The sequence below is a fragment of the Mytilus galloprovincialis genome, chromosome 14 (assembly GCF_965363235.1).
Source record: "Mytilus galloprovincialis chromosome 14, xbMytGall1.hap1.1, whole genome shotgun sequence".
Lineage (NCBI taxonomy): Eukaryota > Metazoa > Mollusca > Bivalvia > Mytilida > Mytilidae > Mytilus > Mytilus galloprovincialis.
Genome location: NC_134851.1, coordinates 66,256,267 through 66,328,355, shown reverse-complemented (window position 1 = coordinate 66,328,355; position 72,089 = coordinate 66,256,267). Strand labels below are relative to the sequence as shown.

At 33.2% G+C, this 72,089-nt stretch overlaps 2 protein-coding genes, 1 long non-coding RNA gene and 1 pseudogene across 6 annotated transcripts; 1 reads left to right on the top strand and 3 right to left on the bottom strand.

The window, feature by feature from the left end:
* Positions 1–62: 62 nt before the first annotated feature.
* On the bottom strand, positions 63–8,482 carry LOC143058224 (uncharacterized). Of its 3 annotated transcripts, none has more exons than XM_076231698.1 (3): positions 8,439–8,482; positions 2,446–3,102; positions 63–541 (listed from the first exon to the last, which is right to left on the bottom strand). In XM_076231698.1, the coding sequence occupies exons 1-3, from the start codon at positions 8,479–8,481 to the stop codon at positions 78–80; spliced, it is 1,164 nt and encodes a 387-aa protein (XP_076087813.1). In that variant the 5' UTR covers position 8,482; the 3' UTR covers positions 63–77. The 3 variants fall into 3 exon arrangements, with proteins under 3 accessions (XP_076087813.1, XP_076087811.1, XP_076087812.1); XM_076231696.1 differs by lacking the exon at positions 8,439–8,482 and adding an exon at positions 4,241–4,389; XM_076231697.1 differs by lacking the exon at positions 8,439–8,482 and adding an exon at positions 4,241–4,389 and having other exon boundaries at positions 2,446–3,096.
* A 9,277-nt stretch (positions 8,483–17,759) lies between these two features.
* LOC143058428 (uncharacterized) lies at positions 17,760–33,493 on the bottom strand. Its single transcript, XR_012973058.1, has 3 exons — positions 32,404–33,493; positions 21,597–21,722; positions 17,760–18,004 (listed from the first exon to the last, which is right to left on the bottom strand). It is a non-coding gene; the product is annotated as an uncharacterized LOC143058428 (long non-coding RNA).
* Positions 33,494–36,599: 3,106 nt separating this feature from the next.
* On the top strand, positions 36,600–59,207 carry LOC143058312 (putative oxidoreductase YtbE). 2 transcript variants are annotated; one of them, XM_076231792.1, is made up of 7 exons: positions 36,600–36,660; positions 39,492–39,693; positions 40,313–40,441; positions 42,176–42,283; positions 42,898–43,116; positions 58,125–58,272; positions 59,057–59,207. In XM_076231792.1, the coding sequence occupies exons 2-7, from the start codon at positions 39,503–39,505 to the stop codon at positions 59,114–59,116; spliced, it is 855 nt and encodes a 284-aa protein (XP_076087907.1). In that variant the 5' UTR covers positions 36,600–36,660; positions 39,492–39,502; the 3' UTR covers positions 59,117–59,207. The 2 variants fall into 2 exon arrangements, with proteins under 2 accessions (XP_076087907.1, XP_076087906.1); XM_076231791.1 differs by having other exon boundaries at positions 36,628–36,766.
* On the bottom strand, positions 43,914–55,793 carry LOC143058318 (uncharacterized; annotated as a pseudogene).
* Positions 59,208–72,089: the final 12,882 nt, after the last annotated feature.

Genomic DNA, 72,089 nt, shown 5'->3' with positions numbered 1-72,089 from the left:
AGTGATACCTATAATACAGTATTCTAGTACATATATATCCACAAGAGCAACACCAATATAGTTTTTTTTTTTTATTATTATTTTTCACAGAGTTCTTTACTTCCATACAACACATGTCTGGCTACTGATCCAACTGTTGTATTTAGATATTTGATATCGTTAAAATCGTGTGTAAATTTATAAAATCGAATATATAAATGTATACCATAGTTTTTCGACCAATCGAAATTCTTCTCAAACAGCAGCGGAAGCTGTTGCCAACTAGGTCTTACAAACGTTTTATTTTCAACATGAATTAAGTCCGGGTACTTTTTAGATAACAAAAAAGGCACAATTGTTGAATGATATCCCCACTGACTTTTGTCGTACGTTTTGTATTGGGAATACCAAATGTTTAGGAAAGTTGCGTTTCTCTCTGCAAGAATTAGACCATTACTGAGATTATAATCAACTGCACGACTCAAAGTAACTGGATATTTCCGTAGTGGATCCAGAGATCTCAGTATAATCTCATCTGTGTCAATGTAAATTCCTCCAAACCCTGCAACAGAGATAATACAAGTAGATGTCAAGTGATACAAGTAGGTGTCACGTGATACAAGTAGATGTCAAGTGATACAAGTAGATGTCAAGTGATACAAGTAGGTGTCACGTGATACAAGTAGATGTCAAATGATACAAGTAGGTGTCACGTGATACAAGAAGATGTCATATGCACACAGACATAGTTTGATAAGTCGTTTCAGTAGAACAAAGTTGAATATTAAAATGAGGTGAAAAATTAATCAATAAAAACAATCACATTTTCTATGGTTCTATCATACGCGTCGAGTCCGCCCACTAAGCATTATTTTGGAAATGTAATGATTTTATCATACTATCTACATATAAATTAACTGCTTCCGGTTATTATCGCATGCCTTTTCGTAACGTTATTGCATGATCGGTGTGAGGTAAATAGGTATGTGTGATCGGTGTAAGGCCAATATGTATGTGCGATCGTTGTGAGAGAAAAAAAAGTGTGCGATCGCTGTGAAGTCAAAAAGGTATGTGCGACTCGTTAAAGACAAAATGGTATGTGCGATCGCTATGAGGCAAATAGGTATGTGTAATCGGTGTGCGCGACCGATGCGAGACAAATCGGTATGTGTGATCAGTGGGAGACAAATAGGTGTGTGTGATTGGTGTGAGACATATAGGTATGTGTGACTGGTGTGAGACAAATATGTATGTGCGATCGGTGTGAAGGCAAATAGGCATGTGTGATAGGTGTGAGACAAATAGGTATGTGTGATCGGTGTGAGACTAATAGGTATGTGTGATCGATGTGAGACAAATAGGTTTTTGTGATCGGTGTGAGACAATGGTTATGTTCGATCTGTGTGAAGGCAAATAGGTATGTGTGATCGGTATGAAGGCAAATAGGTTTGTTTGATCGGTGTGAGACAAATAGGTATGTGCTATCGGTGTGAGACAAATAGGTGTGTGTGATTGGTGTGAGACATATAGGTATATCTGACTGGTGTGAAGGCGAATGGGTATGTGTGATCGGTGAGAGGCAAATTGGTATGTGCGATCGTTGTGAAGCAAATATGTATGTGAGATCGGTGTGAGGCAAATAGGTATGAGTGATCGGTATGAGGTAAATAGGTATGTGTCATCGGTATGAGGTAAATAGGTATGTGCGATCGGTATGAGACAAATAGGTATGTGCTATCGGTGTGAGACAAATAGGTATGTGTGATCGGTGTGAGGCAAATAGGTATGTGTGATCGGTGTGAGACAAATTGGTATGTGTGATCGTTATGAGGTCAAATAGATATGTGTGATTGGTGTGAGGCATATAGGTATGTGCGATCGGTTTGAGGCAAATAGGTATGTGCTACAATGTATCGGTGTGAGGCAAGTAGGTATGTGCGACGACCAATGTGAGACAAATAGGTATGTGTTATCAGTGTGAGGCAAGTATGTATGTGCGACCGGTGTGAGACAAATAGGTATGTGTGATCGGTGTGAAGGCAAATAGGTATGTGCTACAATGTATCGGTGTGAGGCAAGTAGGTATGTGCAACCTGTGTGAGACAAATAAGTATGTTTGATCGGTGTGAGACAAATAGGTTTGTGCGATCGTTGAGAAAAAAGGATGTGCTTTCGTAGTGAGACAAAAAAGGTATGTGCGATCGGTGTGAAGCAAATATGTATGTGTGATCGGTGTGAGACAAATAGTTATGTGTGATTGATGTGAGGCAAGTATGTATGTGCGATCGGTTTGAGGCCACAAGGTTTGTGCGATCGTTGTGAGAAAAAAAGGTTTGGGCGAACGGTGTGAGGCAAACAAAGGTATGTGCGAACGGTGTGAGGCAATATAGGTATGTGCTATCGGTGAGGCAAATACGTATGTGTGATCGGTGTGAAAATAATAGGTATGTGCGACCATGTACTCACTCTGTAAAGCCTGTATTCTGGCGATATCAGCTTTATGTTCAATATAACCAAAGGGTTTTCCGAATATATCTTCCGGTGGACTTCTTTGAACATGCACCATATTTGGCACCAAAGTCAATAGATATTCCCAGTATCTTCCGAATGGAAGGTGGTCTCCATGTACCAAAATAAGACACGGGTCTAAAAATCTACTTGCACTAAGAAAGCTAAGAAAATGATAAAAATTCATTTCTCGTTTAGAAAACCAAATGTAATGAACTAAGTTTGGGACCGGTTCTTTATCGTGACAATTCTCCATTACAAATGTCTGGAGGCATTCAGAATTTTCTGGAAAAACCTGAACTGGTTCCATTCCCGTCACATTTTCAAGTTCCATAACAGGCTGCATCGTCTGACAATTGATACGAGGTTGCGCATGCTCCGACATATTTGTTTTATCCGGCATATTTGCGCATGGTACTTTACAATTAAAATTCCAGTTATCCGAATTTTCCTCCGGACATCTAAACGAAGTTTGATTTTTTGTTCTTTCTTCATGAACATGATTGGTTAAAGTAGTGTTCTTTGGTTCATATGTCTTGTCCCTTAACAAAGCAGTGTTGTTAGATATGCGTACAGTACTGGAACCAACATCAAGAGCTCTCTGGTTATCTGAAACTAGAAAAAAAATATGAGAGAGAGAGAATGGAAGAGAAAATATGTATGAAACAGAGAAGGAAGTAGACAATCTGACTGATATATTGAACAAAATACCAAATAATTTGACATAATTAAAACCATGAAATAAAAAAAGATACAAATGGAACCACTATCTAGAGCTTTCTAGAGTGATGAAATCTATATGTCATCGTGTTAACATACTTAAGTTATCGAGTGATGCCAAAGTGAGGTCGTCGCGTCGTAACATAAACAAGAAGTTGTAATTTTAATTATTTTTAGAACAGATTCAAAATCATTTTGGAAACGGCCCTTATGTGCACGAACAAAATGCATGGGAAATTGGACTAACATCTGTTCTGATGCGTTATCGGTGCTCTTTGCTTAATATTTACTGACACATTGGCAATTATACTTACAGCTGTTTTCCTAACATAATATGTAGGTTGAAGGTTTGGTTGGCTTACTTGCTTTGTTTGTATCAATATTGCTCAAGCATTCAATAACATCAAACAAACTAAACTCAAATCTATCTGTTAATTATAATTTAAAACTCAATTAAAAAGCAAAAAGGTATAAAAACAATGCAAGCAAGCTTATCAAACCTTTAAACTACATTCATTAGGGAAATAGCTGTAATCAACTAATTTCACAGTGAGGTAACTCCTTTAGACTACATTTAGAAAAAGAGGAGCAGTGGAACTGTTTTGTCTATTTGTGTGCTTCTAGCATGTACAGTAAACCAACTAATTTTCGCGTGTGATTTATTTTTGCGACTTTCACGAATAAAAAAATAATTAAAAAACCAATCACTGTGAATATTCTAAAGTAGGATCTTAAAAAGTTTCCTCATTTATCATGTTTATATACACCACGAAGATAAAACATTTGCGATATCAAATCGTGCCCCGGTAGACTGGAAAGGGCGAAGTGAAAAAAAGTGTCCGTGAAAATAAATTGGTTTACAGTAGTCACTATATCCGATCTACAAATTCAGAAATGTTTTAGAGTCATTAATGAATTCTGCATTGCTATTTAATTATTTCAAATACTAGTTTTCATAATATAGGTTTAGAATATAATTAATATTGAGGAACCAATATGATTCCTCCTCTTTTGGGAAAAAATGAATACTTACCCCTCATGTCAAATATGGACTGTTCCGCTCGTGCATCAAATAGTTCTAAATTATATCCAATTTGTTTGATTCCAATCATGAAAAGTAGGCCGAAAACTAAGAAAATAATTAAATTTCTCATATTATTTCTCATGTCATCTTAGTATATATACAATTGCGTATTTAATAAATCCCACATCTGTTGTAATGGTGTATCTTTAATTTATGCAAGAAGATGTATAAATTATCCAGTAATAACCAGAAATAAATTGGACAATGTAAATCAATGCATCAATGTCAAATTTATACGAGGAATTTCATCTTACATGCATATGAATAAATTATGGATTAAGTTTTGTTTGTTTATTGTCCGGATGCAGAACAAAAGTTTAAGGTTCGCTATTATTGTTTTTGTTTTACTTTGTCAGTAGACCGAATTCTTCTGTCCCTATAATACATATGTTTATTAACCAACTAAGTGCATTATTGCCAAAAGTGACTGTTTATTAAAAATTACATATTTTCTGTAATGGCCCTGTTTTTCTGTAATGGCCCTGTTTTTTTCTGTAATGGCCCTGTTTTTTCTGTAATGGCCCTGTTTTTCTGTAATGGCCCTGTATTAATGCCCAGTTTGTCTGTATTAAGCCCTGTTAGGGTTTTTAATAAAGTTAATAAAACTAAGTTGTAAAGAGTATAATACCTTTTTGTATTTTATTTAATTTAGTAACCAGCAACCAACATTAAATAACCATATGAAGGGATCACTGTTCATCCTGTTTTTTAACACATATCTCTTTCAACTTAATATCTTGATATTTGGTATATTTAAAGCTTTATAATGGTTAAGTACAAATTATTTTGTTCAAACTAAACTGTCATTAAAAGAGTAAAACAGTACATCAAGTTAGCAGCAACACATACACTTTTGTTCAGTTGGTTAATAAATGTATTAAGAAATGGGTGTTTTTATAATGGCCCTGTTACATGTCCTCGGTCAGTAATAATGGCCTCGGATGTCTGTAATAGCCCTCGGCGTTGCCTCGGGCCATTACAGACTTCCTCGACCATTATTACAGACCTTGGACATATAACAGGGCCATTATAAAATCACCGATTCATTAATACTATATTCCTAATTTACATTTGCTTTTTATTGATTTTGCTATTGTCTATTTTTTTTTTTTTTTTTTATTGTGCAATTTAAAAAAATTAAAAATAGCAAAATAGCAAAATCAATAAAAAGCAAATGTAATTATCTCAGTTAGTTGCTGAAAGATCAGTCCGAATATCAATTGAAAAATGAAAAAAATAAATACTGTTGCAAAGTGGTTCATCAGACATTAATCACAAGAAAAGTCTGCCAAAGTTGCAAAATGGTTCATCAGACATTAATCACAAGAAAAGTCTGCCAAAGTTTCATAAAGTTCGATGAAGGTTTGACACCGTTATTGAAGTGTAACAAACTTTCACAGCAGACTGTATCTATTGCAAAAAAAAAATCCTTTTATCAGTAAAATACGAAATTTAAAAATATAAATTTACCATTTTGTTCTGCATGGATATTCCTGAGAATTAACAGCTTCTGTCCAACTTTCGTAAAATTTCAGAAGGTTTGACAAAATTATTGATATTCAAAAAACGTTTAACCATATGTTGAACCTAAAAGTTGATGCCGCCGAGGAAATCTTAGTTAGCTTTTTCTTTTTCTTTTTTCGTCATAGATGTCGCAGTCTCGGCTAAAATTCAAAGCACATATCAAATCTTAGCTGATTATAAATTGTTTTAAATTTAAACAGATTGAAAGTTAAAAAAATTCCCGAGAGATTTAGACTTTGACTGACAGAAAATTAACAAATATAATACGGTACCATTTGATCGAAAGTCAATTTCGTCATTTTTGTTTGCAATTACAAGGTATTGAAGAAATATTTACAAGACTGATGTGCTTCAAACAAGATCTTTTTAATTTATTGAGATTTAAATATTTTTTTTACCAAAATTCAAGTGTACGCCCGGGCGTTTTGACGTAAACGTAGCTACGCGCCTGGCAGTTCCTTCATCTATAAATACTATCAATTTGTAACGAGCTTTTAAAAAGCTTGTTATTTTGAAACAGAGAAGCAAATATCCGTAAAGCCACCTCAATGTGTTTATAATTAAATATATTTTGAAAAAACTATCTAGCATCCATACATGCAATCACCCTAAAGGAGCGTAGTTGGTGCCAACAGGAAAACGTAAATTGTCCAAAAGATGAACAAAATTCAATCCCGGAGAAAAAATATTTTTTGTCTTAGAATTCAATATGGACAATATATCATTTCAATTAAAAAGTATTTTCGAAGTTAATGATAATATAATTGGTCATATTCATTATGAAAATTACCAAATTATAGTCATTTATATTTTTATATTATTTTATCTATATAGCTATATTACCCTTTTTACCCGAGTTTTCCTTAATATAAATGTGCGCAAACGTGATGATATTTCATCCTCAAATGCGCGCATACATAATGCGCCCACCGAGTTTATCAAATGGGCATCCATCGGGTTGTCTGTAATACACAAATATAAACATCCAAGTTTTATATATATCATAAGGTAAATGCGATTTGAGTTAGTCTTGCATTTAAAAAAAGACCACGGGTTTTTATTCAAAATCATACGTTTGTATTGTCTATTGTTTACATTTTTTTAAGAAACATTTATCAATCACGGTACATTATAGTACTATGTTACATTGAATCTAGCTCCTCTCAGGGTAGACCAATTGCAAATTCTTCTGTCCCTGTAAAAGCACATATTTACTAATTTACATTTGCTCTCTATTGATTTTGCTCTTTTCTATTTTTTTTAATTTTTTTTTGTGCAAACAAATATAAATAGAAAATAGCAAAATCAATAAAAAGTCCGACCTAGACCTAAACCAAAATGAAGCGGATTTCAGCAACTATTGCGTCTTTTTTAGATGCCAATATAGATAAGTTTGTATTTGTTTTTATTAATAATTTGATAATTGCAGTGCATGAGCGGTGGGTCAATAGGAATTCAGTTACACAACTATTATAGGCGATTTAAACTAATCGAGTGGACCATATCATATGAATATATATTTTCTAGTTGCATAGGTTAACATGTCTAATCCTACATTTTCTACATTTGAAAATGCCTGTACCAAGTCAGGAATATTACAGTTGTTGTCCATTCGTTTTTGATGTGTTTTGTGTTATTTGATTTTGCCATGTGATTACGGACCGGACTTTCCGAATTGATTTTCCTTCAAGTTCAGTATTTTTGTGATTTTACTTTTTTCTGTACTCAAACAATCAGTTTTTTCTAATAACGCAAGGATATTTTAAACTGCGGAAGAGAGTTATTTCGAAACCTGAATATATACTGCCGAGCAGAGGGAAGCGAAAAAAAAACCATTTGGGGCAATGTTTAATATGCTAAAATATGATATAAATCGGGAGAAACAAAGATTATTATTTTTTGGGGGAGGGGGGGGGGGCATCATAAATCATAAGTGGATGTACGATTTCTTCGCCACTTGGATCCGCCACTAAAAGTAATTATGAACATTATGGATGCGGGAGTTTCTCGCTACAATTAACAGTTGAAGACTCATTGGTGGCCTTCGACTGTTGTCTTCTCTATTGTCGGGTTGTTGTCGCTTTGACACATTCCCCATTTCCATTCTCAATTTTATGAAGCATTACTGAAGGTAAATGTCCTTTATAGCTTTCAATGCACCATAGTGGAAAAACGAATGAACAGGGGCCCATGCCATTTTTATAGAGCTACATATATTATGGTAAATGCTTTAACATGTCAAGCTCCTAAGTAACATTGACTACTTGCTGTCCCCTTTTTAAAACTCGATGAGCTTCTGCGTTCTTTTTGCATGTACAGACACATGTAAAAGGAATATAGTAATTATTATTATTATGAATGTTATCTTTTTATCAAATCATGATGTCACAAGAAGCATTATTAATCAGGGATGGGTCCAGCAATTTACAAAAGGGGGTCCCAAACCAGGACAAAGGGAGTAAGGGGTCCAACTACATGTATATGTCCCCATTCAAAAGCATTGATCGTTCAGAAATGGGGGTGTTTCAACCCCCGGAACACTCCCCTGGGTCCGCCAATGATTAATACAATATAACACATAATATATATTCAAACAAGATAAAATAAAACTTATAAAACTAACCTTCCACGAAACATAGAGCGAATATTACTCTAACGCACGACATCTTGGACAGTCTCCGTTTAGAAGTAATACGATTTTTGTCTATTTTTAGTATCCTATTAAATGTCATGCACGAAATTAACATTAAATATTTGGCGCGTAAAATTATTCAGGGGGTTAAAACAGGTTGATTAGACCAAACAATAACAATTTGTAATAATAATAAAGTTTTCATATTTGCTCAGTTAATTTCAAAACAACATAATGTTTATTTGAAGTTGTTGTTGTATATTTAATTAATTATTTAATAAGAAAAAATGTATGTTAAAGATATGTATATAAAGATGTCCTGATCTGTACCTCAAAATGAGAAATAACGCATATCAATGTTTGTTTTAAATCCAATAGTTAGAAAGGAAATTTGGATCAACGTTGTTTTAGTTTTAAAAAAAATAAACTGTTTGTCATCCATACACATTTTTGCCTGCAGACGAAGACTAAAGAAAGACACATCTAACATGTTTAACCCCGCCACATTATTTATGTATGTGCCTGTCCCAAGTCAGGAGCCTGTAATTCAGTGGTTGTCGTTTGTTTATGTGTTACATATTTGTTGTTCGTTCTTTTTTTACATAAATAAGGCCGTTAGTTTTCTCGTTTGAATTGTTTTACATTGTCTTATCGAAGCCTTTTATAGCTGACTATGCGGTATGGGCTTTGCTCATTGTTGAAGGCCGTACGGTGACCTATAGTTGTTAATGTCTGTGTCATTTTGGTCTTTTGTGGATAGTTGTCTCATTGGCAATAATACCACATCTTCTTTTTATACATGATTACTAGATACGGCTTTGGTTTAACATCTAAGAATTGAAATAGTTCAATTCATATTTATGATTTATGTCAACACAGGGCCGTAGCGTAATGGAGGCAAATGAGGCAAATGCCTCACTTTTGAAACGACGACCAAACTTTAGAAGTGTCATTTTTTTAATTATGTATTTATAGGTTTCATAACGAGTGAGAATTAGATATCGATTGATATCAACTCGAGTTATTTAATTTCAATAATAATTAACGAGCCTATGGCGAGTTTATTATTATTGAAATTAAATAACGAGAGTTGATATCAAGCGATATCTAATTCTCACAAGTTGTTAAACCTATTTCTCTTATGGCAAAAAGTTGTATGTGCGTGGCCTATTTGTTGCGAGTTGTGTTGCAACGGCCGTTTTTCTTTGCAACGCGTACTTGTTTACTTATGACAGATATTTATAATTTTTTAAAGTAAAATTTACCAAAATCGTCTAGGGATCATCAAATTAACGTAATTTTGATATCACTTTTTCATATCACACTCCGTACGGTGTGATACGAAAAATATCTATTCACGTGGGAGTTAGATAACAGGCCCCAACCATAAGAGAATTTACATTATCAATATTCGAGTTTCAAACTATCTACTGGCACACTACATACAGTGTGTCCAGTCTGCAGCAGCGATTGCAGCTTTTACCATAGCGGTGATGGTAAAAAAATAAGTGTTCCGAATACAAATAAAAATAAAAAATTGAAACAACAAATCAAAATGTCGTTACAAAACTGGTTGACGACGGGTTCTTTAAAGAGAAAAAAAAAAAGATGAAAAAGGTAACTCATGAGTATAAACACCCCTTATAAGTATGCTGGCTAATTACTTTCCTTGGTTTATTTTTGAATCGATAACGCTATAGTTACCAATGTTTACACTATCAACTCACTGAAACAAATGCTAATCGATAAAATAATTCATTGACCAAATATATAATAATTATTTATAAATAATTTAAACAAAATCATGAAGCGCCTTTTCTATGGGAGTCTTAAATGTATGAGGCAATTCATGATTTTTATTTATCTTTAATAAAAGTATGAAATATATTTTTGGTGTTGTTAGAAAATATTTTTTTCGTGTTTCTTTTTCTGATTATGATCAGCATTGTCTGGTTGTATGCTAGCGTGTTTCATTGATTCTAGTACGGTAGGTCGTGGGTTCGAACCCCGGTAGGTCAAACCAATGACTTAAAAATTGGTAGAATAATCTACAAGGGTGTCTTTAACGTGCAAGAGATATGGCTCTTTCTTAACACGGGTCAGCCATTTATCGTCCCCTTCCGACGGACTGTCATCGGTAAAAAAAGTTTCCTCGAGACCATACTCGCAAATGGTGTCAAGGGAGAGCCGAAAATTCAGTTCCTGAAATTTTCATCCCAGACGGGAATCGAAACAGGAACCTTTCTGTTAGTAGTCCGATGCACTAACCACTACACCACAGCTCTCTACGGATAGTACAGGTCACAGGAGAATCGGAGAGTTTTGGTTGACCAATAGAGATTAACTTTAATATTGAAATTTGTTTTATTACTTACTAGGCTAGCTAATAAAAAAAACGCATTTCTGTTATATTTTTTTTTTGGTTTTTTATTATAAATAGTAATGCTGAAATAAGCTTCTCCTGTTTCAGGCACCCGAACCCCCCTAAAAAAAAGGCCCAAAATTGTTTGCCGCACTTTAAATAAACATGCCCTACGGCCTTGCAACATTATTGCAACAATTATAAAAATCATTGTAATAAATGACATTGCTCTTCATTGGCCCTTTAATTGGAATAAAAAATATCTCATCTTATATTATACGGATAAAGTAAATGAACAAAAATCGCGTAAAAGTCCAACGGAAAACAAAATGGACAAAAAAAGAGCAAACAGAAAACAACAAACATACATGTTTACCCCGCTACATTATGTATGTTGCTGTCCCGAGAAGGGAGCCCGAATACGCATCTGTTTTGAATCTCTGATTTTTAAATTGACCAAGCATTCTATTTGTGTTTGTTTTATTTTGTTCTTTTCATGTAAAATGAATGCTGCCCTTTAATACAATTTCACATTACGGTACGTAAGTTATATATTACAACCTATCTTATCTACAGTTATTAGACAACAGTGAATTCCCACTAAAACAATCCTATCATTTCAACTAAAATCAATATTTTTCAAAAAAATATTGCAATGTTACTAGAGTGTGGTAAAAAGGGGGGGGGGGTGCTTGCACGAAAAAAAAAGACGTGAAATAAGACATAATTTCACGTTGAACGTTTAATAAATATAAAAACTCACTGTTTTACTTGATATTCCCGATTTAGTATGCACATTTATTATATAAATGGTTTACGGCTTTTAAAAAAAGTATTTCTTCACGATCCCTGCCGAGTGTTTGAATTTTATTTGTGATCACGCAAAATAAGCATTTGAAAATCACGAAATTAAATAAACATAACACGTTGAACGAGGCACCTGTCTTGCATGATAAAAAAGGAAAAACACGTTGAACGTCAAATAAAAAATGGCGATCACGTTGCACGAAAATAACCCTTTACCACCCCGTCGTGTCATGTTTTCGTTTGTCATAAGTTTTCCATTTGCCAATCTTCGGTAGAATCCGCTTCTCTCCTTCTTATCTATGACCGAGTTCACTTGAAACTCTTCGATCGACTTCATGGTTAATAGATTATCGTGTGAACGCACTAGAGTTGATATTCGGAACAACTCTAAGCAACTCTAGGGTAAGGCCCTGATTTGGATGGATAGTTGTCTCATTGGCACTCACACCACATCTACCTAGATATCTATATAAGAAATAAAATATTCTCATTGGTTTGACGTCATTCAAGAGTTTCTCGAGTTTAACCCTGGCTCGGTGAGGGTTGGAACCAGGGTACGAGGGGTTAACTCGAGTGGTTCAAGTAAAATCGTTTTGTTGAAACCCGAGTAAGTAAAGTTAACTCGAGAGTTTCAAGTGAACTCGGACTGTTAGATGAGGGTACGGAATCGGCCGAGTTGAGACGAATGATATATTTTCGTATCATCCACATTTCCTCGGTGTCGATTACACACGTGTATATATTGTGGTGTGTTTTTCGGGTCCTATATTTGGAACAACAACAACAACACTACAAATTGACAAATTTAAAACATATTTAAAGTCGCTTTAAAAGACGTTAGAACAAATTTAATTAAATGTTTAGCCATTTTTATTTAATGTCAAAATTATACATCACTAGAATAGTTGTTGAGATCAATTCTGAAGGGATAAAATAAAGTTCAGCTATGTTGCTTTCCTGTCAGACACCGGATCCTCAAGACATTTGACTGTCATGTGGGTTTTTTTTTTTTGTCGTTTTTACAAACCAGCGAGTTAAAATTAACAGGGTTCTGATATAAAAGGTTATTCAAACTCCATTCATTCAATATTCTATTGAAACTTTTTTTATATACATTCTTAATACATAAAGATGAAAACAGTCTTAGCTTCTTACATTTAGTAAGCTTTGACAAAGAAATCTAGATTCCTAAAAACATCCGACAGAATATGCTTTTAGAATTCTAAACACGCGTCAATAAAAACTCAACAGTGAAAATCGCAAGCAGTGAAATTGTTATCAGTACAAAAACACATCACACGAGGATATTGTTTACTAGTATTTGGCCATGATATTATTCGTACTCATTCTTATTTTCCGACGAGATAAACACAAAGAAAAAAAATATCTGGAAAACTTTGCTATGTTTTTACGGAAGCGTATTAGCGCCACACATTTTTTTTTATTTTTCTTCTTATGTTTGCGTTATAACGCAAACCTGTGCGATATAACGCAACATACATACAAGGCCAAATCATTATAATAAATATGCATAGGAATAATGGAATAATTGAAGTGCAATTATACATAAATTAAGACTGATTTGTGCATCAGAAAAGTATATAATTTAACAAGAAAATAGATATAGTATATAGTCATATTAAAATTGAAAGATCAAAAATAATGTCATACAATTGTGAAACCTCCAAGTCAAATAGACAAAATGATCTTTCTGCTTTAAAATGAATTATTAATAAGGAAACATTTTTTTTTTAAATCTCAGAATATGATCAAGATTCTTTGATAGAAAGTCATTGAATTTTCATTTCAATATAATGAAGTATTTTTAAGATGCTTGGGTAGCAATTTGAATAGAGAGAACATAATTTTATTAATAAAACATCTTCATTCTATACATTTATTGCAAAAGGGTAGCTTGTTTGAATGTAACCTACTTTACACAGTTCTCAAACGAGAGCTTACTTTGGAAGTATATTTATATTCGGTTATAGCTATATTAGCAGGGTTGATTTTTTTCTTAGGTATAACCTCAATTTACTCAATTTTCTTTGTAATATATATACTAGTAGTAACTTGGATATCGTTTTTTGGGACCTTGATAGTTTGTTGTTTAGTGTGAGCCAATGCTCCGTGTTGAAGACCGTAATTCGGCCTATGATGGTTTACTTTTACGAATAGTGACTTAGATGGAGAGTTTTCTTATTGGCACTCATACCACATCTTCTTATATTATTCTGCTCATTATTAGTCATTGATATGATCTAATTATTCAAGCAGTTTACTTTGCAATTACTACAAAGGTGATAAATTTTATTATATCCAGCCTCCTCCATTAATAACTACTGTTTCCTTTGAATCTTAAATAAGAAATAAGATAAAACAAATGTTTGCGTTATAACGCAAAGGTTTGCGTTTTAACGCAAATGTTTGCGTTATAACGCAAAGGTTTGCGTTATATCGCAAAGGTTTGCGTTATAACGCAAAGGTTTGCGTTATAACGCAAAGGTTTGCGTTATATCGCAAAGGTTTGCGTTTAACGCAAAGGTTTGCGTTATATCGCAAAGGTTTACGTTATAACGCAAAAGGTTTGCGTTATATCGCAAAGGTTTGCGTTATAACGCAAACATAGGAAGAAAAATAAAAAAAAAAGTGTGGCGCTAATACGCTTCCGTATGTTTTCTAACAAAATTGAAATCATAAAAATTTGCAGTTCTGTTTAACCCATCAGAAAATGAAAACAATCCTCACTAAAATTATGGCAAACTATACTACATGTATAAAACTTCAGAATTTTCTGACACTGAGTCGATGCAACTGCTGGTTGAGTTTTATTCCCCGAGGGTATCACCAGCCCAATATTCAGCACTTCTGTGATGACATGAATTAATATTGATGTGGTCATAATTATAAATTTAATATATATATATATATATATATATATATATATATATATATATATATATATATATATATATATATATATATATATATAAAGAAAATATGGTATGATTGCCAATGAGACAACTGTCCACAAGCGACCAAAATGACACAGAAATGCTGTTTACAAAATTTTGAATTTTTGAAATACTAAGGTATTTCAGGAATAGACCCAAGGAGTTGCTCCAGTCGTGCATCACTGCTTCCTTTATAATCAACCGAATGTTTCGCCGACCGTGCAATAAACTGGACCCCTGTTGTGTTAACCTATCGCTACACTGACGGTGCGAAGCTATAGATAGAACGGCGGACCAGTTTAACCGTGCAAGGGCTGTATAGCCAGTCAAGGTCTTTAAAAAACTTTTATTTGTTGCACATAAAGTGGGAACGGGCCCCTGTCCCACTAAATCCACATCTGGTACGTTTAGGTGGTTACCACAAATTGTCTGCTGAAAATGATTAAGTGACAAAACTGCAGATAAAATAGTAGACAGTTAATTACTATGCAAATTTTCTTCATTTTCCTTACCTAGGGATATACATTGTCTGCGATTTTCCTACTATGTGGGACAATTGGAAAAGATGATTTTGCCAAGGAATTACAAGCATTCATCGTTGTTTTGATTTTGTTTTATCATGGTATACACATTATTCCTCTATAAATATGCATTACATAGTATGTGGTGTATGCAAAAAAGAACCCAATTACACCATACAATATGTACCTAGAAGTCACTAAAACATCGTCTGCATCAATAGACATCAATCTCGGCTTAGCCTCTTTCATCGTTTTGTTCAACATGTATAAAATCATTGCTGTCTAGTTTTTTATGAATTAAATGCGTGAGATTTGGCTAAAAATGTAAAGATCAAAGTGAAAAAAACATAGATCAAAGGGAAACGCAACCATTAAAGCATAAAGACGCATGACTCTCGCGAAAATGAAACCTGTCTTTTTTTCAGGAATGAATTAAAGTGGTTCGTTTTGTAAATGTCAACCAGATAGAATCTTGAAGAAATGTTGCAATCAACCTACTTGTCTGTTCTTTTCGTCAATCCATGACATAAGTTTCAAGTTCAACTGATATTTAGTCTGGAACTTTAAGAGGCATTTAGTGTAAGCGATTTTCTTATCTGTAGTGCATTTGACGCAACGTTAGATATTGCTACTACCACGAAAAATAGCGCTAATCAAATATTTGACGGGAAATTATTCTGAGAAATTGTAAAATAAATATGTCATATTATATATGAAAATAAAGATTGTTTCTCAATTTTTTACATTATGATAAAGAAAGAATAAATATATTATGAATGTAGGTGTCGGAATACATAAATTATAAGAAAACACGTTAACTTAACGTTGTCCCATGTAACAAACTCGAAACATTACTATTTTTTTATTCGAGCGTCACTGATGAGTCTTTTGTAGACGAAATGCGCGTCTAGAGTAAATATAAAATTTCACTCCTGGTATCTATGATGAGTTTATTTTCAACCACTGGGTCGATGCCACTGCTGATGGAGTTTTAATTCCCTGAGGATATCACTAGCTCATTAGTTCTGTGTTGACTTAGGCTATCATTGTTAACAAAACTTTGCTTTTTGAAATACTAAGGCTTATGTTATGTTGTAGAAATATCTTGTACAGAGACATATGCGAGTAATGCTACAGCCAACAGAATATTCTAGAAATATTTTTAAATTCTTTAAAAGATATAAGACATATATAAGCTTGATTAGTTTAGTATCTTACCAATTATGAAATAACCGTAACATTAAATCTTCCATTTCACAACAGAATCTTCGAATCCATCCAATTTGTTAGAGATTCAAATGCATTGTTCAACTGCTGCTTTTTTTTCTTTAAATATATCACTGCATGTCGGTAATTTCAATACAAGAAAACTATCCACCGGAAACCATTTGACGTAGATGTCAGCAAACAGTGGCGGATCCAGTGGGGTTCCGAGGGTTGGAACCTCCTTTTTTTCGGCCGATCAATGCATGTGAATGGGAGCATATAGTTGTACCCCCTCCCTTTTACTCTGGGTTGGGAACGCCCCCTTTTTAAAATGGCTGAATCCGCGCCTGTCAAATATGGCCCTTGTAAAGCCTTGCACAATGAGTAAAACCTATGAGCCATAGTAGGCTACGAAAGGCCAGAATATGCATGTTAATGAGTCCTGTCACTTTATTACAAAAATGTGTACGTTTTATAATGTCTTATCAACTAACTCATACCTCGGGGACCATAGCTGACTATGTGGTATGGGCTTTGCTGATTGTTGAATGCCGTAAGGTGACCTACAGTTGTTAATTTTTGTGTCATTTTGGTCTCTTGTGGACAGTTGTCTCATTGGCAATTATACCACATCTTCTTTTTTTTTTTATCTTTACGTTTATTTGATAATAATTTAATTTTGGATTTAACACGTCTTCTGATTTGCTGAAAGTTTTTTGTTTATCAGCTCACAGACATAATTTTGTCATCAACATTTTTTTCATGATTTACTCCTGAAAAATGGAATTTAGAATTATATTATAAGAAACATCTGTAATATTTTCATGTCTATTCGAAATAACATAAATACCATGCGCACTTTTAAATAAAATGCTTCACAGGTTATTCAGTGTGCACCACATTTTTGATGTAACTAAAGTGTTATTTCTTTATAGACGATACCCCAAGGGTGACTGGGGAATAGAAATATGGTCACTTGGTCTTCTCCCGACCGACAGTAAAACGCTTGCCGAAGTGGGGCGTCCGTTTGGCTGTGCGGGATGTATCAAGTTCGCAGTCACGTCCGGTTAGAAGGAATCCGATGCCTCGTGTAAAGAGAGTGCCACGCTCTTTGCACGTTAAGAACCCTTGCAACAACTCTTTGAGGGGTCCGAAGGTGGCCTGTTGCAAGGCAAAATTTCTGTCCCTGTCCAATATACCCTCATTTTCCAGTGGCTGTCCAAATTTCCCCGACCATCATCCCAGATGGCCTCTGTTATATCAACCTACCTATTGTATTTATTGTGAACTTGTTCTCGTCCTGAATATGCATGAAATATTTGCCACTTGACGTTAAGCAACCAACACTCAATCAATCTTTATAGACGGAAAATCAATATTCAGATATATTGCATTCATTTGATAAAAACATGTTACTGTACCATTTCTCGTTGTGAAATTACAATGATCGATAAACACAAAGTAAAATTTAGATAATACATTTAATGCATAAATACAAAAATATATTCATATATGACAGAACGGATGAGAATGAGGCTTCACTAGGTGCATTGTTTAGATTACATGCGTCCTCATTACAACACGTGGTGCATATCCAACTACTTCCGGTTTGATCACATGGGATGGATTCCGAATGTTCTTTTATTTGCAGGTGACACGAGGAATTTTTAGTACATGTCTTGATTATTGAAAGCTGTTCGCTTACCTCTGTAAAAAAAGAGAAAATAAATAACACAGAACTGAACATAAATTATAAGTTTTGAAAATTTCGTACTAGAATGTACGTACAATGTATAAGTTTACTGAGCCTCGGAGTCTTCCTGTTTTTTTTTATCATATGAATACTTTTTATAGTGATTATTTGATTACTAAACCAAATATTTCTAAATATGAAATCATTAATGACCTGACAATAGTATCGTAACTATATGCTTTCCGAGTAAGTCTCTTTGAAGGTTTGGTTAGCTTTTGATGTGAATGCCGACTTTTTTGTGCTTTGTAAAGAATATTACCATAAAATATTGGACATGACAACGTTGTCTGACAAGTATCGAATCCTGCCAGGCTGGATCACATTGCTTTATATCATGAAATACCTGAGTATGACAATGTCGTCTTACAAGTATAGATTCCTGAATCACAAATGAATCACTTTGTTTTAAGTTATAGTATACCTGAGCATGGCAATGTCGTCTGACAAGTATAGATTTCTAAATCACAAATGAATCACTTTGCTTTAGGTTATAAAATTAAAATAAAATTGAGAATGGAAATGGGGAATGTGCCGCAGAGACAACAACCCGACCATTGAAAAAAACAACAGCAGAAGGTCACCATGCAACAGGTCTTCAATGTAGCGAGAAATTCCCGCACCCGGAGGCGTCCTTCAGCTGGCCCCTAAACAAATATATACTAGTTCAGTGATAATGAACGCCATACTAATTTCCAAATTGTACACAAGAAACTAAAATTAAAATAATACAAGACTAACAAAGGCCAGAGGCTCCTGACTTGGGACAGGCGCAAAAATGCGGCGGGGTTAAACATGTTTGTGAGATCTCAACCCTCCCCCTATACCTCTAGCCAATGTAGAAAAGTAAATGCATAACAATACGCACATTAAAATTCAGTCCAAGAGAAGTCCGAGTCTGATGTCAGAAGATGTAACCAAAGAAAATAAACAAAATGACAATAATACATAAATAACAACAGACTACTGGCAGTTAACTGACATGCCAGCTCCAGACTTCAATTAAACTGACTGAAAGATTATGATTTCATCATATGAACATCAGGTACAATCCTTCCCGTTAGGGGTTTAGTATCATGCCGTCATAACATATATGAGAAGAACATAACCCGTGTCATGCCAACAACTGGTTTTTGAATAAATGTGTTTAGTTCCGATGCAAAGACCCTATAAGTAAATCAATATTAACGCCAAAATATGCAATCTTTAATGACCTGACAACAGTATCGTAACTATATCCCTTCTTAATAAGTCTATTCAAAGGTTTTGTTAGTTTTTGAGGTGAATACTGACACCTTTGTGCTTTATAAAGAATATTTCCATAAAAAATTGGATGTGAAATACCTGAACGTATAAGAAGTCTGCATGTTGAGCTATATTTACGAATGATGTCCTTATACCGATGATAAAATTTAGTAAATGTTTTAACTAGTTTGTGATATCGAAAACCCTGGTGTAATAATTTTTCAGTAATACATAAATTTCTCTCGTTAAAATCTAAAACATTGTTACATACACGATCGAATCGTACAAGTTGAGATATATAAACACCGTAAGATGGTGACAAGGGAACGTCACCATCTAAAATGGATAATTAACGATAGGAAATGAAAAATCATCTCTTTTATCATAAATTTTAGTATTCAGCTTTCCGTTAGTCATATAGATATCAAGATCGAGAAAGGACAGTGGTCATTGTTAGTATTAGCTTTATTTAAAGTAAGTTCAGCAGGATAAATTTCTTTAATATACATACTGAAGTCGTCATTATTGAGAGCCAAAATATCATCCAAATATCTAAAAGTATTATTAAATTTGTTCATCAGATGTTGTTTCGATGGGTCTTTGCTTATTTTTGTCATAAATTGTAACTCATAGCAATACAAAAACAGGTCTGCAATAAGTGGTGCACAGTTAGTCCCCATTGGAATTCCGATAATCTGATGATATACGGAGTTCCCAAAGCGAACAAAAATGTTATCTAGTAAAAATTCAAGGGCATATATAGTATCAAAGCATGTCCAATTGACATAGTTTTTTTGTTGATTGCTACTAAAAAATGACCTAAAAGAGTTTGAACATATATATTCACATTCTGACTTTTTAAATGCCCATTTAATTAGGTGTGTGCATTTTTTCTTAATGAGAATGTGAGGCAATGTGGTATACAGGGTAGAAAAATCAAAACTTTGAACAGATTCAAAATCACCAATATAAGCATGCAATTTATCAAGTACTTCCAACAAGTTCTTGACACTCCAAAAGTAATTAATTCCACTATTTTCGAAGGCCTTATTTGAACAATTTATTATCAGATTTTTAATTGTACCAAGTGTGCTGGTAAGAAGAATAGACAATTTAGTAGTGGAACAATGGCTTGAAGACGAAATAAATCTATGTTTGTAAGGTGTTTTGTGTAGCTTCGGAAGCCAGTACATAGTTGGGACTTTCATTGTATTTGGCTCTGCTTGTAAAGCGGTAGCTAAAAGTTTATGTTTGTTACAGATGTCGTTTTCTGAAAATGGAGTCAGTTAGAATGTTGGTGAATTGGTGATTTCTTTTTTCAGAACCTCAATGTAAAATTTACGTCAAACAATAATAATGTTATTAGCAGCTTTATCGGCCGGGACAAAAACAAATTTCATGGCTAGTTCTTTTAGTTTATGTTGATAGTATACCTGAGTATTACACTGTGGTCTGACAAGTATAGATTTCTGAATCACAAATGAATCACATTGCTTTGGGTTAAAGTATACCTGAGTAAGACAATGTCGTCTGACAAGTATAGATTTCTGAATCACAAATGACTTTTCTTCATATTAAAGTTACCTGAGTATGACAAAATCATCTGGCAAGTCTTGATTCCTGAATCACAATTTGATCACATTGCTTCAAATTATATTATACCTGAGTATGACAATGTCGTCTGACAAGTATAGATTTCTGAATCACAAATGAATCACATTGCTTCATATTATATTATACCTGAGTATGACAATGTTGTCTAACACGTATAGATTTCTGAATCACATTGCTTCATATTATATTATACCTGAGTATGACAATGTTGTCTAACAAGTATAGATTTCTGAATCACAAATGAATCACATTGCTTCATAGTATATTAACCTCAAGTATGACAATGTCGTCTGGCAAGTGAAGTATAGACATGTATATGTTCTTGAAGCACATATTATATTTACCTGAGTATTACAATGTCGTCTGACGGGTATATGTTTCTGAATCACATATATTATATTTACCGGAGTATGACAATGTTGTCTAACAGGTATATGTTCCTGAATCACATATTATATTTACCTGAGTATGACAATGTCGTCTGACGGGTATATGTTTCTGAATCACATATTTATTACCTGAGTATGCCAATGTCGTCTGACAGGTATATGTTCCTGAATCACATATAATATTTACCTGAGTATGACAATGTCGTCTGACGGGTATATGTTTCTGAATCACATATTTATTACCTGAGTATGCCAATGTCGTCTGACGGGTATATGTTTCTGAATCACATAATATATTTACCTGAGTAAGACACTGTCGTCTGGCAAGTATCGAATCCTGAGTCACATTGCATCAGATTATATTCTCCTACACACAGAAAATTGTTTCGTTCGTTTTCACATTTATAACACATGAGTCCATGACATTCTGAAAAAAACCCAATAATATTGCTGTTACTGTTAATGAATCAATGCAGTTTTAAAGTATGGGAGATAACTCTTATTTATTTTAAATCGAATATATGTACCAGTAACAGTTCCTTTAAAGCGATAAGGATGTAAGTTAACATCTCAACGTATAATATAATTTATACATGATATAGAATACGAGGATATTTCGACCCAAAAGTATATAGACTGAAATTGAAGTCTGAGGTCAATAAACTTATCTAGTTCGATATGTATCAACTACAAATGTATTGACTTTCGACGTTATATATGAAACTAATTATATTCACCGAAGACAAAGTTCGAAGTTTATATAATCCAAAAGGTCAATTATCAAAAGGGGTTTGGAATACATATACAACAAGGTACATGTGCGGATATGATAACATCAATGTCATCGGGAAACTTACATTTCGGCTCCTGAATAAATAGGAGGTGCAAAATTAATGTTTATGTTTATTATGTAAGTAGCATTCCGTGTAAGTTTTTTTTTTTTTAAATCCAGCAGTTGCATACTAGTATACAACAGTGGGACAGAAACACGAATTCTCGAGCAATGGGAGCACGCACGTAAAAAAAAGGAACGGGCGAATTATCCATCGATGTTATGCCACATACTTTAAAGGTGTATATATTAACTATCTTGAACATCGACTCAATGGTTGGGAAATTCTACACCATGTTGCGACTTTAATATTTAGTGATAAAGCTCAGTTGAAGAGCTAGGTTTTTCGTAAAAACAATGTGTTAAAGAAGTACGACCGCGTTTTCCATCTCGTTAAATGCTACATGGTCTCATAGTTAAGCATGCACGGGATGTCATAAGTTTGATCCCAACGATGATCAAACCTAATTGGTCAAAAACTTTTAAAAGAAAACACCGTAAGCACTTGGCGTTTAAGAATAAGAGAACAGCCTGGTTTGCTCGAATGAGTCGGTCAAGTACAAAGTAAGACACACATGCATATCACACAACATTTTAATTAACGTCTTGAGCATGCATGCAATGGTTGTAACTGGACTCACAAGCGTTTCCACGATATGTTTCGATGTTTTTCATTTGTTTACAGACCTATCATGTAGGGGCTATATAAAATGTATTGTTTCCCTCCCAAAACTGAAATATACAACACGTTTATGGTTGCATTACAGTAGGTTAGGACAGTGATCATCATGATTATCCAAACAGAACATTTTGTGTAAACACTAGAACCAATTTTACCCACAATACATTAATACTGTGATTCGGACAGTTTAGTTGCTGTCTTTTCTTCATATAGCACGACTAACTTAAATTATACCTTACATTTACATTTTAATTCGAACGAAATTGGCTTTGTTAAATGAATATATATATTTATACAGATATAGATAACACAAATTTCATATTTTTTTTTAGGAAAATTAAATTTTCTTTTTCTTGTTACATGTATCTGAGTGTGGGATTTTCTTGCAGCGTTGAATACCCATTGGTGTTCTTTGTCTCGTATCTGCTTTTTTGTCGGGTTGTTGTCTATTTGACATATTCCCCGTTTTCATTCTCTCAGGCGCATAGCTCCCTATACGCCAACACGCAGTTGCGTGCACATCAATTCGGCATGCAAAAAAAAATTTGCAAAATAAAAATTTATAAATTAAAAATTTAAAGGATACTCTTGTAGTTTCGGAGAACATTTTACAGAGTACGGTTTATCTGTTTGGAATGCGATGTACCAATCGGCCATTAGATTGATCAGGACATTTCGATATCGTTAAATATGCCGATGCGATGTGACTACCAAAGCCAGTCACCCAGGCTGCAAACACGCAAAAACAGTCTTGGAAAGTCTCATTATATTTTGCGTCCATAGACCACATGATAATTTACGAGTAATATCTTTAATTAATATTCTTTAATATTGTTAAAAGTAGTATAACACTATAAAACGTAGCATAACACCATACAAAGTCTTTTTCTTGGGATATATCAGTTTGTTTTGGGGATATAATGTGTTTCTTGTATTTCTCGGGAAATCGTGGTACCGGAAAATGGTTTGGTTTTCGGGTTTTGGCCATAGGACGGTTAATTGAGAAGCTACATGTACATAGGTAAATGATAATTTATGGAACTGGAGTCGCGTCTGATATCAGTCAGAAAAATCACTGCTTTGCGCATATCTGCTTCCTTGCGTTGTAGGAAATACAACAAACGAACAAATCGCAGCATTGTTTGAGACATACGAAACTGACTTGTCATGTAATTTTGACAAATTCAATCGGGAGGTCGCTCGATGGCGAACACGCTGGATTACATCTCGCAGGTGCTACCGCAGAGAGATCGTTCAGTGTACTACGTCTGTTGAAAACATATGTACGATTAACAACGAACAACGACGGTTTAGCATCGCTAGCAATTGCATTGCTGCATATTCATCGGGATTTTTGTGTGAATATTGACAAAGTAATAAAGAAGTTCGTTTCTACTAAGACCCGAAGGGCAGATTTTTGACAATTTTTAGTAAACTCCATAACACAAAAATGTGTTGTTTATGTATTCAATTAACCATGCTTTATTCTATTTAGATGTTCTATTCAGAAGATTTTTAAATAGTTTTGCATTCATGAATTATGTACAAGTCCTATGTACATGTAGCTTCTCAATTAACCGTCCTATGGCCAAAACCCGAAAAACAAACCATTTTCTGCATAAAAGGGTCCCAGCAAAGTAAGATTTACAAATAAGGGTATATGCTTGCACATTGTTTCATTCTAGCTACGCCCCTGGTCTCTTAGTATTTTACCTCAATCTGCGTGAATAAAAGCTATGTTTAACATAGAGACCAAACTTAAGACCTTAGACGATAATGTTTTATGGTTACCATGATCTAATTTGATTTTACTTATCTATCATTTATTTTGATAGCTTACAACTCCATCAAATATTCCCTGCGGAGCCTCGTAGAGACACGGGCAATTAAGTCATAGAGCGTTGAAACTTACGTTATGTGTTATATCCAATTACCGTAATGTGATCCGTCACAAGTTATGTAAGACCACAAGGGACCATATTCCAACGTATTACTGTCACACTAATCTAATTTTAGATTTAATTGTCTGGAACATTAAAGAAACTGAAGCTAACATCTCCACGGCGTGTCATTGGAATTTCATACGTTATTTTTTCAGCTTTCTGAAGTAACGATTTCCTATATATGGAAAGAATACTTTCTGACAGTGTATTGTTTGATCTTGTTTAGTCTCTTGGAAAGAGTTGTCTCATTGGCAATTATACCACATATCTTCTTTGTATATAAATAATTAAATGCTATATATATATATATGTCAAATAGGTTTTAGTATAATGATGAATATGAAAGAAGTTAACTATAGCTCACCGTACGGTCTTCAACGATGAGTAAATATATTTCATTTCGTTTGAAATTTGGTTGTTCTCGTTTTCTTTTTGTATATAGATGGGAATTAGTGTAACTAGTTCTAATACAGTTTGATATTAGGTGCATAAGGCACGAGGAAAGTGTTGGTGGTTTCAATAGTACTATAACTAGAGGCTCTAAAGAGCCTGTGTCGCTCACCTTGGTCTATTTGAATATGAAACAAAGGACACAGATGGATTCATGACAAAATTGTGTTTTGGTGATGGTGATGTGTTTGTACATCTTACTTTACTGAACATTCTTGCTGCTTACAATTATTTCTGTCTATAATGAACTTGGCCCAGTAGTTTTAGTGGAAAATGTTAGTAAAAATTATCAAATTTATGAAAAATGTTAAAAATTGACTATAAAGGACTATAAAGGACAATAACTCCTTAGGGGGTCAATTGACCATTTTGGTCATGTTGACTTATTTTTAGGTCTTACTTTGCTGTGCATTATTGCTGTTTACAGTTTATCTCTATCTGATAACTCAAGAGCAATAACTCCTAAAGGGGTCAACTGACCATTTTGGTCATGCTAACTTATTTGTAAATCTTACTTTGCTGCATTATTGCTGTTTACAGTTTATCTCTGTCTATAATAATCTTCAAGATAATAACCAAAAACTGCAAAATTTCCCTAAAATTACCAATTCAGGGGCAGCAACCCAACAACGTGTTATCCAATTCATCTGAAAATTTCAGGGCAGACAGATGTTGACCTGATAAACAGTTTTTACCCATGTCAGATTTGTTCTAAATGCTTTGGTTTTTGAGTTATAAGCCAAAAACTGCATTTTACCCCTATGTTCTATTTTTAGCCATGGCAGCCATCTTGGTTGGTAAGCGGGGTCACCGGACACATTTGTTAAACTAGATACCCCAATGATGATTGTGGCCAAGTTTGGTTAACTTTGGCCCAGTAGTTTCAGAGGAGAAGATTTTTGTAAAAGTTAACGACGGACGACGACGACGGACGACGGACGCAAAGTGATGAGAAAAGCTCACTTGGCCCTTTGGGCCAGGTGAGCTAAAAAGGTTGGCCTTTAGAGCTGATTTCATTGAGTGTGTAGGTAAAGGTAATATCATTGATTAGCTTGCTTGCTAGCTGAACCGTGAAGTCAGGATAGATTTGGTCGTTTTCAACAAAAGAAGCACATCGGATTAGAATCGGATTTAGAATGGGATAATCGGGATAAGATAGAAAAGGCTTAATTCGGACGCTTCCTGAATAATATCTGATTGTTGTCGTGATCAAATAAATGTTTTCACAAATTTTAATAAAAGTTTGAATTTCAAGCCACGATTTACAAAATCTCGATCAGACTTTTAACAAATTATTATCGGGAATGTTCCTAACAAGGACAGCAGTCAAAATCGTGAATGTGTGACCCCAGCTTTACAAAGATACAATCATGGACACCGAACAGCTGTAAATAATTGTTTCTGATGCATCCATATTTGTCAAAATTTAACCCATTGATTGATGATACGTATCTTAACAACGTAAAACAATGACCTTTGTACATAACGATCGGTTATAGTGTACATTTGTAAATAAGAATGACTCTATCGAGTAATTAAATTATTCATATTCACAGATTTCGATTTTGACCTTCCGTTAACTTTGAAAACAGGGTTTATGAAGACATTAAGCTAACGATTATATTGTGTACTGTTTGCTGACATACAGTGTGTTAAGTCCGTATGTCCTTAAACCGACGAAATAAAAGAAACAGGCAGAAAAATACTGTTTAGTATTATTCCAGAGGCGGATTTAGAGGGGACAGGGGGCCTGCCCCTTCCTTTTTCTGGGAAAAAAATTAATAGATCATACTATAGGGAATCACTAAAACATGACCGGAGCGGACCCCCTCTTATGCAGTCAGTGGACCCCCACTTACGAAAATTTCTAGACCCGCCACTATATTCGTTGACAAATCTGAAAGCCGCCTCCAGGTTATGGTCATTCTCTCTGCGCTGAAGACCTATTGGTGGCTTTGGGCTGTTTTCTTCTCTTTGGTCGGGTAGCGACATTGTATCTGTGTGACGGGATTGCTTCACTTAGAAAGAGGGGTAGATGCTTAGTCAGCCGTAAGCGGTTGAGCTGAGGAAGTACTTATTTAGCTCAGTCGGTTAACGCTGCCTTGTTACACAGATGACCTGGGTTCGAGTCCCGGCAGATACAAGCAATTGTATAATGAAATGCATGCTCCCCGGTTACATTCGCGCCCAACTAAAGACCCACGGTGGTAAGAGAGGAAATCTAGCTAGGGTATATATGTGAGAGTCATAATGGTATAATAACCCCTATGATGACTCTTGAAGTGGGAGAAGTGTGACGGTAGTGTTCCCCTAAAAAAATGTGGTAGATACTTTGTCAGTCGTAAGCAGTTAAAAGCTAAAGAAGTACATCTTCCTTTAGTTAGCTAAACTGCTTACGGCTGCATTTTACACAGATGTCCTGGGTTCGAGTCCTGGTGGATACAAACAGCTTTGTAATGAAATTCATGCTCACTTGTGACATCTGTTTGATCACAGGAATCGGAAGTTCTATCAATAAAATTCTGTAAATAACAAAGTCGACTTTATTATTTACAGAATTCTATTGATAGAACTTCCGATTTCTGTGGTTTGACCGTGCACATTCTCCATTTCCATTCAATTTTAGAAATTGTTTATCTTCCAAATAAGAATCTAAGTAGCCAACATTATGAAAGAAATCAGTTAATAAGTTGCAACATTTTTCTATTGGCTTTAATACAAACAAAAAGTATACGCATTACTATCGTTGAAGAAATCAATTTGACTCTTCTCTAAGAAGGCTTATTATAAATAATGAAAATGTCAGATACATCTCATTACCAGCTTTCAACAGACCGTTGTCTTCAATTATATAGATTTATTACTGGAGAAGATAATAAAGTATAGAATATTATTGACAGATCAAACAAGGAATATAGAGAATCGATGGAAACATTTTCTTATTGGAGTAAACTTAGAAATCTATGTTCAGTATTTGTAGTTTGTTGATGTTGTTAATAAGTGTTTTTCGTTTTCTCATTTATTATATTGCTTAAACCGTTGGTTTTCCTGTTTGAATTGTTTTATTTTAGTCATTTTGTGGATCCTTATAGATTGTTGTTAGGATTTAGACAAGGCTCCGTGATGTTTTTGCACAACGTGACTTGGATACCGTGGAGAGTTGTCTTATTGGCACTCATACCACATCGCCTTATTTCTATCATGGAGGAAATTAACTGATAAGTTGCAACATTTTCCAGTTTGCTTTGATACAAAAAAAAACATATAGTAATTACTATTATGGAAGAAATCAATTTGAAGTCTTCTCTAGGGAGGCTTACAAATAATGAAAATGTCAGATACATCTCATTACCAGCTTTCAACAGACACTGTCTTTAATTACAGAGATTTATTACTGGAGAGGATAACAAAGTGTAGAATATCATTGAGAGATGAAATAAGGAAAATATAGAATCGATGGATATATTTTCTTAGCGTAGTGTGTCTATAATTTCTTCTTTGATTTCAATTAATACACCAATATTAAGGTGTACATTTGTAACTACATATGGTCAAGTAGAACAATTGTACTGTCAATGCTGCTAACTTAAACGAACAGTCATAAATTTTCGGAACTAAAACACTGGTTACTTAAAGCGAGATTTTGCCATAAGCTATTGAGTAAAGTAAAGAAAGTTGATAGGCATACATATAATATAGGAATGGTCAAACTATGTTTGAAAAAATAGACTCTTTAATGTATCAGCGTTCTGACTGGAAGTCTATGAAATATGAACCCTAAAATGGACAATTGGGTTCAGTTTTAAAGTTTTGTACGTTTTCTTTATATCGAGTTTTATCAATTGGAAAGAGAACGTGACAGATACATGTACAATTCAGGGGTTAGGGAGCATCCCAAAGGGGGGGGATGGGGGGGGGGGGGGTGGTGGGAGGTTGCGTCTAGGATGAAATTTATTTGAGAAAAAAATAGGCTCGACAAGAGTTTTGAAAAAAGGCAAGATGAACAAATTTTGGAGAAAAAAAGATCAGAATTAACTGATAGAATAAGGCAGGACAGAGAGTACTACTAAAAAATCATTACATCAGTTTTCACCCCCCTCCCTTATAGTGGTTAGTTTATTTATTTATACCGGAACATCATAATGATTTAAATGAATATTATCAAGTTTTGAGAAATTTTATGCAAAATATATATACTATTAGGTAAATAACATGAATAACTCAAGAGCAATAACTCCTAAAGGGGTCAACTGACCATTTTGGTCATGCTAACTTATTTGTAAATCTTACTTTGCTGCATTATAAGTCGTAGCGTAATGTGAATATCTATAGACTGCATTCAATAACTTGTTTCAACATTACCATCCAAACTGTCAACAACTGTATCGCGTTATTTGAATAGAATATTTTGTCAATACAAATTAAATCAGTCGCATAGAAATTAGAATTATTAAAGCATGTACACACTGCAATCTATTATTTGTTTCCGATAACTAACGACTTTGCGGTTGTCAAGGATTTAAATGAGGAAAAATACCTTTGAAACTTTTAACGATAGTGAAAATAACGTTTATATTCTGGGGAATAGTAGGCATTGTCTAGTGGTTGTTATATACCTGTCAACTTTAATGTTGAGAGACCATTTATCGGGTTTTCAGTTAATTTTCAGACATTAATTAATCTTATGTGGTCTAGTGACTAGCGCTAGAGCGTAGCCTTGTATTGCGCGCAGTGTCCGAATAGTCTGCATGCGGTCTTGTACCGCTCAAGGCCCCTAATGGGTCCGGGGCAATAACCTGGTATTAGGCAAGGGTCGAATCCACCAGGAAGCTCAGAGAACGTTAGAAATACAAAGATCATTTTTTTATAACTGAATTTTTATTTTTCTGTCTGATATTCTTTAGAATTATATATATTGACATGATCTGGTTATATTTCGATAAAGTTGCCTCTACATAAGCAAATCAAAACAAACAGTACTTTAAGAAAAACATATTAAAAGATGCAATCTTAATGATGTCATACAAGAATATGTTGAAACATTTTTTGATCGGTGGTACATTATTTTGTCTATCCTGTTACCATTTTCAAAAGAAATTTTGGGTTATTAAGAAAAGGTTTAGATAAAATGTTAAGCTTGTTTTACGTAGACAATTGGATGGTTTACAAGAGAATAAACTTCTATATATATTCATTCTGTAATATAATAGATTATTTGCCAATTTTCCAGGTTGTACTGAAAAATGCCTCTAAAAATTGGTTTTCAAAGGTTGTAAAAATTACCACCAGTAATGCAAGTCTAAGATAGCAATTTATATTGTTCGGCATTTTTTCACCCTTTCAAATAAACCCAACATCAAGTAAATCCCTCACAAGTTAGTTAACTTTTCTCTATATTTCATTGGTAACAGGAACGTACGTTTCTGATATATTACTATATAAAAGTCTATCCTGTTACCTTTTTGTCTATCCTGTTACCGATATCAGTATTGCACCTGCGAATGGTTAATTGGGAAGATTAAGACTTTATAACCTTAAGATGACTTCAAACACCGAAATGTTTCATTCGTTTTGCACCTATATGTTAATATAAAAAAATTAACGACGTTTTTGTCTACAATTGTCTATGCTGTTACTGTAACCATAGCAACCATAGTAACAGGATAGACATAACAGGATAGACAAATTTCTTCGTTTTTGATTGCTGTTGTGAAATAACTACTCCCTTTGGTGAAGTGATTATGTTTTTCTATTGTGAATTTGGTTTCCAACACGTTATTGCACTTTTTACAAATATACTGTTGGTGTATTTAATCAAAATTGGTGGTAACAGCATAGACATAAAAAAAAGTACGCTGTGTTTTTTTCACCAAATGTCTTGAAATTTCTTTTCTCTACACTGTCGTTCAAGAAACGAGGCGTTTTAAATGTAAAGATTACTTTGCACTTTTGAGATCAACACTGACTGATTCAATAATCATAGGGAAAATAATTTGACGGCTGATTTAAGTAGCGGTAACAGGAAAGACATGAACCTCCTGTACGCAGATTCAATTTAGTTTGTAGATAATATGTTACATACAATGATATAGAAGCTACGATTTTTCGTTAGAGTAATATTTAACGTTCTTAAAAAGTCCCTTTTGTAGATATCAAGGCGATCAGAAAATCGCAAAAAATCATTTGAAATGTGTTTTTCTGACACTGTACGCAGACAAATACCCCCAAAATGGGTCTTAAATGCAGTTTAATCTTATCAAAATATATGCAAGGTGTGTTTATTATTAATGTTCTGAATCACAAATCCGACAAGCTTTCATTTAAACCATTACAACTGAAATTTCCATTAGAAATAAAAAAGTTAGCATGGGTGTACTGAAAATTCGACATTTTTTGAAAACGACCCATATAGCCTTCAGTTGTTTCTTTTTTTTTTTTTTAATGTTAAGGAATATCTATAGTGTGTATAATACAGCAACCAAATAACACAAACAAATATAAAAGGGGTCAACATAGGGTTTTTAACTTGTAAACTAATAAGCGATTTTCAAATAACAACAATATACTGATTTTATTAAAGCTAGGTTCACACTGCCGATCAGATCAACTTACGTGATCGGTAGACTGGCCTGACTCAATCGACAAGGATGTTCAGGATAGTCTAACCTACTCGTCATCGATCTGACCATCTACCCGAGAGATTTTGACATGTCAAAAACAATCGAGTAAGGACCGAGAAGAGATCGAGAATTTCCCGATCAATTCGACCGCTACTCGACGAATTCTCGAGATATGGTATGAGTGAAATTCAAGTTGATCTGATCGGCAGTGTGAACCTAGCTTTATGGAACTCAATATCGCTTAGATTACATTGTATCTAATATGATAACGTACACATGTGGAACGTACTATGATTTAATACAGCAACCGTTTGAATACTAGAACATTGGCTTTTTTGTATTGAGAAGTGAAAAACAAGGAGAAAACGCGTACACAAAACACCAACAAATACATCATGTACATTAAAGAGAGTTTAAGAGGTCTGTCACATTTTCTGTGCAACGTTTGTGTTATTTTTTTCATTTTGTATTTGTTTATTTTTGTTTGTTTATTCGGCCTACCTTGACAAATTATACGTGAATCTTTCGATGTTTGCCGAATGTGTTATTATTGTAAAATAAAACATGTATTAAATACAAACCTGTACATAAATAGGCCGTGACCACTGCAAAAACGACTAAAACTTCCATAGTATCCAAATATCTCCTTTCAATGTCCTGCACTCATATTGTCATTTGTACGTTTTAAAATGTTTAACTTCAAGTTACAACTGTAATTAAAAGTAACAGCAAGGGGGATATTTGTTACATAAGTTAATAATGCAATATTGACATTTGTTGTCAAAGTCACATGGGCTGCAGCAAAAATAACGACATCAGATATCAATACTTGCTTACGGCAAATTCAACTTTCACACTTTGGTGTTCAAACATTTGACTTCGTTCTTTATATTTGTTCAAATACTGACTTTTATTTTGCAAAGCAGTAGACCACTAAATTGAATAACGATTAACATATTCCATAAACGAAATCACTTGTGTGTTGAATCCCTTTCGAAGTAGAGTAGCTGTTCCTTGTTATCATTGGTCAATGTTATTTTAACAATTGCATTGAGTTAATAGACATAATTCAATTTGCAATGGCTGTAACTATTAAATCTCCTGAAATTTTACTTTCTGCTTGTTCAAAACTGCCATACTCCATAAAAGATTACAGATAAAACAAAATAATGTTGCAAGGTAAATTTGAATAACTGTTTTTTTTTTGTCAAATCTATCGCATGTGCTTAAAAAGTACTTGAAAGTCACACATGACACAAGTTGTACAGATACTTAACTAAGTGATAGTATACACTTCATAAAGTATTCTGTATTCCGTCGAATCCTGTATTTCCGATCAAGTAAATCAATTTTACACGTAGAATCACAAAATCGCTAAATAAGCGCATAAACAGCACTGATTTTGTTTTATATACTCTGATTTATTCGTCATTCAATGTGGTTTACAGAATCTTGAAAATAGCCTCGTCGTATGTTACATGTAATTGAGAGCTTATCTTGAAAATAAATGTAGCCTCGGTGCATTAATTATCACTGCTTATTGTTAGCTTCTAATTTGTCTGCATTTTTTTCCAAATTCTAAAACACATTTAGTATACAGATTATTTCCTTTCCAATATTATATACAAATCATTTATAGTTCATCGCTTGTAATCTACCAAATGATTGGTTTTGATCTCTACGATGAAACAAATTAAGTTCTCTCTGATCGATTTGGTCCCATAGCTGATGTAAAGTAAAGAGAAATTATTGGAATGTCTTTGAATTGATTCGATTTGTTTGCTATTAGTATTGTACACTCGAGGCATGATCATCAATAGAAGGAAATGTCCGTGGATTATAATCCGGAAGTAGTGTCAGTTTGAAGAACAGTGACAGTTTGGAACTCATTTCCAGCAGCTACAGCTGAGGCTCTCTCATTGGTATCCTAAAAGAGGGAGCTTTCATAACTTTCTATCTAGTCTATGCAGTCCTTAATTTGCCAAGTAAGTCAAATGATGGACTGGAGCTGTGCCGGCTGGGAATATTTCCCTGGTACCTCCACGGAAGCCGGATTGGTTCAGGCCAGATGAACGAAAAGCAAATGGGACCCCCCCCCTTTTTTTTTTTGCTTTCTTATCATTTTTTTCTGTCATACTTCATACTTTCTTGTATATTTTTGGTTTATCTTACAAAATTACTAAATGTCTTGCGCCCACCGGAAGCGTTGAGTATTGGTCAAGTTTGACAGTTCAACGTACAATATAGATGTAAATGTAGATATGCTACATGTATAACATTGCTGATGCTTTTCAGTTTTTTGTTTACAACTGTATGAAACGCTCCAGGTGCACTAATTCGTGCGATGCTTTTAAAAAGAAATGTATGCATATGCATCAGTCTCAAAGACTCAAATAAATATGTGAACGTGGAGCTCTGTTGACAAGATATGTCAGACTTCGACTTCAATTAATATCTTAATTCCTTTATCTTACCTCCCATACATTTTTAGGAATATGATTGGTTAAAAGCGTCCTCGTGGAAACCATGTATATTTAATATTAGGTTAGTTTGGAGGCGGGGTGTATTTCATACACGGTTAGTAGTTGAATTACGTCCCTTTATATTCCATATAAGGTAATAAGGAGGCGGGGCTTATTTCATACACGGTTAGTAGTGGGGTTAGGTCCCTTTAGAAAAAAAACCCAGTACTGTGAAAAAAATCTGAAAGGTTTCAACAGACTGAGCAAGTGATGATAAAGTGAAATAAATTCATAAAACAGATTTAAATCTAACAAGTTGTCATTGTTGGCATCTGTTTTTGGAGGATCAAAGTTTCTTAATCACGTGAATGCTAACTGTATTGAAGACTTGCTCATTGTGATAGGTCACTAGTCTAAATTTTACACGTTTAGATAGTCGGTAAGATAAATTCGTTACATAGTGTGCTAGTGACTTAATACGGTATATATAAGGAACCAGTAAATTCCATATGGAGATTCGAGCTTCGCTCTCACCCCATATGGAATTTACTGACCCCATTTATATCGTAATAGGTCACTAGCACACTATGTAAATAATAATATCTACAAAAGCAATTGACAGTGACGTTCAATTTGGAATAAGAAAAAGAAGATTTTGTAGGCGTGTAGAATCAGTGATTTTCCATATGAGAGAAGGTACACAAAACATGTGTACATACAAAGAAAAAAGAAAAATACGACCCCACACATAATTTTCAAATAAAGGTGACAAATTTTCAAAAAGATGTGATATTACTACCAATGAGACAACTCTCCATTCAAGTCACAATGTGTAAAAGTAAACCATATGTCGTTAAGTGTAATACGTCACCCATAGTTGTTTTAAAAAGTTAAAAAGAATTATTCGCAACTAATTGATTATGTTTATCGCTTGATTGCTGTCTCATTTGCATATATATCCCACAGTTTCTAGAGCATCCTAAATTATAATATGAGGTATTTGCCGATTTAAGTAAAAAACCCATCATATTATTATTGTTTGCGCGGAAAATTCAGTCGGACACCAAATGCAACTTGAAGTCTAATTATTTTAATTCATGTTAGATGCATGATTTTTTATAAGTTGGTTTTTGCTTCGTACTTTCTGTCAGTTACTGTGAGTACTCTCAGATCTGTACCTAGTGTCTGTTTGTTGTTTGGGTGTACAAGTATCATGCCACGTGCACTCTGTGTTTTTGTTGAATGATCTTCTATTTGTACCCGTATAGTGAGTTAAGCCTTTTTCAACTTACTTTTATTGTTTGATCTTGACGTGATGTAATGTTACAACGCCGTCCCAGGTAAAAAAAAGGGGGGTTGGGTTTTTTTTTTGGGGGGGGGGGGGTGGATCCCGCTTTTATGTTTAATCGAACCCACATGCTGTATGTAAGTGCCCGTTACAGGTAAAGAGTCTTTAATTCAGTTGTTGTCGTTTGTCATGTTTGTTGCCGTGTAAACTGTTTTTTTTTCTCGTTCATATTTTTGTACACTTTTAATTTTGTCACGTTTATTTTGTCATGACTTATACATGTAGTTATTAACTTCTGTGTCATTTGGTCTCTTGTGAAAATCTGTCTCCTTGGCAATCATACAATATCTTCTATATTTTTTTTATAGATGATTAAGGTGGTACCCAACACTTTCACTAAAATAATTTGGCTCGTTTAATTTTCATAAAATTTTGTCAAAGTATTTACTTTGACACTTAAACAAAAGTATAAAAATCAAAAAAAATTTGAACCAACCGTTTTGTCAGAAAAATTATACTGGTTATATAGCAATTTGGCAAACACCAATTTTGATCATTGAGAAGCTTCATATTCCTTTTACAACATAACGTAATTAAAACGTAGAGCTTACTTTACAGAGTTATCTCCATGTAGTGTTAGGTACCATCTTAACTGAATGGGAGTAAGACTTAGTCGGCAGGTGGGGAAAAGGGGGTCATCTTTTCATTCTTAAGTTTAATATAATTGTTTATGTCATTTTTCTCTATTCTTAATTTTTGCATATTTTTTTTTTATATTCTTTTTTTTTTTTTATTTGAGAACACCGGGCCATAATTCTCTTTTTTTATCCATTATTTTTTTGTTATGCCTTTTTATATTCTCTAAGTTTTACACATCAAGTTATTCTAAATAAAGCCTATTGTAAACCCCATCCGAACCCTCCAAAATAAATGTCAAATAAACACTATTTTAAGAGTGATATTGGCAAGGGTTCTTTTTTGTTAAATGTTAGACGCTATTCATTTTGGTATTTAGGTTTACTAAAGGGGAGTAATTTTGTGAAGTGAAAGTGAAAGTAGAATGTAAACAAACCAATTCATTTTACAAGGTGAGATAACAAGCTATAATTTACTAATGAATCTTGCTTGACAAGGAAAGTAGAAACCTCTAATTGAGAAGGATCGCTGTTGGCATGGCAATTTTCAACTTCTACGGTATAATGATTTTTTTATATGTCTGTCTAGTATTTTTAAATAACGTTTCGCTCTTTATGTCAAAATATAGAACAAGGGAATTACACACCAAAATTTTGCCAAGCAATAAAAGGGACTTATTCAGTGGGTCAGATGAGGTTTAACTGTCAATGACAGTCGCTATTCTATATAAAATGCCAATGTGGGATAGCGATTCCAGAAAGGGGGTGGGGGGTTCATCACAAGTCATGAGTTGATTTTTTTGTCAATCACGATTCACAGATTGAGAAAATAAATTTCCATCATCACGGATCACGAAAGTATAAAAACAAATCTGTAGAAAAACGGGTCACGATAGCGAAAATGCACCGATCACAAAGAACGGAAATAACCCACCAGGCCCTTCACTAATTAGCCCCGTCCTCGTTTCGGTTAATTTTTTTTCAAAACGATATACTTTATATGGTACAGAGGTATTGGAAACACCGACGTCACGAGGGCGTTAGCCTGGAATTAAATGTATTATCTATCATCTATCTTACTTGTATCAAGTAATTACGGTTATTGCAAAGATACATGTATAAATTACAATAATTAGGACATGTAGGAGGGGACTTCTAGTATCTTGACTTTGTGGTACTGAAAAGTTTGTAAAATCAGGGCCGTAACTACCTATGAGGCAAGGGAGGCAACTGCCTCCCCTGAATTTTCTACATTTTTTGAAGTAATAAAATGAAATATAGACAATATGTACACGAAGAACTTGAATTTATATTATAAACAACAAAAGTTTACAGTTTTAACAGTGTTATCATGATACGTGACAGGGGCGGATCCAGCCATTTTAAAAGGGGGGTTCCTAACCCAGGACAAAGAGGGGGGGGTTCCAATCCAATTACATGTCCCCATTCAAATGCATTGATCGTCCAAAAAAAAAAAGGGGGTTCCAACCCCCGGAACCCCCCCCCCCCTTTTCTGGATCCGCGCCTGCGTGATATATCTGTCATTTTCCGGATTTTTGATCGAAAGTGAACCGTTTCAGTCTATTTTTTGTTCGTGTTGTCGTCCGTCTGTTATTCAGTATTCGTACGAGAACACATAAGAAACTTTGCTTTCGACAACTTTGAATAAAACTTAACTATTCACATTTATTTAGGGGCTCCATTAAGCAGAGGAAGTTCCCTTTGTATTGTGAATCTTTTGATATCGGAAATTCGTTACCGGCTGAATCAGCTGTTGGGTCATTTTTTTATAACGTCTCCCTGCCGATCGTACGAGAACTTATGGTCAATGCCTTAGTAGTTAAACACTCCCATTCGTTGAAACAGATCCTTTCTAAACTCAGTATATACTAGTTTTGAAAGTCCCTGGTTGTAGTTATATACATGTCTGTTCAGCTTTCAACCATATTGAAATCACAGTCCAGGTCCTCGACAAAAAAAAATATTTTGCTTATATGTTTTTTTTAACTTACCAGTTTGATTTTCTAACAAAAAATATCTTTAAATACAGATAACAATTGTTTGCATAAAAATTGCTTCTAGGGTCCAGCAATACTGATGTTTCTTTAAGTAAGGAAATCGAAGGAAAACGGGTGATTTTTAGCCATATTGAGAACAAAATCTGCGGTCACAATTTATTTAATGTTAATAATTATAGGTCAAAGTACGGCCTGCAAGACGGAGCCTTGGCTCACCCCGAACAGCAATCTCAGTTTGTTTTTGCATAAAAATTGTTTCCAGGTTCAAGCAATACTGATGTTTCTTAAAGTAAGTAAATCGAAGGAAAACGGGTAATTTTTAGCCATTTAACTGCGAGAAAAAAAATCGGCGGGGCTGCGCTCCCAATCCCCTCTCTTTGGGGCCTCAATCGGTGGCCCCCAAACTCCTGCCTCTTCTGAATTCGAACCCTAGTTACGGCCCTGAAAATATAGACTAAACAATAACATTTAGATTATTGACATTATATTTAACAGATAGAAATATTGATTAATTGTTTTATACGTTATCTTTTGAAGATCTGAGATAACGTTCAAGTTGGAGATTTGTTTTGTTTGCATTTTTTACGACTTTTAAGAACTAACCGTGCCTACCTAGAAAAAAAAAACATCTTTTATTTTCATGATTCATGTGGAAGTTTTTTTTAGTCACTCAGATAGGCATCAATTAAGACTAAAATACATCATCTATTACTCTTTGCCGAAAAAAATGCTTTCGATCCTTCATGTCCTTCCTGCCCACATCTCTCTACCTTTGGGTAGGGTTTTAGCCACCAAACTATTTTTAGGCGTGGCCTTGGTATAAAGTGTTTCTCAATTATTACAATTTGAGATGATTTAAAGATTCTCTGATTATCATGATTATTGGGAAAAATATTAATAGTCAACAAGGCGAATTATAAACTTTGTCGTTGTCAAGACAAACTTTTGTCAAGCGTAATTTACTATAACTATAATACCACATCTTCTTTTTTTTTAAATATAAGGACGGAATTAAGATACATGAACTATCACGATAAACCGATTATCGGTGTTTATATGTATAGATATCAATGTGCATAAAACCGATCATCTATGATACACTTTGCTTACTATCTTTTCTGTATACATTCAATGACTGTTGGAAATATTATGTTAAATTAATAATCTACACAATAAATTTTGCGGTACGTTCTGTTGGAAATATTACGCTAACTTAAGTAACGGAAGTTCATTTGTTGCAATGGTTGTGTTTTTGTTGAATTTTAGGATAGTTTATTATGACGAAAAGAATGGTATCTATAGCAACAGACATAACCTCTAGATTGACTTTAAACGATGGAGTATGTATGCCAATGTTTGGTCTTGGTATGTATGAAGCATCGTCTTGGAGCGGAGGAGTGGCAGAAAAAGCAGTCCAGTACGCTCTATCGAAAGGATATCAACTAATAGATACGGCTGAATTTTATGGGTTGGTACATGTACATGTCTATAATTATTATGGATTGGTGATTTCCTTGATATTTGCCACCACCCAACAACAAATGGAAGTTTTTGACGACCTTGACTGGCAATACAGCCCTGGCACGGTCGATAGGCACCACCCATTTATCTTTTGTTGGCGATACATTTGTTTTTGTATTAGCATGACTATATTTATCATTAGATGGACACATTTAACATGGATATTCTTAAGACAGCAACCCATTATATTAAATATCTTTTAAGCTTCGGATTTACAGGGGGTGGATACAGGGGCCACGAAAAATGAGGGCTTATCACTTAAAGTTGCCATCATTAAAAAAATCGACATCCTGAATTATTTTAGAGGTCTGAAAGGGGTTCATATATTAAGCAATATTAATTGGCGAAATGTACAGAATAACGGAAAAAAATAAAGAAAGAAAAATGAAAAAATGAAAAGAAAAATGGGTAGCTGGAATAAAAAGGATATATTAATGGACAAAATAGTTAAAAATAATTCTTTCGAAAATAAGACAAATAGATGAGAGGCTTTTAATCAAGATCCTTTTTTTTACAAAATCATGTGCGGTACATACGGGTTTTAATTTGAATTTATTGCATTTTAGAAATGAAGCCGATGTCGGTATGGGTATAAAGAAATCCGGATTTGATCGAAAAGACGTATTCGTTGTCACCAAGTTATGGGATAATGGATACAGTCGGTGTAAGAAAATATTTAACCGCAGCTTGAAAATGTAAGATATTCTTTATTCAACATTTTATATTATTTTTTTTTGGTTTTGGAAGCCGCTATTCAAGTGAGAAACACAAATCTATTATATATATTATATATACCTATCATCATTTATACATCGAATAAAAGATCGATCTGGGTCATATGTCAATGAAACAGTAATCTTGTTAAACAAGCCAGACAAGCCAAACAAAACGGGACCAATTTAATCTTTAACAAAAGACAGGTGTCATACTTTACAGGGGCATAGAGCAAACTTGTCTAGCTCTAAATCGCCCATATGTTTTGCGTCGTTTACGCACTTTAACAGTATCTTTCCTTATCCAAATTTTATGAAATTCAAACATAATGATAAGAATCACAACACGCAGACAGACTTTGAATTTTGGCAGTGAATTATTTAACGTTCTAGAGGCATGTACCTATTTTATATTTGAATAATACAAAGCTTGTGCACGGGTATTCGTGTCCTCAGATTTTTTCTTTAGGAATCCGCGCAAGATCAGGACTAAAAAAATCGGATTGAACAAGGGTGGATCGCGCGCCAGAGTTTCAAGTTATAATATATGAATGCATCATAAAGGCAACCTACAAATTCATACTGGACATACGGTACATGTAAAGTCCCACAGGGAGTTCAATGAAAAAAATATGTTTGGTAAAGATCATTGTAGTTTTAACTTTCCCTACGTGAATCTTAAATAATCAAACACTATAGAATATGTGACTGTCTATGCCTCTGTAATTATACTTCCACATAGCCAAACAAACTCCAAAGTAAGTTTTGCACCTATCCACAATTTACAGATGGCTTTTCATGGACATAAATGTGTATTTTTTCATAAGTTTTGTTAACACATTATTTATAGATTACATGACATAGTAGCTTTGTAAAAAGCAGTTTAACATGTAGTGATGTAAACAATTATTCTTTTATAATTGCCAGTAGTTTGCATAGCTAACACACAGAAACATGCGTCAACTGTAAAAATAAAATAATTTTGCTACTCATCTAACTAATGCATTTTGAAATGAGCTACATGTTATAATTAGAATGTTGCAAACACGTTTATGCACTTTAATAAAAAGTTTATAATCTTTAAATGAAAAAAAATGTAAAGCCATTGGAACATCTTTTAACCTTAGACACTAGAATAATCATGCGAATGTTTTAAGAATAAAACATCCAAATGAACAAAAAGAAATTTAATATGCTAATTAAATGTACATGCTTGCTTTTTTACCGCTTTTAATGATATGCTGTTAAACACAGTAATCATACCATATCTTCTTTTTATATCAGTCTCTAAATGTTTGTATTTGTACGTGACTGTATCTAAGTACCTTTTGATGTTGTCCCTAAGGCCTAACTCGATGGGAAAAAACCGAAAAAAAGACCAAAAGACAGAAGACACAAAACACAAAATATAAAACTGAAGATTGAGTCACACGAACCCATCAAAACAGCTATTAAAAGTGATGTCTTTGTCTCAGTTAACCTAGATAATGCAAAATGTTTTAATTATAAATATTTGACGAAGACATTTTGTTAAAAAAGCAATTCAAACCATTAATGCATTAGTAATCAATGTCAGTATTCTTTCATGTTTTTGCTAAAAAAAGTTTTGAACGTATTTAAGATAAACGCGGAAGTAAACGTTCCACATATTTTTAGGGGTTATTTACGTCCATTTTACCTAGATCTAAATCCTAAATATCCTGTTTTATTTTAAAGGTTAGATTTACAGTACGTAGATCTGTATTTGATACATTCACCAAGCAGTGGTCAAGTTGTGGAAACATACAAAGCTATGCTAGAGTTGAAACAGAAAGGTCTGGTCAGGTAATGGATGTCATAGATATAGGAAGATGTGATATTTTAAAAAGTTTATTATTACATCATGAGGCAGGAAAAATGAAGATACTGAATAAGAATAGACGAAAAACGAGACAGGAATTCGTGGAATCGTCAGTTCCACGTAAAGGATAGGAAAATCATACGAGCAACCAGCTTTTTCATATTTTTCTATATAGTTTTGTAAGACCAATAGGTAGGTTCAGCAAAGAGGATCAACTAGGACTAAGGATATGAATGTCGACTGCTACCAGACAATTATTATTCATGGGGTACAAGTTTGTGCTGACATTGTACGTCGAATCACAAATAATATAGGCGTGTATGCATTTTTTATAACAACGAAATCAAATACACACGAAAATACGTTTTTTTCTTTCTTTCTAATCGATCATATAAAAGAATAAAGTGTATATATCTCGTAGATAGTACCCCTTTAATGTACGTACAATGTTCGATATCACACAACACACAATGCTTGTACCACCTGTTTTGTCCTACTGAGGAGTTGTTCTCCATTGAGCTCAAAAGTAATAAAACTGCACACAATGTCGGCAATTTGAATATGGTTTTTGTATGCCTGTTTATCTTTTGATTTACAGATCAGTAGGTGTTTCTAATTTTGGGGTTCAACATTTGGAGGGTTTAGAATCTGCTGGGCTTCCAACACCATCAGTGAACCAGATTGAACTGCATCCATGGCAACAGAAATCGGAAATAGTGAAATACTGTCGAGAGAAGGGAATTACCGTAATGGGATATTCTCCTTTGGTTAAAGGACAACGATTTGATGATCCTACACTTGTGAAAATTGCTAACAAGTACGTATGGTTTGTTCTTATATTGTTATTTATTTATGTTCCGGACCATATGAGTATTTGGACCATACGCGTATGGTCATGACCATATTCGTATACTCATATGGTCCGACCATACGCGTATGCTCATATGGTCGGACCATATGAGTATAATACTCGTTTGGTTCTAAACGGGCCGGACCATATGAGTATTTAGACCATTTAAATATTTTTTTTCAAATTACATTATAAACGTTTGAATTTAATACAAAAACTTTATCTAAAAAACAATGATGGTTGCATGTAGAATTGGGATGACATTTACTAACACACGGTATCATGGCTTTTTTTTGCTTTTGTGAGTTTTGGTAGGGAAAAGCTAGTCTTTTTGCAGCTGTGTACAGTGATACGTCTTTGTCCATTCTGATCTCTACGGTGTTTTTGAGAAGCTCTTACTAGATCTCAAATATCACAAAATGACTGCAATACACCATATTCACAAGACATTTAAAATAAATTATGTTACTTTCCAGTAACGTCTTGTGTAACAGTTCATTAAGGTTCCGCTAAAGTCAAAATTAACTTATTTTTCAAACCAAAATTCCGACTGATTTAAGAACTATATACCCATATTATATACATCAAAATTTGCGGAATTTAGTGGTGAATCACTTATTCATAAAACTTAAGCCAAAAAATGATTGTGTAGTAAGAACTTTGCAACTTTATCCATCATTGTTTTAAAAAAATCTGGACATTAACTGAGTTCTTTATTTCCCCTAAAAATGAAGCATTAGTATCCTTAAATCATTATCTAGGGCAAGCTAAGGCTTAATATTAAAAATAATGTATAATTAAATGGGTATAAATCTATAAAGCATGATAGGCAAATTCAAAATTAGAAGCCATTTTTTCCATGTGGGAACTACTTTCATAAAAAGTATGGAGGACCACACCTGTAAAGATATTGGACATAAACATACCATTTTCAACATACAGATAGCATGGCATTAAAATTAAAACAAATTCATTGCTAAAAATATTTATTATAATAAATTTCACTAAATTCAATAACAGGATGTAAAAATATATCATATATATCACAAGTAAAAAAAGGGGGGATTGACTAGCCATAAGGTAAATATTATGTTAGATTAAATACATCTATTCTGTGGTTCTCTCTTTTTTTCTTAAATAAAAAATTGAACATTGAGTTTTGGTCTCTACTTTTTCAGTTTCCTCTCCTGAATAAATAGAAGAATTAAAAAAAAAACATTACTATCTTTTCCTTCAATGAGTAAGAGCAAAACATAAATTAATTTTTTCAAATTACTTTTCAGTTTTCAGACTGATTTAAATTTTGTTTGCAAGGCTATATAGAAATATACCTATATATTTTTTGGAATCCTGGTTATCAAAACAGAAAGGAAAAAATATACATGATGAATGACATACAGATACAAGATTGTAATGAGAAGAAAAATTCAATCCAAGTAATATATAAAGTAAAAGCAGAAAAAATGCAATCTAATTCACAGTAATTCAGTATTATATTTTCATCATGCTCTGAATTTAAAAAAAAACAAAAGTATCAAATCAATAACTTTACTTTCTTTCTCTTTCTCTAGAACCATTCTGAAAGTTTATATTTGAGTTTATAAAGTCAGCAGGTTTTAAAATTTGGACAATGAAAAAGAATGCATAAGGGCTATTCCAGAAAAAAAAGTATGGGGGGGTTGGAAGGCACATTGTATATAATACATAGGTGATGGGTATCAGAGCAACTTTTCTCACTATAATGCACTTTAATTCTCAATTACAATTGTCTGGGTGGCGGGTGCTGACAAAAACTGCCTTCCAACTCCCCCATACATTTTTTTCTGGAATAGCCCTAAGTATAATGTCAAAGTAATGTTGCATTTCTTTTGATGGTCAAAGTATAGAAAAAACTTGGCATACATGTACTACTTATGAATTCAAATGGAGCAGTATCAAATGAAATCAATCATACACATGTTTGAGTACAAAGGACCATGAAGTGAAATAAGAATTGAAAAGTTGTGACTTTGAATATCAACCAACCATTATACAGCACACGTTGATGACTAATACTTCATATAGCTTAGGTTGTTTACAAGGTAATAGAAAACTCAATATATACACAGTTTTTAGTGTTCACAATATTCAAAAATTTGCTGTAATTATAAAAGTAACAAATCTTAGAATTACACAACTTATATCAGTAATTTTCTGTTTTTCTTCATCTAGATTGATGTGCTGTCTCTTAGACTTTCAGACATGTTTACTGTTCATTTTTCTAGTAAAATATCCTGATCTATAGTAAATCTTTACATGGAATAACCACAATGTTGTTGTCTCTTTTCTATTCTGAGCATGAAAAATTCTCTGAAACAGAAAGTAAAGCAGCTGTAGTGAATAATTTCAGTGTAAAACAGTACTTTCTTATCACAAACAATTTAGCTTATAATTTTTTTAAACATTAGTATCTTTATAAGTACATTTTGTACATGTATTTAAATTTAAAAAGCTGTGATTGGTTTACTTATATATATGGTATGGGCAATATGTAATATTTTTTAAATAAAAAACCAACAAAGTACATGTATAATAATAACAATACCAAAAAATGTATATGTTTGTTTTACTTAAATACGTTTTTCTGATTGGCTTACTGCACATCATTGGTATTCCTTAAGCAATTGCATTACTCTATAAAACTTTTCATTCATGATAACACGAGGTCCCACAAAAAGTGCACAGGTGAATTAAAAAAATGATAAAAATGTGTTTTCATGATTCTAGGTAAAAAAATGTAGCTATAAGTATTGAATGCTTCTTTTTGTAACTTCATAGGTTTGTTAAAGCGTTGACCATGTGCACATTTTTAGAATGAAGCGTGGAACTTCCGTGCTTCATACAAAATGTACTTCGGTCAACACTTCTACACCCTAATGAAGTTACAAAAAGAAGAATTCAATTCTTAAATAAAGCATCTTAGCTTGTTTGCAAGGAAAATAAAAAACTGTTCCAATTATTCAAGAGACATTTGATTTTGTTTAGCAAGCATCAAGAATCTAACAGCTTGTACAAAAAGACTCCTTTATATTCAAAAGAGAACTTTCATGTATAAACTTACATCTTTGAACCCTAATCCATTCATCAAATCAATGAGCAACTACACTGTATCAACTGCTCATTAAAGTATATATTGTTATAACATTAACATGTTATGAATTTTAAGAGGAAAAAAGAAAGAAGTAATTATTATCAAACTGCGAACAATAATCCAAATGAGGTACATGTATAATTGTCCCAAAGCGATATAGATTTTATATAAAATTAGCAGTGCAAAACAATATCAGCTGAAGTGAAGAGATGTATTGAAATGTCCATAATTTTGGTTGATTTGTTACTACATTTCTTCATCATGTTTATTAGAAAGTTTTCAAGAAACTTCTCTGGTTTAGTTTGTAAAAAACATGTTTTTATAATTTTATAATTTATAAAAGAACTATCTCTAGATGGTTTTTTTTTCAAATATTTTCACTTTTGAATCAAAAATATCTACTTATACATATAGCTACTGTGGTCATATGGTTACATGCATATATCCAAAATAAACAATTTTATTATTTTTTTACCCATACCTGCTTTGTAGACAAATTCTTTATATTCTATAACTAATACTGTAAACACAAATAATACACCAAAACATCACTTAGCAGCAACAATTAGCCTCAATTGCTAATAAATATGTCAACCATTTACTCTAACAACTCATTTGAGACACAAGGTATAAAGTAGGGTATTACCTGAAAAGAAAAAGGTGTATATACAATGAAAAACAATGTATGGCAGTTCATACCTGTAGTAAAGAAGGCATGTTCTTTATTAAACATTGTAAATTTGGTATGTGAAATAACTTTAGCACATGCTTCAAGTGAAAAATCAGACATGGCTGGGAATTTTCATGATATATACTACAACTGTACATTCTGTACTAGTATTAAAAAATACAACTGGCACCATAATTTGTTTTGCTCTATCTGTACATGTAACTTGGTTTTGACAGACTTTCACCGAAAGAGTAATACATGTAAATCAGACCTATTTAACTTAATGGTATGTCAGGGTTATCAGCTGTTCATAATTAATCTAATAAAGGTACTCAATCATGTCAATATTTTACAGTTAATCATCTACATGTATATGGCTTTGTTAATATTAAATTTATTGTTCTTCACAACTGGTCCTGTCTTCAGGACCTGAACTTTTAATAGATTTATCAGCTGAGCAAAATGAAGCAGGACAAGCTCAATCTTCTGGAGGACCAGATGTCACCCCTGGTTTTTATAGTTTGTATTGACCAAGCTTTAGTTTTGAGTGCTAATTTTTCAATCTGTTTCTAGTTTGTGCTTGTATCTTCTTACTCCCCCTTGCCATCCTTTTGAGACTGTTACTTTAAGACTTATGACACTGTTCTGTTACATATACATTTGTTTGTATGTTGTATCTTTGGATTTTACTTACAGGCATACATATGTGTGCTTATTCCACTGAATCTATTTTGAAATGAACAATTGATATTTTATCTTGTGTTTTCTATGTTGTGATGTTACATGTATGCTATTGTTTCAGAAAAAGGGAGAAGGTTTGGATCCATTAAAAGGTTTAATCCTGCTGCAAATGTTTGCACCTATCCTAAGTCAGGACTCTGATGTACAGTAGATGTCGTTTGTTTATGTAATATATACATGTTTCTCATTTCTCGTTTTTTTTTTAATATAAATTAGACCATTGGTTTTCCTGTTTGAATGGTTTTACACTAGTAATTTTGGGGCCCTTTATAGCTTGTTGTTCCGTGTGAGCCAAGGCTCCATGTTGAAGGCCGTACATTGACCTATAATGGTTTACTTTTTTTTTTTTGGTTGTTATTTGGATGGAGAGTTGTCTCATTGGCACTCACACCACATCTTCCTATATCTATGAATATTCTTAAAAAGGAAATTCTGTTTTATCATGACTAAAAATATGTGCAAATGTAGCTCTTTGTCATGTCGACCAGATGTAGCTACTCCATGTACTTACAATTTTGTAATTACCTTTAATTTTAACTGTAATCTTTTGTAATGAGAATCAATTTAGTTATTTACACATGTCTTTTTGCTGGCTCTTTTGCTGGTTTTTCTAGACGACTGCTGTTTAGCTTTAGATACAGATGATACAAACTGAAAAATCAATGATCAAAATTAACTCAACAAAAAGTTGAAAAACAGTATAAAATAAGAGTAACAATTCAGTGAACTTTATTATTGTCATGATCATGATAATGACTAGGTTATTCATGGTCAATAACTCTCTATATGTGTAGTTGTTAGTATTAGAAGTATGACAGTCAGACTACATGTGACATATGTATATATAAAATTTCTTAGACTGAGAGCTACATTTTCAGGATTCTTCAATGGTAATATTCATATACCATGACGTATACAGGAAAATGACTACATCAGCTGTACATGTATCTTTATAGTTAACTGCATAGTTAACTTACCTATGAGTCTGCATTTACAAAAATAATTTATTAATGTGGAAACTAAATTATAAATATCAAAACTTGTCCCTATATGTATATAAATTACAATGTATGTCTATATAAAATTTTCTACATTTTTACTTTTCTGAAACAGTATTTACCATGTTGACATTGGACTATTAGCTAACAACATGAACAATGCAGATTAACCTTCCATGTAATACATGTATATGCTTTACTTTGAAAAATCCACAAATGTTGAATTTGAAAATGTGTATTGTGTTTAATTTCAATTCCCAATCTATACAACGGCCTGGAAAAAGCAGTGACAGCTTTGCTCAATGTTGAAAGCTGTATGGTGACCTTTTATCAAATAAATTGATAATTCTGTGTCATATGGTTTCTGATGAAGAATGGTCACGCTATCAATCATACCACATCTTCTTAATTTATCTGTTCTAAATATACATTTTAATGCTACTTTATCTCTGGAACTTACCCAAACTCCCGGTTCTCTAATGCCAGGGCTCTTCCCTTCTCTAGGGCAAGCAAGTTCTGGTAGAATAGCAGAATGGTAGAAGGCGGTTAATTTTGGTAACATAACATTGTTCCATAAATTGAGGTCACGTTGGATTCTCTGAATAAATAACTGATAGGGATTTATTGTGCGTACAACAAAGTCTAGCCAGTGAAAATTTCCAACATTTAACAATCCTTGACACTGATAATAATAGTCATGATTTTGTTTCAGAAATAATTTATCTTGGCGTATCTCTAAACAAAAGTTTTTATTTGCCGCAGCTTGAAATAAATTTATAGGTTTTGAGTGGACAAGATTTTTCACTTCCAATAATCCCTTTTCACCATTACCAACAATAACAATGCCATCAGGGCTACCAGCAAGAGAGACTTATGTTCATTATTGATAATTAGACCACTTGATTCTACCGTTAAAATAACATTTTCTTCCGCTTTCTTCAGTCTATATTCCTCGATAGTACTACGTTCGTGCAGAAGTCCATTTTTTGTGTGAAATGTTCCTCTAAACTTTGAGTACAACAGGTTTTTAACTAAATTCTTTACCAATATAGATGGTCTTCTTCGAATGATTTTTCCAAAATTTGAACATGTTATGCGTTTTTTCCTTTCAGAATGCCAGTTATCAGATTGAGATTGTTTAATTGTTGCAGTTGCTATTTCTTTGATTTTAATTTCAGAAATATTAATGTGTTTTTCAAGAAAGTCACTTTGCAGTACAGCTAGATCTGTAACAGGAATATCCTCTGTTACATCAATAGCCTCTGGTCCATAAGATCTTCTAGCCTTTTTGGAACAACTAATCGTTAATGATCTCATCTTTCTCTTCCAACGCTTTTGGTGTGTATCGTATTTAGCCTTATATCTAGTGCTGTTGGCTAGCCTTATATTACTACGCTCAAAATGTCGTGTGAAAAAAAATCCTGGTTGGGTAGCTGTTGTTTTTTGCCATACTTTAGGAGACCACTCTGGTCCAAAGTTCATTCGCAATCCTCCACCAAAGCACCTCCCATGCCATGAACCTCTATTGCATAAGTTATATAACTTTCCGCCGTCAAATTTACACCGTATGTGCATCCAAGATTCTGCCAGATTGGTTGTGTTGTTACCCAACAATCGATCAGCCTTTTCACTAATTCGAGACAACAAAGTGCAGACATCTTGGATAATGTACTGTTCAACATCACTGTAATTTATGTGAGTACCTTTACGTGTCTCCTCTTGTGCCTCAATGGATGTTCCCTCAGTCCACAGTTTTACTTGGTCTTCAAATATATCTGAACTTTCATCTGGATCTTGCAGAGAAGTCAGTATACTGTCATCTAAGGTTGTGCTGGATGATAACTTTGCTTTGCAAAAATCTGAACAATTACTGTGTTTTCCAAACACATGGTGGACTGAATTTATTATATCATGACGAAGATTTCTTACTGCTTCAGTTTTTTCTACACCCTTTTCTTTCACCTCCTTTGCTCTCATTCTGATTGCGCATCTTACAGCACTAACTAACCTACAATACATAATATGGCAGGATTAATATTAGTGGAAACAATGTATTTGATCTGTAAATTAGAATTTCCCAATGAATAATGTACTGATGACACATTTAATATATCATAAATTTAATTATAATGAGCTGGTATCCATATGGTATAAAAAAAATAATCATGCAAGCACCCATATTCAACCCATATTGAACGACAAAATTATTTCATTTACTTAAATTACTCTTACTTATGGATTTTGACATACTATGAATGACAACATTATTTCATTCAATAAAATAGTTTTAATTTCTGTTGAGTCTGTTTTTTATTTTATACATTTGACGTGATACTGTACGTATGTATCCCGTCATACTTTGAACCACACCTTATTTATTTATTATTATTACATTTACTGTTGAGTCTGTTGTTTGTTATATCAACTTTACGTGACTATGCATGTATGTATACCTTCATACTTTGAACGACAAAATTATTTTTATGTCTACCTGTAGGAATTTCAAACGCGCAATTTTACACCAGCAATGAAAACCTTCTTTCCTTTACGGGTAGACTTTTTATATACATAAATTAATTGGTACAAGAAAAGCAAAATGAGTATGTTAAATTTGATGTATGCCTTTTTGTGATTCTTCGTTACATTTGTTGTTTGTATAGTGATATTAAGATGATAACACAATATTGACTGCTGTACCCCTATTTTTGACATTTTTACTCTTTGAGTATGTTTGTTTTGTTCATACATCATTGACAATGTAATGGAATTTGATGCGACTGTCAAACAAGTGAGAGGTTTAGCTAGCTATAAAACCAGGTTCAATCCACCATTTTTTACATTAGAAAATGCCTGTACCAAGTCAGGAATATGACAGTTGTTATCCATTCGTTTGATGTGTTTGGACTTTTGATTTTGCCTTTTGATTTTGGATTTTCCTTTTTGAATTTTCCTCGGAGTTCGGTATTTTTGTGTTTTTACTTTTTATTCAAACAACTTCATTGATGGTTCCTTCACGAATCTCTCATTCACTATATATAGATAGCAGTAGAAAGAATATAATGTACTTGTACTTCATTCTGTGAGGTATTATAATAATAAAAGAGAGTGTGTTTTATTATGTTTAAAAGCAATCTTCACAGTATCATGAGTATGGTGTGTGGTTTTATAAATATATTTAAATTAGAATTTGTTAAACAAATCATGCACAAACAAAAAAATACATTCAATTATTTTAAACTAAAGTTATTATCAGGAAACCAATGCGTTTTTCAGATAATGCCGAGGACGAAGATGATTACAATATTAATGATTACTTGGAAAATTGTAATCAACTACAGCTGATTAACGATTACAATTACCCCAAGTATGGACCACACCATACCATCCAAAATAAAAATTTTCTCTTGTATATAAAACAACTCATTAAGATTAAGCATGAAATGTAATTCAGTGCCTAATTCTTGGTGAATGTTATCCTGCTTACTCTCATAAATACATCTATGCATGCAATACTAAATCAGGACTATATATCTCATACACGTACAAATATTGAAGTAATTGCAAGTTCAGACTTTAAACTTGACCCAAGTCAGAAGACCTTAATATTTAGCATGTTTAGCTATATATATATATATATATAGGTTAGTGACCTAATTTCGGGTTAGAAGGTTGCATATATTTTATGTCAGATAAATCAGCATGCATGAGTAAATAATTTTGTGTTAAAGTAACTGAATTTTGTCCTCAGACCTAAAACTAAGCAAATGTGGGAGCTGAGGATTAAGGTAATTTGTAGTAGAATATACTTTAAAAATCTCTCTTCCTCAATCAACAACAACAGCTATAAACATGTGAAGGAATATATTATAGGGTAGGCCACAATCTGTATGTATGTTCCTGTCCCCGGTCAACTGTAATTCTGTTTTTGTTGTTTATTGCTGTGTTACATATTTGCTTTATGTAAGTTCTTTTACATAAATAACTAAGGCAGTTGATTTTTGTATGAATTGATATAAAGTTGTTATTTCAAGGTCTTTACTAAGTACAAATGTAACTTTGTGGTATGGGCATTGCTCATAATTGAAGGTCATACAGTAAACTATAGTTTTTAATTCCTGTGTCATTTGGTCTATTGTGCAGAGTCATAAGTCTCATTGGTCATGTTAGCAATCATACATCTTCTTTTTTATAAGTGTATATCATGTAAATTGAACATTATCAATATAAACTGTGAATTTGTTCATGACCAGAGAGAAAAAAAAATTTTGCTCCCTGTTCATACATTTTTTTACATGTATTCATATGTTTATTTTTTTAATACTAAAGAGCATTTGTAATTTGTTGATATTTCAGTGACTAACCTTATTCTAACATTCTTTGTCAAATTATGTCTTTCCTTGTAAATAGGGTTATCTGCAACCAGTTTCTCCAGATTAGACCTATAACACTTGCAAATGTGATTTGCACATTCTTCTTTGGTGACATATCTACCCCATACTGGAACTTGCTCACGGATGTTTGAAAAAACAGAGGAATCTCCATCTCCTGAAAAATATAATACATTCTAATTATCATTCACCTAATTTGAGCATGTTGAGTATTTAGTGAAAGAATCAAAGCAAAATGTATTACACAAAATATACAATATTGATTAACACTGCATCAGAAAATAGTACTCTGACCTTAGTATTTTTGTTACATGTACCACCAAATTTTTTCTCTCTTCACTTTTATTTTCTATCTAATATATTTTCCTTCAATTATTTGAAATGTCCAAATATTTTCAATATAGGAGCCAAATACATTTTGTTTTATGCTAGTATGACCGTGAGACCATGACATACTGTGCGGATGGGTACATGTATATGTTTTCCTGATAATGGTATTTGTAGAAAATTTTTAATTTCCTTGCCCCAAGGCTAATTCAATGTTGATGATGTTGAAGAGGAAACAAGAATTCTCATGATCAGTAATTGAATAAGTTATCTGCTTTTTTGCAGTAAAGATATTATGAAGAAAGATCTAAAACATGGGAATCCCTGTTTATAGCTTACAAATGTACAAAAAATGTATACAATATATTGTGGTATAACATGTATAATAATAGTATACATATTTTTTATAACAAATTTTTCATACACATAAATAATTCTAGTCACTGTGGTTTGCTTCATATCAATTTCAGTAATTTTTTTTTTATTGTAACAAGACTGTTCAATATGTACATTAATAAGAGAGTTTTATAATCCATCATAAATCAGTTGTACAAATTGAAAGGTGTATTCCTAAACACTCTTTTAATGTGATTGATAAAAAATTGGATACAAAATATATAGTAAAAACATGATAAATTCCTGCCATCAAAAATTGGTTGACAATGTATAAGTCAGATAATTTATATTAAAAATTTTTTTACAGTTGTAATTCATAACACACCTAATAGTCCTTAGGGCGTCAGGATTGACCAAAGAAAGACCTATTTACAAAAAGTCTTTCATTGGATCAATCATGACACCATTTAGTGAGTTATACAAATAGAAATGCCAGTTGTCATGGTTGTTCAAAACCTGGTTAAAAGGTTTTTTATGTTGTTTTTTTTTACTGTTCCTTAGTACAAATATGTAGTACATGTATATATGTATTTATAGATCTTATTTGCACTTGCACTTACCAATAACCCTCATATAACGCAAACCATGTTTGCTTTCAGCCTGTTTAAATCCCTCAATAATAATGTCTGATTCCATCGACTGGCTATCATGATTCCAGTTTTTAAAGCAAGAATGTGGCTTAACAGATTCTTGTCTACTTTCAGCTGAATTGCAGATATAACAATACCTGTTACGCACACCAATATGCAATAGTTTTTTTGTCTCTTTCCCTATTATGATAGCCACACCCCCAAGCGCATTATAACTGTGTTTGTGAGTTCTCTTGGACCATCCTCCATCCATAATCACAGTAATTGATGGTATCTCATTGTGAAAATCACCTTTCTCAATAGCTATTTGGCGCTCTTCTTGACCAGCTTCTAACATACTCTGGTCAAGAATACTACTCCACCACTTTCCTATATCATGTTCAATGGCTGAAAATGTTGGTTGTGAAATACCAGGTGAATTAAGTGTACTCAAAATTTCATTCAAATGGGAAGGACCATTTCCAGTGGCAATACTCCCCCAAACAGCTCTAACATTGACATCATATCTCCTGCTTTCTGGTAGTTTAGGACTTGTTTCAAAATTAAATTTCTTATTGCAACCCTTACACTGCACAGATAAAACACTTGCTAAACCTAGAGATCTAATTTCAGTCTGCAAACTCAAGGGAGATTCACCAATTGAAGCTAATTGTATGGCCTTCAAACACTGACATGCATGCATTGTGATGGAAGTTACATGTGATTGCAAGCATTCTAGATTAACAATACGATATCCATTTTCACTTGTGTCCAACACCTTTCTAATTTTAAGTTTAATAGGTGGCCTAACACTACAACCAGTGTCATCAAAGAGTGTATGTGATATAAAAACAGGCTTCTTATCAATTGTCTTCTTTGAAACAGTTTTCTTAATTCTCTTGACACATAAAGAAATATTTCTAGACTTTGAAGATGTGATACGCTTAACAATCTTGTATTTTGGTCTTCCTGTATATCTATCACTGCGTAACCGCTTATAAATGCCTACAGATTTTCCAAATATTCTCGAAGATTTCTTTTTACTACCCATACTGAAGTTTCACATGTGCATGTATAACTTTAATCAAGTGGAGACAATTCAAATTATCTCCCTTCGATTTTTATATGGATAATATAGAGGATTTCACTTGGGGCCCTCCATATAATTTCGTGTTGGAAACATAGGGTTTTAATTACTATTTTTTAGTAACTGTATACACTAATAACTATTATTTAGGTTGTTTATCATCTCATTTTCGTTGAATAGTAAAAATAATGTAGTTTGGAAAAAAAAAAATTTCAAAACATTACCTCATGGCTGACACGACATATCAGTTAAATTATTTGGTTTTAATCGTCAGATCTTGTAGCGATCTTTGATACAACATAATTTAAGGGTTAGAACCAACTTGATTGACAAGTATGTGTTTGTATTACCTGTAAAAATATGTATTTCTTCTGATAATTGGTCTGTTTACGTCTTCGCGGTCAAAGATCAGCTGAATAACTTAAAACCGGAAATCGTTGCATCGAAAGTTATCGGTAGCAAAAGTAACAAACAAAGATGTTTCATGAACGGAAAATATTCCCCAAAACATTGAAAACTATTTGTTGATTAAAATAAACTGAAAAAAAACAAAAAAACTACCAATGTTCAAGTAAAACAAAAATACGAAAGTGCGCAATAATCTACTTTCACTTTCACTTTCCACCAGCATCAAAAACAGATAACAGTGGTCAGAATAAATCTCAAATATGTCCTCACGCTACCCAAAAAATGCACTTATTAAATGCTGGTCGATGGTTACATATCACATGTGTATTTAACAACAAAGGAAAATAATAATTTCTTATTCGATCTCTCGTATGCAAACGAAATTGTAGCATACCGTGATCTTCCAAAATGGCGTGGTCAACAACAGCGAGACACGAAGGGAAAATCAACACATCTCTTAAAATTCGCATGTTTAGTTAAAAAGAGTTTCCGCTTGCCCTCAATAGAAAACTTGAGAAACACCATATGCGTATTATATAATGTAAAGTCATTCTGGTAAAGGTGTGCATTTTTTGGAAATTTTACATTTTATTTTCAAATAAAATCGAAGCTAACACTACTTCTATAAGTAGCCACAATTCATAAACACGACAGACAGAAAGTCTGTTTAAACTTTTGAAAGTATGAAAAATTTCTAGGTCATATTCCTCATACTTAAGGAATGATTGCTTGGTGTTTGTCCCTCTATTTTTTACTGAAATTTGACTTAAGCGGAACCTTAAGCAATTTTTTGAATTTAATTATTTAAGTCGACATATTGCAATTGACCCGTAATAACAAATCGGCATTTGTCATCGGTAATGACCATCGGTATAAAATGTAATTTTGGCAAGTAACTAAAATACACTTTGTGAAACTTCCAATTTTTATTTAGCTAATCTTTTTATCATAATATTATAATCAAATTACCTATATGATAGCGTCTTTTTAATGAGCGGTCATACCATATGTAGAGTTTAGAAGTATTACAAGTCAGCTGTAACAGAATGTTAATTACCCCGACCATATGAGTATATACCCATATGGTCATGACCATACGCGTATGGTCCAAATACTCATATGGTCCGGAACATTTACATTACACATCATTCGTTCAAGAGCAAACATTTTAACAGATGTTTTAGCATGCCACTTCAAAATAAGTTGTCCTTACTGTCCATTTTTTTTAATTTACTTTACCACAGCTATGATATTTAAATCTTCCAAGAGGTTGATGCTAATGTTTGATAAATGATTTTTTTAAGAGGTTGATGCAACAGCTTTATACATGAATCTTTGAAGATGTTGATTGCCAAAGACGACCAATTCATTCATAATTTTTTAGAGAACGCGAAGATTGCGAGTTTGAATTTGCCTTGCAAGCAATAAGTGTGCCACAAAGTACACATTCTTGCAGTATATGTTGAAAAAAAGATTAAACGGAATCGACTAGTATTTTCATGCAACCTTTAGCTAGTATAAAAATGATTACGCTGTGTGAACGGTATTTTAAGAAAATACCGAGAGCACTATGATCGTGAGAAAAAAATACGTAGACTCTACTCGAGAATGTAAGTAAGGACTGACGGTAGTTTACAGATGTTCCAAGTTTCAATCTTAGACTTCATACAGAATACCAGTCAAAAACATCAATGTGAGGCAATGCATCAACTTAAAGTTCAACATAATTGGCTCACCAGTTCCTAGTTCACTAGTTGTACACGTTGTTTGCTCATGACAACTAAAATAGTGAGATTTGTATAAGGTTTATAGCGAATCGTTGAGTTTCTTTCCTGTGTTGTGTTTTCTATACTGTTGTTAGTCTTAAGGTGGTACCTAACACTACAGGGAGATAACTCTATAAAATCAGCCAAACGTTTTAATAACGTTGTGTTGTAAAGGGAATATTAAGCTTCTCAATGATCAAAATTGGTGTTTGTCAATCTAATATATTACCAGTGTAATTTTTCTGATAAAATGGTTGGTTCAAAATTTTTGAAATTTATACATTTTGGTTAAAGGGTCAAAGTAAATACTTTATCAAAATTTTATGAAAATTAAACCAGCCAAATTAATTTTAGTGAAAGTGTTGGGTACCACCTTAAACAAATATTTTGTTTGTTTTGTTTTAATTATGAGTTTAAATATCTCTTTGGTATCTTCCGTCTCTCTCTCTTTTTATAAAGAAAGGAAAAATGATAAAGTAATCTCATGTTTTATAGGTACAACAAGTCAACAGCACAAATCCTTATTAGATGGAGTATACAACATGGGTTTATTACCATACCAAAATCTGGAAAACCAAATCGAATAGATGAGAACATGAAAGTATTTGATTGGTCTATAGCGGATGACGATATGGCCGTATTAGTAAGTTAATGGGTTAAAAAATTGAAATTAAATTACGGAAAACAAATTTCTTGCTGAAACAGAAGCACGGAGCTGGTTGCGGGGTTTCTAGCTGTGTTGAAGTCCCATTGGTGGCCTTGGGCTGTTTTCTGCTCTCTGATGGGGTCTTGTCTCTTTGACCCATTCCCCGGTTTCATTCTCAAAGTTATATTCTTGAACAAGATCTATGAAAGGAGTGTAAAACGGAAAGTACTTATGATCTTGATTATAGCATGGCATAATTCTATAAAACATCTGAGAATATATATAAAGCCGATCTTGCGTATCATAGTTATCGGGATATTAAGAAAGAGATCAACATTAAATAATGCCTCATGCTATTTGGAATCTTGATAGTCTGTGTTTTTTTCTTAACAATGACTTTCATATTAAATCTCCGGAATATCGACAACATATAACAACTACTAATAAGTCAAGGACCCTCAGAGGTGACCTGGTAATAGAAATATTGTTACTTTTCTTCGTCTTTCGATTGTCAGTAAAACCCCTGCTAAAGTGTAATTTCCGTTAGACTGTGCGGAATGTACAAGTCCGCAGCCACTTCGAGTCAGGATAGGACATTTTAATCCGATTGCCTCGTGTATAAAGATTTTCATACCAAACGTCCCCAAACGCACGAATGATGTTCACTAAAGCCAAAGTTTTTGGCGGAAATGCATCGAACTCAAAAGTTGTTTATTGTTTAAATCCGAAGCATGCCATATTATTAACAATTTTATTTATTTGATTACAATTTATTTTACAGGAGAGTTTTCCTGACAAGTCATGTACCTGGAATCCTTGTAAAATGCCTTGGACTGGCTAAAAAGATGATCTTATTAAACTGATATTGTTTGAAATATAGTTTTTATATGTAAATTTCATGAATTAAGAGTTAATAAACTACTAGTCACTAGTTTCGTCATTTGTAAGAAACTATTCTATAATGTGTTTGACAATTAAGGATAACTTAAATGGTTGCTTAATTTTTAAGAATTTGTATATGGTTGCATAGAATTGGTCAACGAATAACATTACAAAGTTCTTTTCATATTAATGCCCGCGTCACACTGTCCCGATTTTTACGCCGATGGCAACACGATTATGGAAATTTTCAAAATCGGGACTGATCGTATCCAGATCGGGCTATTCGTAGTGCCATCTTTTACCATCGTAGAACCATCGGCCACTTTTTCTAGCCTTCGGGGACAACTTCGGGAAGGGTTCTAAATTTTTTAACATGTTAAAAAATCCCCGAAGGTGCGTCCGATGTTGAGGGTTCGTATTCAGTTCGTATCACCATCTTCACCTTCGTAATGTCACCGGGAATGCATCTTTGAACATCGTATTGCATTCGTGTTTCCATCGTTTCCATCGGGCAGTTTTGACATTACGATGTCTACACGAATGAATCACGAAGCTACCCGAAGGTCTTACGATGGCAACACAACTTCGTGAAGACCTCATAAACCCGTCATGTTGCCATCGAATAAAAGTACGAAGGCGACAAGATGGAACTACGACGGCAATAAATCCAGCTAAATGTAAGTTAATTTTCGCGCTAAAATAATATATGCACTGGTCAGTCTAATACGACAGTTAAGAAAGACGTTCACAAAACATGGAGCTCATATCATATGATTCTATGAGAACAAGAAAGGCGATAGCGTTGTTTCTATTAATTCAAATGGAACAAGAAAAGCAGCTATTACAGGCTCGGGATTTACTTTTATTATTTTTTGTCAATTTTTTCATATCCAGTAACATAATGAAAATCATAAACGCGCCTCGTACACCAACACTGCAGGTACACGTATATAGGGAAACCAACTGTTTCTTCATTATTCTGATTTTTTATGTATCGTCTGAGTTGTTGTCACACGAATGTTTAATCCATAACCATTTTGTTTTCTATATGTCATATTTTGCCGCATTTGTTGCTTTCCCCACATCCTTCCTTTTGTCTATATTATTATGATATTCTCCTGGAAAGAGCTCTTTTTTAATAAAAGGGATCAACAAACCCATTATCTTACCTTTAAGATAGATCAGTAAACATGGACATACTTATGGGTGATTATTCAGACTAGTGCACACATTTTACAGTTCAAACAAGGCACTGCCAAGCGTGGCATCCCCTCGTATGTAACATATTGGGGACAAATATGGACATTATATTTGTATATGACACATGCAAAAAATGGTAAATTGAATATGCATTTTTGATACATAAACTATTTTTTTAGAAATCAACCAAAACATTCAGTAACTGGAAATACCTTTAATATTGTCTTTAGAACTAGCAGGTAAAAAGATGAGCAACCAATTTCCTGTGTATTATGCTATTTCAAGGAGAAAAAGTCCATCTGCATGACCTTGACCTTTGGCCTTGAACATAAAAAATGTCAGATCATTACAAGGAGGAACAATATACAAAATGTGGTTAAAATCTTTTAAAGCATATTGGTTTTAGAGTGTCCACAAGGGTGCTATTGCTTTGTATTACAACTGCCACTGTAACCTTGACCTTTGAACTTTAAAGTCAATAGCGCTTAAGATATTCTTAACGAGTAACACCATACCAAGTTTTGAGCATTTTGGTTCTAGAGTGTCCATAACAATTTTATCTACACGCAACTTACATGTAATAGGCGAGGGGATAATAAACTAAGTTTTATAAGAATTAGACAAAAAGATCGATTTCCCACCATGCATGGCAGACTTGTACAGAAACAATATGTTGTCGAAATTCTGTTCGTATCATAAAAAAGTTCAAAACATGTAGAACGCATTGTTAGATCGTTTGTATACTTGAATTATGTACATACATGTATTTTACCTTTATTTATCTTGTTTATTTTCCAGAGAAGATGGAACCAAAGAAATTAAATGTACAATATAATATATATTCAATATTGATCAAACAATTTAAAACGCGTGATGCCTTCGGCATATAATTTAAATGCATCGTCGGCCATACGACGTCTTTTAGACATCGTATGGCCATCGCGCCATCATCGTAATCCATCGTGTAGCCTTCGTGATCCATCGTGTAGGCTTCGGCTGAGATATGAAGCTTAAATACCCGTCTTCGGTTAACCTTCGTATGTCCATCTTTTGCTATCGTATATAGTTTCGGCACCATCGCATAGACTTTGTTATTCATCGTACTTGCTTCGGTCACTTTTTGGTATTTTAACGAGATCGGGACCAACTTCGTACGAACTTACAATTTTCGCATTCGGGTGTCCATCGTATATAAAAATCGGGACAGTGTGACGCGGGCAAAACAATGACAAATTTTTATAACTCTCCAAACCCATCATGATAGACTGCACTTCTGAAACTCGATCGGATTAACAGCCGAAGTCATCCGAAATACTTTTCGCAATGACATGTGTTTTAAATCAAAGTAAACACATATGGTAAGCACGCACCGTCTTTTAAACATTTTTGCTATTCACGTGTTTCATATTCGCTTCATTTTAAATGACTATCTATTTAGTCTAATTATAAATTAGAATAAAAACATAACTTTCAATTTTGTCGTAACCATAATATGTCATCGTCTTCCCGAATGTAACCTAACAAATAAAATATATCACCGCGTTTATACAAATATTACTTATATATATACAGGTACCACATGTGGAGCAGGATATGCTTACTATGCCCGTGTACCTGTGATCAACCCCGGTTTTTTGGGATACGATTGCTTTCAAGCAATCTGTAGACTTATACCAGTGGCTAAGGACAATGCCCTCACGTCAACCGTTTTATTCTAAACATTAAGGACAATCTCAGATTCTTATGATTGTCTTGGTTTAAAAGGTAAAAACAAACAAAGGGATTGAACTTCATGTTTGATATTTCCCTTGACTTATATGCGTGTTTTTAACAACACGGAAAATCAGAATTAAGCAGTATTTATATTTAGTGTTTTAATAAATTTAGAAACACGTCAGAGGGAATCCCCCAGTTGTGATAAAAATGCAAGAGTTCTCTGAATTCCGATAAATCTATTTCTGTCATATAAGAACTGAAATGGAGTTTTACTTATGTCACCGTTATTAAACTGATATTTTATATTGTACGTCCATAAAAAAAAAATAGAGAACCATTTAGGTTTAATATACGTTCTTACTACAGGTTTTGTCTAGGTAAATATGCGCATGCGTATAGTTTTCTTGACTTCAAGGGGTACTAGGTTAAATGGTTGCTCTGGATTCCCCACTCAATTGATTAACTCATGGGATCATTCCTATGTATGTCTGCTATTGAGGGTTATTGTTGTTGCATAATTTTAATCATATGCATCATCTAGATTAAAATAAATATAGTCTACATCGTAAAAAGGTTACTTTCAACACCCCTTCAGGCGAAATGGAGTTGTCTCCCTTCCGGAAGTCACTTCCGTGAATTCTGAATCAAAACAACGGAAAACAACACGTTGAGAAAAATTAACTCGTTCTGTCGATAAACGTCGTATTATATAAAAAAACGATCGCAATTTAAACGGAAGAATGTGTACGGAAAGGAGTCATGATCACTGACCCAAAGGAAATTAAATATTTAAAGAGTTAGGAATGGGGTTCCTCCTAGAATTAACGTAGGAAAATAGGTGATAAGATACGAAGTGAAATACTTCTCACTCTGAGTCTCAGTGACTGCTGTGGAAAGTAAACTTGGAATTGACAGTACAAAAATAAAACATAATAGGCCTAAGTACATTGTTCATACACTTTTAACCGGGATTGGCTATTTTGTAACTTTTCAGATTACGTAAATCACATTTTACATGTGCAGTTGAATTAGTTGTGAAAATAATATTATCCAGCTTCATGTATACATGTGTCAATGAAAACAATGGCAATCGTATCCCTCAGAGCAATCTGCTCTTTGATTTACAACGTGTATGGTGCTCCGTCTTTAGTTTTCTGTGTGCCCTTTGCAAGGATGCGTTGTATTCTGATGTTTGTATATGAGTATTTCTCTTTTTTGCCATGGCATTGTCATTTTATTTTGGACTTATGAGTTTGAAAGTCCTTCTGGTATCGTTCACCTTTTTTTCCATAACATACCAGTGTAGATTATGGCGGCATTTTCGAAATTACCAAAAGAGGCAGCACCTTTACAAACCATCAGAATAACTTCAGAATCACTTCGATTACGTTCTGTTACAATTTGTTCACGAGAGAATGTTTGAAAATTGTACAAATGAATCTCTTTTTGACCGAGAGAAGCCTTATTATACTTTTCATTAGGACGGACGAAAGTAACACAATTTGTGAAGATCTACTAAGGATTATTTAGAAATGTTATCCCCTTTTGACATATAAATAAATAAGAGGAACATGTGTCATATTCTAACCTTGATACTACAAAACTGACATAAATTGATGTCTTTATAGCTCCACTCTTTTTTATATGGTTGTCAATTATTCTCCGATTCTTTATTGTATTTTCTTTTAATATTATGGTTTATCTTTAATTCGTTGGACTATGAATTGATATTCTTTTAATTGTTTTTGTCCTTTATATCAATCTTTATGGTAGAATCTACATTTTGTTTGAGGGAAGTGCAAATCATATTTTGTACCTATTCTAAGTCAGAAATCTGATGTTCAGTAATTGTTGTTTGTTGAAGCGTTTCATAAGTGTTTCTAGTTTTTATATAATTTAAAATTTATAATTAACTTTTGGTGTTCCCTTTTGAAAGATTTTACTCTATTAGTTTTTGGGGCCCTGTATAGCTTGCTAATCGATGTCCGCCATGGCTCTGTGTTGAAGACAGGTCTTTGACCTATAATGGTCTACCTATATAAATTGTGACTTGGATGGAGAGTTGTCCCATTGGCACTCGTACCACATCTTCTTATATCTATTTATAACACTTTCACTCATACTAAAACTATCAAGATAATAAATTTATAGATACAAGTTCTTAACATATTGGTTTTGCTCGAAGGAAGTGTTTTTCATAGGAATATATTTTTCATATGCCTAGTTCCGAATCTTAGCTGTTTCATGTATTTACTATTTAAAGGATGGGATCGATTTTGTATACTTCTAGAAATGAATATGTCCATGCTTCTGGGAAGCTTTTAAGCCAAGTGTCTCAAGTAATGCAGATGACACTGCATGAAATGATACGTTTACAAAATTTATTCTCATATTAAATTTCTAGTTTTAAATTTAACTTCTGATTTACGAAGAATTATTTAAGTAGTTTATGAAAATTAAATGCTTTTGTTAAATTTCAAATTTTCTTGAGTTTAATTCCGATATATGGGTTATTAAATTTGTTAATTATTTGAAAAATAATACCAGTTTTAATTTGTTATTTAAAAGATTTAAATCTAGTTTATCCTCATTTAAACTATTAGTTTACAGATAGGTTTATATTTAAAAAAAACTACTAATATAAGACAATTTAAATGAATTTAAATTGGATTAAGTAACAAGATTATACGAATGGATTTTTTACAATAAATTTGAATTTTATTGCCAGTTTTCGTAAGGTGTTTATATCTTGTTTCATTACACAGGACTACTTCTCCTTCTTCTTCTTCTTTGTGTCAACAAGGCTTCAATACTGAAGAATACATGTTGTACAAAGTAAAACCGAGCGTTATTAAGAAGAAGAAAAAGACAACATTACAATCTGGCTTATTAAAATTGTCCAAACAGAAAAAAAAATAGAAAGTTTCGTTGCAAATATATCAACAACTTACGTAAGGAAATATTCAAATTTTGAATATCCCAAAACTTTTCACAATGACAACCAATGAGGGGTATAGTTAAACCAAGATAAAGGTCGTTCTCGGATTTCCATAGATATTTCTGGTTATTTTTCTCAATAACAGAAAATACAAAACTGACACAGCAAATGACAAGAGCTAAAATAATTGCTTAATTGATAAATTAACAGTTGACATCACAAGTTTGTTTTGAAGGTATCGAATATCAGTTCCAAAGACCAGCACCGATATTTTCCAATAATAACAATCTCGTGCTCTTTTCGTGGAATTTAACATCACATGATGTGTATTTAACTAACAACACGGTGCGTGCTACATGTTGAGCACGATCTGTTTACAGTGCTGAACTACATGTAATCATCCATGTTTTTGTTGGATCTGTGTTGCTTAGTCTACCATTTTTTTTTTATAGAAGAGAGGTAAAAAATACCAAAGGAAATTAGTCACACACGGTAGTCACAAACTAAACGACCTGACAATGCCTTTGTTAAAAACGAAGAACAACCAAAATACAAGCACCAGTCTTCAAAGTTAAACATAGAAAATTTATAGCAACTGTGTGTCTAATAAAAAATTACTAATAAAAATGCAAATAAAAAGAACTATTAAACTTTTTGTTAAAAAAAAATATAACAAGATCACTCTTGACAATCATTTGAAAATATGTTATAGTTCAAATCTTTTCCTTTACAATAAAATCAAAAATGTAGATTTACTTGAAGACTACTTCCATAGTCCAAAAAAAAATAGTTCACTTTTAACAAAATTCCGTATAAGTGACCATAACTAATAGATTGAAATAAGTCGACATATAGTGTGTAAAGCTTGCAAAAATGATGAGGGACCCTGTTGTCTTTATTGCCAAATTTAAAACAGCAGTTATATTAAAAATACCCATATAAATGCAATTTAAACCCATTATCATAATTTTAAACCAGCTTGACATAAACTGCAAACGAACTATTTTAACATGTTTAAAGTCTAACAAAACATGTTTAAATCAACTGCGTTTTTGTGCCTGTCCCGAGTCAAGAGCCTGGCCTTTATAAGATTGTAGTCTTGTATCTTTTTTTTTAATTAGTTCATTTATATATTTTGGAGTTTAGTGTGGCGTCCATTTTCACTGAAACAGTACTCATTTTCATTTAGGGGCCCTCTAGAGCCCGCTTCATGGTGTAAGATTTTCACTGTGTTGAAAACTCATTGGTGAGGTGACCGTGGGCTGTTTTTGCTCTTTGGTCAGGTTGTTGTCTCTTTGACACATTCCCGATTTCCATCCTCAATTTTATCAATTAATTAACTAAATTATAATTTCCTGAAACGGTTTGATTAGTTTTCTCATGAAGCATTAAATTTAATCCACCTTAAACACTATTTTTGATAACTAATTTATGTTACATCCCGATTGGTAACTACATACTAGTACTGAAAATGCGCATATAGTCATATATATGAAATTACAAATACTATATACATTATTCTTTTGATACGGATACAAATAATAAATTATGTTTAACAATTCTTTCCATTGAAACTGATTTTACCTTGTTGTAAAATTAAAAGTTCACGTTTACTCCCATTGTGGTCTTTTCAATAGGGGTGATTCTTCAGAAGATTTACAAGTTCATTGCACTGTGATTTAAAAGCAATGTCAAGTGCTATCTGACCTTTTTTATTACACTTTCCAGCATCTGCATTCCAAACAAGTAAAAGTTTTACAATTCTGATATGACGTGAACATCTCTCCTTATACTGTTTACGTCGGAAAAGATCACCTTCGGATTCAAAAAAGTCAAAACCACAAGTAACATGTAAAGGTGACTGTCCATCAACATTGTTCTGCTTTAGCCGTATTAATATATCTGTATATCCTTTTTCAAATCCGTTACACAAAGGCAATTGGCCATAATTGGTACACTGAGAAACATCAGCATTATTATGATCTATTATGTAGTAGCTGTTTTACTGTATCTACATGTCCTCCTTTACATGCCACATACAATGAAGAAACTCCGTAATTGGTACACTGCGACACATTAGCATTGTTCTGCAGTAAAATGTTTGCAATATCTGTATATCCTCTTGCACAGGCCTTAAACAATGGAAACTCCCCATGTTTGTCAAACTGGGAAACATCAGCATCGTAACGAAGTCATGGAAGTAACAGTTCTACAATATTTTTGTGTTCTTCCTTACATGCTAAAGATAATGGGGACTCTCCATTGCTTTCACTCTGAAGTTCATCAGCCCCATTTCGAAGTAACAGTTCTACTGTATCTATATATCCTCCTTTACATGCTATATACAATGGACACTCTCCACTACTATCGCAATGGTAGACATCAACATTGTTGTGAAGTAAGATTTATACCAAATGTGTATGTCCTTCAACACATGCCACATGAAATGAAGAATTTCCATAATTATCACACTGAAAGATATCCGCATTATTTTGAAGTAACAGTTCTACTGTATCTGTATGTCCTCCTGCAAACGCCGCATGGAATGGAGAATTTCCATAATTATCGCGCTGTGAGATATCAGCATTATTTTGAAGTAACAATTCTACTGTATCTTTATATCCTCCTATACAGGCTCCGCCGCTATAGCCAGTGGACAGTATCCTTTATTATTGCGCTGATAGATATCAGAATTGTTCTGAAGTAACAATTCTACTGTATCTATAGACCATCCTTAACAGGCTAATGACAATGGAAACTCTCCATCACTATCGCACTGAGAGACATCAACATTGTTCTGAAGTAATATTTTAACTGCATTTTTATATCCTCCTTCACATGCCACATGAAATGGAGAATTTCCATAATAATCACACTGAGAGACATCAGCATTGTTTCGAAGTAACAGTTCTATAATATCTATATATCCTCCAGCACACGCAGCATAAAATGGAGAATTTCCATACCTATCACACTGTGAAATATCAGCATTGTGTTTAAAAAGCAGTTCTGCTGTATCTTTATGTCCTCCTGTACATGTCAAGAATTATGGAATTTCTATGCATTTCGTTCCCTAAGTTTATGTCAAATTCTTTAACAATGTCTTCGATTTTATACTTTGTTTCTTTTGAAACTAATGTTAGTTGTAGCCATTCTATATCAAATCCATCATCAAATAAAATACACAGAGTTAGAGCACACAATTGGTGTTTGTTTTCATTAATAATATTGTTTATGTTATATTCGATACTGTTTAGGGGAGCTGCAAACAGTTTTTTGACTTCGTCTAATGTTTTGTCTTTTGAAAGTCTACAAAGCAAGGGAAAGAAATCAACGTTCTCAATGACGTGTTTTATATTGTTACTTATGTCGTCTGAAAGGTACTTGCAGCATTAACATTCTTTCCTCCTGCAGCAGACACAACTCTGGTGATAATAAATTACATTCCTTTTCTTTAAATAACGAAATACGTTGAAACTGTGATTCTTTATATATATGCAGTCTACATGAAATTAGTAACTTTGTTCTTGATACCTGAAAATCAGTGACATCATTTGTATATGCATTTTCTTTTTCTGCATTTCTAAATATTTTCTCTATCTTTTCTGAAAAATCTCTCCAAATCTGTAATATCTGAGTGTTTATTGTTTCTTTTCCACATATTTCATTTACAACAAAGACTTGTTTTTGCTTTCATTATAATAATTCATTATGTCTGTTGGTCCTGTTAAAACTGGAAATATCTCATATCCAAAACGGCCACGTAAGTGTAGGGGAGCATGGTGTATGTTTGAAGATTTACCAGAACCTGAGCTCCCCGTCACAACAATGCAGTTATTTAAGGGTAACGCGCACAGTATGTGGTGTGTTGCTCTGGTTGCAACAAAGGTATTTTGGTCTTTCTGCCATTCTCTTATTTCTTGTCCATGTTGATCTACATAGAAAAAATAATAAAACATGATGTTCGGTTTGGTTTGGTCTATAATTTTGATCATCAACCAAAATAAGAATAATGGGTTGTTACAAGTTTCAATCCAACAAACCTCCATGTTACATTATCTGATTGTTTTTTCAAAGTGTTTAAACAAGTTTCCAGAGTATGCATGTATCTATAAGATGACAACACCAAGGTTTTTCAACTCTGCTTCGCTGAGGGCAAATGCAACATGAGAGTCGATAAAACTCATCTTGAAAGCAATTCCCTAAGGTCCGCAAAACGATTTCCTTCACGGTCTTTTTTTTATTACAATCGATGTTGCTGATGAATTAAGCGGGGAATTTTCACCGCTATTTATAAATTTGTTTTATGGTATGGTGAAATGGTCTTCTAGTGTAATTAAATAGTCTACTGGTATATAGATTACACCTCGTGATATAAGAATTGTTATCTTGATATTAAAATATGTCTTTAGAAGATAGCAATATGACATAAAAGTATGACAAAATTGTTCCTTGTTATATCGAGATGATTGTGTATTATACAAATATATCGTTATAATTGTATATACATTGAAAGACAAATTTATCAGACGTATAAAATTTTCTAACGTCAGACACACGAATCAATGAATGTGTTTGTAGATAGATGGTTTTTTTTTGTGTTCTGTTCTGTTGCTTTTAAAATTGTAACACGATGATGACTGATGTATCCATATTTTGACTATTTTATTTATCATGTCTGTTTAGTTCACGCATCATTCTAAATATAACGGAATTTGATGAAACTGTCATACTTCTGATGTATGAGTTCATTTATAAAAAAAAACATAATGGTTTCGAATTCAGTTATTGTTTGCAGTCATGTCGTTTTGCGTTACAATGTTGTAAATAAATTATTTCTTACAATTGTTAGATATATAATTTGTCATTTGTTTGAACATTTAAGGTCATATGTCTTGGCCCCCATATAGGTAGTGTCATAACAACTCTTTAGATGCCAAAATAAATGATAAGTTTCGTATGAACCATTAAATCATTGTAGTTATTTTGTTCAACAAGACGTTTAATAGATAGCATTTATAGAATAAATTAAAAAATAAGTTAAATGCTAAGTAAAAAACCATATCAAGGCTTGTTTGAGATTTCTTCTTCCCAACTACATTTGCTACTCTGTGAATTTGTAAATGCTTTAGAAATTACATTTTTGCATTTCATTAAAATGTACTGACGGATGGGAATGTTAGGATAAGACAAACTACATTACAGATAACATTTTGAAATCATGGAATATTCAGGTAGTCAATTACACTATCTCACTGGGTAGCATTATAACCCAAGAAACCATTAATTATGACAACTTCATTTGGTAAATGGCATGACATCTATAGTTTATACACATGCTTGAGGCATACAATCTTCATTTTTTATCAGAAAAACATTTGAACAAATAATACCTTAAAATGTAATCTACTTTTAACTTGCTCAATCGTGGCCGATGCAACAGTTTCCTCTTTTTTAATTTCATTAATTGTATCGACTGGAATCAGTTGACTAGTTTCGATAGCATATGCTCCAACTGTATCTACAGAGTATAAACACCCTACGTTTTAGTTCATTATTTGTTATGACTCGTGTCAGTGATCTTCAAAGTTGTTTGCTTTTATAAAGGGACGTGGCACGGTTGTAACCGAGTTATAAAATAAACAACGTTTACAAACTTATTCTTAAAATTGTTGGTCTACAAGTCCTTGTTTTCACTATTTGATATTCTTGAAAATGTATCAGAGGTTATACATTTGTACATCGAAATATTGAATTAAGTTTAAAACTATACATTTGTACATCGAAATATTGAATTAAGTTTAAAACTATACCACTTTACAGAGAGAGAGAGAGAGAGAGAGAGAGAGAGAGAGAGAGAGAGAGAGAGAGAGAGAGAGAGAGAGAGAGAGAGAGAGAGAGAGAGAGAGAGAGAGAGAGAGAGAGAGAGAGAGAGAGAGAGGGTGTGGGGTTGGAAATATAAGCGTACCAGATTCCAAATAGTGTACAATAGCTGTCACTTCCTCAGTGAATCCTTGTCCGTTTAGGTTTTTTAATTGTTCACTGCATACATGTACCTATTTCTGATTCCAATGAAACATCCGTTTCAAATGCATCCATTTTGACATTGAATTGTAACCTTAACGACTTTGCAATAGATGAATTTAATTCTAACTCCTTGTTTCCTATAAAAACACAACTGAATTAATATTTAATAACAAAAGAAACAATATTTGAGATAAGTTATCCTTTATTGTAAATACGGCATTGTAAAAAATAAAACAAAAGAAGACTGTATCTTTTTCAGTTGGTGTTTTAACACTTGTACGCATTATTTGCTAATTGTAGACGTTTGTTTTTGCATAGATCGGTTGCAAATTAGTCGTATGTAATCAGATAACACATTAACTTTTGAATTTATCAATTGGTCGTTCACTAAACGGATCAAGACGCATGAACCAAATGTCTAACTGAATTACCAGTTTCCCCAATACGTAGGAAACAACACGTTCATAATCTGGTTTGTTAACGCTTTTCTATTAGTATATTTATCAAGTATATAATTTATATTAAATTTGCTAAACAAAGCCACCTCTAAGTGTGGACATGTTAAGGTATATCGCAACGAGAACTGCATATTATCTTTTTCTTTCTCTGATCTCCTTTTGTATTTCTTCAAAGAGAATGATATGAATAGATGTATAGTTTACAAAAAAAAAATAGTACCTATTTAATATTTTGAAGTGTACTTTTAGGTTTATCTAGCATTAGAGATATACATTTTTGATTTATTTTTTTTCTCTTTGTACAGTTATTGAAATTTATTTTATTAGTTAATAATTTCTATTTTGTGATTAGGAGATTTAAATATGACATGAATAAAGAGGATCAAGATAAAGATACACTGATTTTGATTCTATTGTTAAAAGAGATATTTGATACTCTCATAGGTTAGAGTTGACAGCGATTGAACAGATACTAGGGTGAGTAGTTTAAGGAGAGATTGTCATTAATTTTTGTCACTGACATATACAATATATGTACATTGTCATAAATATAAATAATAAATGATTGAGCTTTAAAAACCGGACGAAAAACG

Bases quoted from the DNA above. Each gene is read 5' to 3' on its own strand.
- LOC143058224 (XM_076231696.1), bottom strand. From the start codon at position 4,373: ATGAGAAATAATATGAGAAATTTAATTATTTTCTTAGTTTTCGGCCTA. The intron at 3,103-4,240 runs GTAAGTATTCAT...TTTTTTTTCTAG, and splicing joins GTCCATATTTGACATGAGGG to TTTCAGATAACCAGAGAGCT. The intron at 542-2,445 runs GTGAGTACATGG...TCTCTGTTGCAG, and splicing joins CAGAATACAGGCTTTACAGA to GGTTTGGAGGAATTTACATT.
- LOC143058312 (XM_076231792.1), top strand. From the start codon at position 39,503: ATGACGAAAAGAATGGTATCTATAGCAACAGACATAACCTCTAGATTG. The intron at 42,284-42,897 runs GTAATGGATGTC...TTTGATTTACAG, and splicing joins AAACAGAAAGGTCTGGTCAG to ATCAGTAGGTGTTTCTAATT. The intron at 58,273-59,056 runs GTAAGTTAATGG...TTTATTTTACAG, and splicing joins ATGACGATATGGCCGTATTA to GAGAGTTTTCCTGACAAGTC.